Source organism: Cibotium barometz, chromosome 12 (genome assembly GCF_041138505.1).
Source record: "Cibotium barometz isolate CiBa-2024 chromosome 12, ASM4113850v1, whole genome shotgun sequence".
Taxonomy (NCBI): domain Eukaryota; kingdom Viridiplantae; phylum Streptophyta; class Polypodiopsida; order Cyatheales; family Cibotiaceae; genus Cibotium; species Cibotium barometz.
This window is the reverse complement of record NC_141057.1, coordinates 57,061,445-57,133,533: the sequence shown is the minus strand read 5'-3', so window position 1 is coordinate 57,133,533 and position 72,089 is coordinate 57,061,445.

Genomic DNA, 72,089 nt, shown 5'->3' with positions numbered 1-72,089 from the left:
TGCATCGTAGGCCAAAAGAAATATTTGGTAACTATTTGCAAAGTAGATGACTATTCTTCAATAATAGTTTGCCTAAATGGTTTAGTGATGTATAATCTCTTTTGAAAGAAAAGAAAACCATCATCATAAGAATAATCAAAATAAGATAGCCAATAATTATCTTTATAATTATCTTTCATCTTGTTATATGCATCATAAAAATCAAAATTATTTTTACATGTTTCCTTCATGTTATCAAAAGAAATGTCTATAATAGTAGATAATATATTATTTATAGTATTAAAAGAAATACCTTCAATAGCAGATATATTATTAATGGTAGGTCTCCTACTCAAAGCATCAGTAACAAAATTATCATATCCAGGTTTATATTTAATATTGGCTAAAAACTTTGAATAAAAGATGCAGACTTAATATGTCTATTTGATATTAAAGGCTATAAAAGTAAATGTTTAATACTTTGATCGGTTTTAATGATACACTCTCAGGTCCCTTAAGATAATGTTTCCAAAATTTGAATGCATGAATAACATCAATCAATTCTTTATCAAAGTACTATGCTTAAGCTTAAATGGTTTCAATTTTGGACTTTAAAAAGCAATCGGCGGATGATTATCTTATGTAAGTACAACACCAATACCATGTCCGCTAGCATCAGTTACTACTACAAAAAGAATGGTCTAAAAAGTTCAACTTTTTGAAATCCACACATATTATTAGCTTTCCATTCTTCTGAACAAAGATTACAATAGGAGAAATTAAATTAGACCCTTATGAAAGAAAAATAAACCCAACTTCAAGAAGCTCATCAATTTCTTCCTTTACCACACTAAAGAGGATTAATAGTTTCTTACTTTACAACTAATAAGAAGTTAGGGGTCATGTGGTAGGGTCATTGCCTTACTGGTTATGCCCCATCCACCAAATCCACTCAGTGCTCCACCTTATTGTGACTTGATGATGTTTATAATCAGTTGCAATCAAAGAAATGAGCATAAAAATGAAAAAGAGAAAGAAACCTTTTCCTTTCATAGTTAGTGAGATCACATTCTCTAACTAAATAGGCCAAAATCATTCTTAATATTTTCATTAGACAATGCCTATAATTTGGAGGCCCCACCTTTGGAGTTACCTCAAGTGCATGCAAGTCTACCTCAGTGTCTTTATCCATTTTTGTGTTCAAGCGACTTTCACTTATATATGCTTAAAGAGTTTACATACTCATCATCTTCCTCACTTTTCTCACTTTGTTAATTAGCACTATTACTACGAGAAATAAAGATCTTCATTTTTGGGGAATCTTACAAATGGTCATGCACTCTTCACTCTAGCATTGCCTTGCATAGACCCTCTTCAGCCAAGGCCTTCCAAGTATAGGATAGGAATTTTGAGTCCTCTTCATGATTTGGAAATCCAAGGAGGTTTTACTCCCATGATAGAAACCACCACATTAGTTATAACGCCTTCAGGTTTTACACTTTCTTTACTAAGGTAGCATTAGACTTATGAGATGATTGTTCTTAAGTGTCCCAATGTTTCCATTAAACCTTCAAAAATTACATATAACTAAAGAACTACCATCAACAAGAACATTATTTACATGCCAACCATTACATACCATATCAACCTAAGTAGAATGAGTGTCTACTTCTACTTTGACTACTTAAGATGGTGTATCCCTCTGTTCTTATGATTGTTCTTAAGTCCCAATGTTTTCCATTAAACCTTCAAAAATGGCATTTATTGCTGTAGAACTACCATCAACAAGAACATTCTTTACATGCAACCCATTACATACCACGTCAGCTTAGGGACAATAGATGTCTACTTCCACTTTGACTAGTTGAGGTGATGCATCCCTCTATCTCCTTCTTGCATGGATGCCACTCCTCAACTCACTATACAAGGGAGAAGCCAATGCAAGAAGTTTCCCATAGATAGTAATAAGCTCGTAAATAAGGACCTTGACCTTTACAAAGGCCAAGTCAGCATATCATCCGAAATGCCTTCTCCATCTTTTAACTTGCTTATTTCACCCTTTTTCCTCATTTTCCACTTTCAAAGGGGCTTTTCCTCTTCCACACCCTTACCATTCCTAGGTTTCTTCTCTTGAGTAGACACAACAAAACCTTCACCTTTACCGTCAATAACAAGCATCTATCTAATTTATAGAATCAAAGGAAGGAGAAGCTCTCCTAGGACAATATCCTTTGTCTTGGAAGTCATAGCACATTTTGCAAGAAAAATTAGCAGGGCCAAAATTTCTTACCACTTTTTGTGCGTCTTTTTACCCTAGGCTTTCATGAGCTTGTAAGAGGTCAAGCCACAAATGGTCCATCCTTGCTATGACTCAAGATACCACCATATCAAGTGCATTAGAGATAGCTATGTGTGGTTATGGTTCATTAAAGGCAACCATATTAGGAGTATTAGGACAAGGTGTGATCTTTGGTGTGGAAAAAAGTGGAAATACTTAGCTAAGTCTTTGGTTGATCCACGTCCTCCTCTTCAAGGCTGCACTCTTGGCATATAACTATCTTTAAGGATTTCTCTAAGTTTTTGGCAACTTCTTACTTCACCATTTGCCTTGTTTTTTTACCTTAACCTAGAGATAAATTTCTACAAAATCCACCCATCCATCCCAACCATAACTTATTTGGCTTCCTTGATTCTGGCTCTAGATGTTAATAGTGTTAAATGGAGTCTATCAAATTAGTAGCTCTTTTCACCATAGCCCTTCACAGAATCAAAACTTTGTGAGACTTCATCAAAATTTGGTCATACTTTCACTCAAGAAGTGATTCATCACCATAAAGAATAATCCTTAGTGAACCATGATGTGAAAAAACTTGTTTAATGAAAACATGTGCAGCTTGATAAGTAGCCAATGTCTTTTTGCAAGCAATACAGTAAGCTTGTTTACTAGATCTTTTTACCAGAGTCCCAATCATATCATTCTTTAGAAGTCGAAGGAAAACTAGTGATAAATTCCATACTTATTTGTTCCCATGGTTCTTTAGAAACATGCAAAGGCATAAGAAAAACTAGTGATAATTCCATACTTATTTTTTCCCATGGTTCATTAGAAAGAGGCAAAGGCATAAGCAAACCAAATCTCTTTTCTTTATGAATCTTAATCTTTTGACACACACATATTCAGAAAAAAAACTCAGCAACATCTTTATGCATCGTAGGCCAAAAGAAATATTTGGTAACTATTTGCAAAGTAGATGACTATTCTTCAATAATAGCTTGCCTAAATGGTTTAGTGATGTATAATCTCTTTTTTGAAAGAAAAGAAAACCATCATCATAAGAATAATCAAAATAATATAGCCAATAATTATCTTTCATCTTGTTATATGCATCATAAAAATCAAAATTATTTTTACATGTTTCCTTCACTTTTCTCACTTTGTAAATCAGCACTATTACGAATAATAAAGATCTTCATTTTATGGGGAATCTTACAAATGGTCATGCACTCTTCACTCTAACATTGCCTTGCATAGACCCTCTTCTCAGCAGCCAAGGCCTTCCAAGTATAGGATAGGAATTTTGAGTCCTCTTCATGATTTGGAAATCCAAGGAGGTTTTACTCCCATGATAGAAACCACCACATTAGTTATAACGCCTTACACTTTCTTTATTTGCCATCTCTAAGGTAGCATTAGACTTATGAGATGATTGTTTTGAGGTCCCAATGTTTCCATTAAACCTTCAAAAATTACATGAACTAAAGAACTACCATCAACAAGAACATTATTTACATGCCAACCATTACATACCATATCAACCTAAGTAGAATAAGTGTCTACTTCTACTTTGACTACTTAAGATGGTGTATCCCTCTGTTCTTATGATTGTTCTTAAGTCCCAATGTTTTCCAATAAACCTTCAAAAATGACATTTACTACTGTAGAGCTACCATCAACAGGAACATTCTTTACATGCAACCCATTACATACCACGTCAGCTTAGGGACAATAGATATCTACTTCCACTTTGACTAGTTGAGGTGATGCATCCCTCTGTCTCCTTCTTGCATGGATGTCACTCCTCAACTCACTATACAAGGGAGAAGCCAATGCAAGAAGTTTCCCATAGATAGGAATAAGCTCGTAAATAAGGACCTTGACCTTTAGAGAGGCCAAGTCAGCATATCATCCTAAATGCCTTCTCCGTCTTTTAACTTGCTTATTTCACCCTTTTTCCTCATTTTCCACTTTCAAAGGGGCTTTTCCTCTTCCACACCCTTACCATTCCTAGGTTTCTTCTCTTGAGTAGACACAACAACACCTTCACCTTTATCGTCAATAGCAAGCATCTATCAAATTTATAGAATCAAAGGAAGGAGAAGCTCTCGTAGGACAATACCCTTTGTCTTGGAAGTCATAGCACATTTTACAAGAAAAATTAGCAGGGCGAGAATTTCTTACCACTTTTCGTGCGTCTTTTTACCCCAGGCTTTCATGAGCTTGTAAGAGGTCACAAATGGTCCATCCTTGCTATGACTCAAGATACCACCATATCAAGTGCATTAGAGATAGCTATGTGTGGTTATGGTTCTTTAAAGGCAACCATATTAGGAGTATTATGACAAGGTGTGATCTTTGGTGTGGAAAAAAGTGGAAATACTTAGCTAAGTCTTTGGTTGATCCATGTCCTCCTCTTCACGGCTACACTCTTGGCATATAACTATCTTTAAGGATTTCTCTAAGTTTTTGGCAACTTCTTACTTTACCATTTGCCTTGTTTTTTTACCTTAACCTAGAGATAAATTTCTACAAAACCCACCCATCCATCCCAACCATAACTTATTTGGCTTCCTTGATTCTGGCTCTAGATGTTAATAGTGTTAAATGGAGTCTATCAAATTAGTAGCTCTTTTCACCATAGCCCTTCACAAAATCAAAACTTTGCGAGACTTCAATCGAAATTTGGTCATACTTTTACTCAAGAAGTAATTCATCACCATAAACAATAATCCTTGGTGAACCATGATGCGAAAAAACTTGTTTAATGAAAACATGTGCAGCTTGATAAGCAGCCAATGTCTTTTTGCAAGCAATAAAGTAAGCCTGTTTACTAGATCTATCTACTAGAGTCCCAAATCATATCATTCTTTAGAAGTCGAAGGAAAACTAGTGATCAATTCCATACTTATTTGTTCCCATGGTTCATTAGAAACAGGCAGCAATGGCATAAGAAAAACTAGTGATAAATTACATACTTATTTGTTCCCATGGTTCATTAGAAACAGGCAAAGGCATAAGCAAACCAAATCTCTTTTCTTTATGAATCCAAATCTTTTGACACACAACATATTTAGAAAAAAAACTTAGCAACATCTTTATGCATCATAGGCCAAAAGAAATATTTGGTAACTATTTGCAAAGTAGATGACTATTCTTCAATAATAGCTTGCCTAAATGGTTTAGTGATGTATAATCTCTTTTGAAAGAAAAGAAAACCATCATCATAAGAATAATCAAAATAAGATAGCCAATAATTATCTTTATAATTTTCTTTCATCTTGTTATATGCATCATAAAAATTAAAATTATTTTTACATGTTTCCTTCATGTTATCAAAAGAAATGTCTATAATAGTAGATAATATATTATTAATAGTATTAAAAGAAATACCTTCAATAGCAGATATATTATTAATGGTAGATCTCCTACTCAAAGCATTAGTAACAAAATTATCATGTCCAGGTTTATATTTAATATTGGCTAAAAACTTTGAATAAAAGATGCGCACTTAAAGGCTGTAAAAGTAAATGTTTAATACTTTGATCGGTTTTAATGATACACTCTCAGGTCCCTTAAGATAATGTTTCCAAAATTTCAATGCATGAATAATATCAATCAATTCTTTATCAAAGTACTATGCTTAAGCTTAAATGGTTTCAATTTTGCACTTTCAAAAGCAATCCGATGATTATCTTATGTAAGTACAACACCAATACCATGTCCGCTAACATCAGTTACTACTACAAAAAGAATGGTCTAAAAATTTCAACTTTTTGAAATCCACACATATCGTTAGCTTTCCATTCTTCTAAACAAAGATTACAATAGGAGAAATTAAATTAAACCCTATGAAAGAAAAATAAACCCAACTTCAAGAAGCTTATCAATTTCTTCCTTTACCACACTAAAGAAGATTATTAGTTTCTTACTTTACAACAACTAATGAGAAGTTAGGGGTCATGTGGTAGGGTCATTGCCTTACTTGTTATGCCCCATCCACCAAATCCACTCACCACCATTGTGACTTGATAACCAGTTGCAATCAAAGAAATGAGCATAAAAAATGAAAAAGAGAAAGAAACCTTTTCCTTTCATAGTTAGTGAGATCACATTCTCTAACTAAATAGGCCAAAATTATTCTTAATATTTTCATTAGACAATGCCTATAATTTGGAGGCCCCACCTTTGGAGTTACCTCAAGTGCATGCAAGTCTATCTCAATGTCTTTATCCATTTTTGTGTTCAAGTCACTTTCACTTATATATGCTTAAAGAGTTTGCATACTCATCATCTTCCTCACTTTTCTCACTTTGTAAATCAGCACTATTACGAGAAATAAAGATCTTCATTTTATGGGGAATCTTACAAATGGTCATGCACTCTGCACTCTAGCATTGCCTTGCATAGACCCTCTTCAGCCAAGGCCTTCCATGTGAGATCCCTCTGCCCCCTCCGCGCACCGACTCCCGGTAGTAGCTGACAGCGGAAGCAGCCCCTCATGCGCGGGGCAGGGTTTCTCACTCGGGGCCTCGCCCACGAATGTCCGGGCACGAGACTAGGCTGGTGGTCACTCCGAAAACCGAATTCGGGAATATTTCCCATGCCCGAAAAGTGGGGACGATTCCACCTTTTTGAATTTTCTTAACGAATTTTTCTAACGGGATCAAATCTAAACTATCCTTCACCATAATAAACTTGATAGAAGGAAACTATCACTAATATAATTTGATCATCTGAGTAATTTCAGCGCTTTTTTCCTAATCAAGATCAGGGCACAGTTGTTGATTCATTCAATTGAGAAATTTATAAGGTATTAACTAACTACTCGAATCCTAACATAATCTTAAGATTTTTCAGTTTGATTATTAAAACTCCACTTATTCCAGCCTAACCCCATCTGGCCCATGGGTTAGCCACCACCCTACCAACTGGAATCGGTAGAACCAAACAAGTACTCACCCACCCATAATTGATGCATCTAATTATGCATAAAATCCAATTCTGATGAAAGTCACACTTTTATCATCATAAAAATCATTTATGTTGAAAATCATTCCTTTATCATGAAAGGATTTCTTTTATGCATATGTTTATGCATATAAATCATTTATGATGAAAATCACACTTTTAATATAAAAAAATATCTTTTGTGCATAAAAATCATTTATGATGAAAATAACACTTTTAATTTAAAAAAATATCTTTTATGCATAAAAATCATTTATGATGAAAATCACACTTCTAATATAAAAAAATATCTTTTATGCATAAAAATCATTTATGATGAAAATCACACTTTTAATATAAAAAATATATCTTTTATGCATAAAAATCATTTATGATGAAAATCACACTTTTAATATTAAAAAAATATCTTTTATGAATATGTTTATGCATAAAAATCATTTATGATGAAAATCACACTTTTAATATAAAAAAAATATCTCTTATGCATATGTTTATGCATAAAAATCATTTATGATGAAAATCACACTTTTAATATATAAAAATATCTTTTATGCATATGTTTATGCATAAAAATCATTTATGATGAAAATCACACTTTTAATATATAAAAAATATCTTTTATGTATATGTTTATGCATAAAAATCATTTATGATAAAAGTAACACTTTTATAATTAAAAATATTCTTTTATGCATACTTTTATGTATAGAAATCAATAATGATAAAAGTAACACTTTTATAATTAAAAAAATATTCTTATATGCATACTTTTATGCATAAAAATCAATATGATGAAAGTAACTCTTTTATAATAAAAATATACTTTTATGCATTATTTTATGTATAAAAATCCATAATGAAGAAAGTAACACTTTCATAATAATAAAAAAATTATCAATATGTATCTTTCTATACATAGAATTTAATTCTATTTAAAATCATTCTTTTATAAAAAGTAATCAATATGTATACATGGAGATGCGGATGTATACATGTAGATGTAGGAGTATGGATGTGAATGAGAATGTGGATGTGGATGTATACATGGATATGTGGATGTATGCATGTAGATGTAGATGTATGAATGTGAATGAGAATGTGGATGTGGATGTATACTTGGAGATGTAGATGTATGCATGTAGATATAGATATATGGATGTGAATGAGAATGTGGATGTGGATGTATACATGAAGGTGTGGATGTATGCATGTAGATGTAGAAGTATGGATGTGAATGTAAATGTGGATGTGGATGTATACTTGGAGATGTAGATGTATGCATGTAGATGTAGATGTATGGATGTGAATGAGAATGTGGATGTGGATGTATACATGGAGATGCAGATGTATACATGTAGATGTAGGAGTATGGATGTGAATGAGAATGTGGATGTGGATGTATACATGGAGGTGTGGATGTATACATGTAGATGTAGATGTATGGATGCGAATGTGAATGTGGATGTGGATGTATGCATGGAGATGTGGATGTATGCATATGTGTGAATGCGGATGTGGATGTATGTATGTGGATGTGGGATTGGAGGTATGATGTGGATGTGGGATTGGAGGTATGATGTGGATGTACGAACATGGAGGTGAATGTAGAATAATGAACGTGAATGCGTATGGAAAATAATGTGTCGTCGATATGAGTAAATGGATGAAAATGAATACACATTGAATGGAATGTGGATTAAGTAATGTGGATTGAGGAGGGATAATGTGGAAAGACAAGAGTTCGATATAGAAACTGTATTTTGTGACTGTTTGTAAATGACTGTTTTATGTCAAGAATGCTGGGGAAGCATTTTGACCGTCTTGTGGATTAAGGTCATGGAGACCTAACTGATAAGTTGCAATTGCTGACGGAGAGTCAATGGAGGACGTCTCGCGTAGCAAGGTCGACCAAGGTCTTGACCAGCCTCGGTTCGATTTAAATGGTGAGCTTCCGGTACGGTGGATGAGGGACCAAGGAAGCGGCCTATAAGTGAAGCGATAGGTCACCTGCGAAGGATCCTAGAGGGTGCTGACCATACGGTGCTCGGGCTCTGGGTCACCGAAGATACCCACACGTGCGTCGAGGAAGATATTGGAACAAGAGTAAGAATTGTTTTCTGAAACCGGGCGGCATGGATCTGGTTGACTTACCTTGCTGTTCCTCAACGGATGAGTCCATGGCTCTTTTATATGGGCTTGTTGGTTGATCTTGCTGATCTTCAACGAGGATTCCATTTTGATTTTGATATTGTCGGGTACTATGAGCTAGGAACTATTCAAAAGGCCCCTAAGTGAACAGGTGGTGAGCGTTCTGGTTGCCAATGATGCTATAAGGATGAATGAATGACTGGAAATAAGGATTCAACCAGAGACTTTGAGGATTGTCATCACTGACATAATGGTTTTATTAAAGGATTGTTTTAAAGTCAGCTGATGCTGAGAATAAGGCAATTTCATATTGGGTGTGTAAGTGGTGTGACTAGTTTTATGTTTGCATGAACTTCCGGCTAGGGGGCCTTGGAACTCTTTTCCTTGGTACCCGAGACAAAACCTAACCAAATTCCTAATTGGATCCCATCACTACAGTGGTTGGGCGGTTGGCTAACCCATGGGATCGGATGGGGTTAGGCTGGACTGATGGATCCGTAAATCGAGACTCAATTTCTGTTATTACGATAGATGAAGTAAATCCCAGATAGTAATTGTTCTATGGATAGGAATCAACGGTTGTGCCTCTTGATGGGGAAAAAAGCGTTGATCCCAATGATCCAACTGCAAGTTTCTTCCTTGATCTGACCGAGTACCTTTATAGGTGCAGTCGGATCAGTTTGATCAGTTATGGTCTTGACTACGTTAGAGTAAAGAGTTATCCTAGTGGAATCGCCCGTGCTTTCCAGGTAAAGGAAGTTTTTCCGAGTTCGGTTTTGGAGAAACCGACGGATTAGTCTCTTGTCCGATATCCGTGGGCGAGGCCCCGAATGTGGGACCCCTGTCCCGCGCGAGAAGTGCTACTTCCGCTGCTAGTACCCTGAATCCGTTTGCGCGGTGGGGACAGGGATCTCACAGTTGTGGTATCAGAGCATTTGGTTAATGAGGATCAACTGAGAAGCCAAATATGTCAAAAATTTATCAAGAAGCACAAAAAGGTTGTAATTGTGTGATATAATTCATACAATTTGATATTCAAACTAAAAAATTTGTAAATTAGTAATTGGGTCTTCAGATGGAAGTACCGCAATTGTATGGAACTCTAACTTGCTTGAGGCCTAGACATGATGGTATTTACCTTATAGTTCCAAGTATCATGACTACCCGTATATACCGAGGGTATAATTCTTTACCGGCAGTATATACGAGTAAATCTAAGACTTGAAATTATAAGCATTAATGCTATCCAGTTGGTGAATTCGAATGTGGTTGATATGATTTTTAATTTTGTTTGAGAACTGATGAGTTGATTTGTATTATGTATTGAAAAATGATGATTCCTGAAAATTGGTTGAAATGTAATAAGCTGAGCGAAACCACAATGAGGATGAATGGGACGAGTCTCTGTGTGATGATATTCACAACTAGAATGATGGTAATGATTTCAGCGAATCACTATGAGATTAGTGGATTGTGCTGTCAAATTGCTACTGTTAACACTTGACTCGATATATCAAGTTAAGGGATGACAAATTGAGAACTTGCTTGACTGAAATTCCCATGGAGGAATGTTCAGAAAGAAAATTTTCAATCTAATGGACCATTATCGTGTTAAAAATATGGATGATATGATCTGAATGAATTGTTATTTAATGATGAGTTCTATATAAGGGATACTTATCCCCGTATTCTGTTGGGTTGACTAGAATATAAGGAACCCCAGAATAAATTGGATCTTAAGAAAAAAGAGTTGTCCTCTAGAGCTAAAGCAAGAGAACAAAACCATTGAAGAATATCACCAGGCCTTTGCTCTTCTACTCAAATACTCTCACCACCTCTAGATGAAGAACAGCTCATGGCCAGGTTCATTCGGGCAATGAACGAACCCTTGGACACACTGGTCAAAAATGCCAAACCAGTGTCCATGGCTGAAGCAGTAAAAATGGCAAAGGATTTTGCCAAAGCCTTTGTAGTAAAGATCCCGCCAAAGCCTGCACCCTCTAACTTTAAAAGATTCCAAGCCCAGGAAAGTACTTCAAACTTTCCACCCCCAAAGAGGCAGCAAGGGCCAATTCAGAATCAGGATGCAGGAAGATTCCAAAGTGAAGGAAGACCCCAGAATACTTTCTCAGGAGGCCCACCTATTTTAAGGATTCAAAACGATGAGCTTAGAAGTGAGAATCGGTGTTTTGGATGCCAAGGTTTTGGTCATCAGTTAAAAGACTGCCCAACTCCTGCCATGTCAAGGGGACAGGGAAGTCTAGGACCCTGAATTCAGAGACCAATCCCTTCATACTAGTCTAATCAGGGTTCGTCTCGCCCAAGCCAGGGTAACCCCAAAAGAACTCCAACTCAACCATCTGCCTCTGTCCAGAGTAACCTCAAAACTCCTTTCCAGAACAGGGGCAACCAAAGAGAAAGAATTCCACCTCAGACTACAGCAGCCAGAGCAGTCACAATTTCAAAAGAAGTAGAAGAGGAAAAAAGGGCAGATCTATACTGCAATTGAAAACCAAGGGCTTAACCGACAGTTCTCAAGTCATCCATACTCCAGCAGAATACCAGGGAAAAATCGGCCGTCCACTTCCAAGGCGTAACGTTGGAAGTGATTGAAGAAGAAGAAGAAGATGAAAGAGATCATACTCCACCTGCGAGATGAGGACATCTCACGTTTTTTAAGTGGGGTAGAATGTAAGATTCCTCCCCCAACCCCTTTTTGATGTCTAGTATCTTCCCCTATAATCAATTCCCTCTTCAGAAATATAAGAGATCTCGTCTCTACCTGTTTTGACTTAGAGAGAGAAAATATTCTAGAGAGAGAATATTCAAATTTTGAATATTTTTAGATATAAAATTTTCTCATATTATTAAAATAAGTTCCCTTGAAACAGAAATTTAGAAAGAACTTTCCAATGTGCAATTGGAATTAATTAGAAATGGGTATAAAGGACCTTAGCCTAAGGATCTAGATTTTCAGAAATCTTGGATTATGGTCCAATTAAGGTTCTTATGGACCAAATAGCAGATATATTATTAATGGTAGGTCTCCTACTCAAAGCATCAGTAACAAAATTATCATGTCTAGGTTTATATTTAATATTGGCTAAAAGCTTTGAATAAAAGATGCACACTTAATATGTCTATTTAATATTAAAGGTTGTAAAAGTAAATGTTTAATACTTTGATCGGTTTTAATGATACACTCTCAGGTCCCTTAGGATAATGTTTCCAAAATCTCAATGCATGAATAACATCAATCAATTCTTTATCAAAGTACTATGCTTAAGCTTAAATGGTTTCAATTTTGGACTTTCAAAAGTAATCGGATGATTATCTTATGTAAGTATAACACCAATACCATGTCCGCTAACATCGGTTAACTACTACAAAAAGAATGGTCTAAAAAAATCAACTTTTTGAAATCCACACATATCGTTAGCTTTCCATTCTTCTAAACAAAGATTACAATAGGAGAAATTAAATTAAACCCTTATGAAAGAAAAATAAACCCAACTTCAAGAAGCTTATGAATTTCTTCCTTTACCACACTAAAGAAGATTATTAGTTTCTTACTTTACAACTAATGAGAAGTTAGGGGTCATGTGGTAGGGTCATTGCCTTACTGGTTATGCCTCATCCACCAAATCCACTCAGTGCTCCACCATTGTGACTTGATGATGTTTATAACCAGTTGCAATCAAAGAAATGAGCATAAAAATGAAAAAGAGAAAGAAACCTTTTCCTTTCATAGTTAGTGAGATCACATTCTCTAACTAAATAGGCCAAAATCATTCTTAATATTTTCATTAGACAATGCCTATAATTTGGAGGCCCCACCTTTACCTCAAGTGCATGCAAGTCTACCTCAATGTCTTTATCCATTTTTGTGTTCAAGTCACTTTCACTTATATATGCTTAAAGAGTTTACATACTCATCATCTTCCTCACTTTTCTCACTTTGTAAATCAGCACTGTTATGAGAAATAAAGATCTTCATTTTATGGGGAATCTTACAAATGGTCATGCACTCTTCACTCTAGCATTGCCTTGCATAGACCCTCTTCAGCCAAGGCCTTCCAAGTATAGGATAGGAAATTTGAGTCCTCTTCATAATTTGGAAATCCAAGGAGGTTTTACTCCCATGATAGAAACCACCACATTAGTTATAACGCCTTACACTTTCTTTATTTGCCATCTCTAAGGTAGCATTAGACTTATGAGATGATTGTTCTTAAGTCCCAATGTTTCCATTAAACCTTCAAAAATTACATGAACTAAAGAACTACCATCAACAAGAACATTATTTACATGCCAACCATTACATACCATATCAACCTAAGTAGAATAAGTGTCTATGTCATGAACCATAGAGCTTGATTTCCACATGTACATAGGGGCCCATGGGCAAAAGGAGAAAGTGGCTATAAATAGGGCTTAGGGGACATTGGTAGGATCTTTTGACATCTTTTGACACTTTTACTAATTTTGGTCATCTTGTACCTTTGGGCTCCATCAATGGAGATTTGGCCTTCCATGGTCAAGTTCATGGCTAACTTGAAAGGCATCCTCTTGGTGAGAGGTTAAACGCACTTAGGCTATTTGTGCATCTTCTCTTGCTACATGCACTTATAGATTCTCTCTCTCTTGTATATTCATGTGATGAGCCATTGGATCACTAATCTCATGATTAATGGATGCTAGATTCTTGATTTAATGTGTTTGATTCCATATTTTTCTCTAGATCCATTTCATTTGGTATCAGAGCCTTGATTTTGATCCATTATCAAGGTTTTGGGCATGAGATTAGTCATTTTCTTGAATTTTTTGAATTTTCTCTTGATTTCTTAGAGTTTTGGCTTAATCTTGCTTAATTTCTACTTAATATTTGGAGATTAATGGAGGGGAGGTACCATTTCATGTGATTTCATGGAGATTTAGCTCAATTGGACCTAATTTAGGCACCCTGGATCAAATATTTGGGGCGGGGTACAAAAATTAGAAAAATTTAAATTAATCACCTTTTAATCTCTTTGTTAATCACGTTTATCTTTTTGTGCTTCGTTTCCAAGCTTTCCATAGCCATTACTTCTCATCTTTCCCCCGTTTTGCTTCCACTTGTTGCTAGGGCTTTTGTTGATCTTGAGGAGAGGAACACATAGAGTACCAATTTACATGCAATTTTTTGAAAATTTCTTTCCCTTTGCTCCAAACCCTAATCTCTCTGACATAGCTCACCATTGTCCATCTCCACTCACTCTAAATGGCTGCAAGTGTATTTTATGACTATTGAGGGCTAATCTTGGAGTAGCTATTGCTTTTTTTTTTACCATGAGGGAAGGCGTTGAGCGCCGTTTTTCCATGCTTCCTCATGGCCAAAAATCACATGTAGATGGTCACAAACCCCAAGCCTAAGCCAAGGTTTATGAAGTGTGGTTGTTAGCTATGTTGTTTGGCATCTTTTTGGTGGATTTTGGGGAGTTCTTCATTACTATTGGAGAGGGAGAAGAGGAGGTTTGAGTAGCCCACAGAAATTGCAAAAATCTTCAAGATTTGGTTCCATTGGAAGCTCTATCAAGCAACAATCCAACCATTGAAGCTTTCGGAATACCATTGGTGAGTTGCTATGGCTATTTTCTCAAGCATTGGTGATTAATCTTCATGCTATGGACAAATTAAGAAAAACTCTAATTTACAGCATTTTAACATTCCTACATAACTCATGATCCATTGGAAAGTGATTACATGCTCTTATTGCTCACATCTTTCTTTAATCACACCCATTTGGATGTCATGTGGCCATTTGTGAGACAAATGCAAGATTCTTTGATAAATCCATGCATAAATGGATGAAGGAATGCATATGCTTAGATGCATTGATTGAGCCACATGCATGGAGTGGATGTTGGGTAATAATGAGAAGGTTTTTGCTATGGACATGATGCTTTTATGCATTGGTATGATGCTATTGAGCATTGGAAGAGCTTGATGTGTGATTGGAATCAATTGGTAATGCTACATTCAAATGCAAGTTGATGCCCTTGAATGCCATTTGATGCCAATTACTCATAAGCAATGCTTATGGAAGTGATACCAATAGGATATTGATGTCATTGGTATATGGTATTACCTCACTTGTGCTTATTGATTGATGTTGGATCTTTGAATGAATGGTGGACATTTGGAGCTATGTGGATAAGCATGAGTTCATGCATAATGGTTTGGTTTATGAGTATATTGTAATGGACATGAGTCATGCCACATCCTTGTAAGTGATCCGCCTCATTTTCAGATTCAAGGTATATGCACCTCACAATTGTTTGCACTCACTTCAATTTCAAGAAACTAGATATGTTGGTGAGGGTACCTCGGGTGTTGGCGGAGAGGCCCGGGGGAGGAGCATGGCTTGAATCCACCGTGCCGTGAGTGCCGTGGTAAAGCGGTACAGTGGAGGATTAGGTGTGGAGGTGAAGACTTGGCCTCAACCCGTGCCTTGGTTCGAACTAGGTACGGGGGTGAGAAGAGCTTGGCCGGGAGATCGGCAAGCTTCAACGTGCTACATCGACGATCCTCTTGTACATGGCAATGGCGCCTTAATATGGACATCTCATGGGAATTGATCTTGCATTATGCCATGGGAAACGTATAGTGAATGCTTGGAATTGCAAGGAATTCGTATGCCTTTTGGTGATGCAAGTTGAGGCACATGCTATGTAATGGATGGGAATTGATAAGAGGATTATGGATTTCTGCATTGCTGCTTGAGAAAAATTGAGATTTAGCTCCTAAAACAAAGGAGACTATGACAAAATTTTCTCAAAATTTCTGGTCATACATGGACAATTGAAGCTTGTGGAGCATAATTTGCAGACCTTGGGATGCCAATGAGGTGCGAAAGGTGTTGACATTGGTTTGGGAGGAGCAAACAAGGATCAATTGGGCACAAAAAGGGTCACTTTGGCAAGAATCTGTAGATTCACAAAAACCCTAATTCAGTCCCAACCCTTTTGGATTGAATTAAAAGGGACCATATGAGCTCTTAGTGCTTCCTTAGAGCTACCCAACGAGCCCTTAACCTCCGCATTTCGATATCTCTTTAGGGTAGAATTTAGGGTTTTTACAGAAAGAGTAAACCCTAATTCAATCATAGGGGTCTGAAGATCTTCTAGATCCAATAACATTTGCTTGTAGAACTCATCGAAGGCTTCGATTTGAGCTAAAAAGTTTTGCATTTGGATATTTCTAGCTCAAGTTATACCCAAAATACCGTTTCAACCTATAACCCTAAAACAGAGAATAGTAGCACACATCATCTCTTACGGGTCTTTGCATAGTGGTCTAGTACACTTCATTAGCTCTCCAACAAGCTTTAGATCACTTCAATCGGACATCCCTACCTCAATTTAGAGCCAAATTTCTAAAACCGAAGGTTTAAACCCTAAAACAGAGAATAGTAGCACACATCATCTCTTACGGGTCTTTGCATAGTGGTCTAGTACACTTCATTAGCTCTCCAACAAGCTTTAGATCACTTCAATCGGACATCCCTACCTCAATTTAGAGCCAAATTTCTAAAACCGAAGGTTTCCATGGGGCCGAAGCCAAAAGAGCGACCGCCGAGGCGCAACACTTTGGCTTCCGACGAGGTAGAGGGTGAAGAGGCAATGATGGAACAAGGAATTTTGGATGCTCCGGAGAATACTCTTGGGCACACTTCAAGAGAAGGGGATACTTTTGGGGGCATACTCCAAGAGAAGGGAATGAGGAGTTGCATGTCGGAAGTGCATTAGCGAGGTCTGAAACAGTTGCATCATATAAAGAGATGGTTCCCCTGAAATCCTCCTGCTACTACCAAGCTTTCATGTTTCATTCCTGCTAGATTGGTGGTTGGCATGTGCAACACACTAGTATCATCAACATCCTACAACAAGAGATTAAGTTGATTGCAAAATCTAATCACATTCCATAACCAGAAGATTAACTTGACAATTTAGATTCCAAATGTACGCTATTCGTTTTGAAAGCCACGAAAGTAATACTTACCCCTACTACAAGATGTTTCCACCAATGGGGATATCTAGTATGCCACCAACTAATGAGCCAAAGTATAAGAGGGTTCAGTCCAATGTACCTTTTCATAAGCCATTTCACACTTCTTCAAATGTGGGAAAAAGTCTACCTTCTTCTACATCCACTTACACTTCCAAATTCCTGTCGTGAACCATAGAGCTTGATTTCCACATGTACATAGGGGCCCATGGGCAAAAGGAGATAGTGACTATAAATAGGGCTTGGGAATGAGTATAGTGTAATGGGCATGAGTCATGCCACATCATTGTAAGTGATCCGCCTCATTTTCAGATTCAAGCTATATGCACCTCACAATTGTTTCCACTCACTTCAATTTCTAGAAACTAGTATGTTGTGAGGTACCTCGGGCATTGGAAAAGAGGCCCAGGGAAGAGCATGGCTTGAATCCACCGTGCTGTGAGTGCCGTGGTAAAGCGGTACAGTGGAGGATTAGGTGTGGAGGTGAAGACTTGGCCTCAACCCATGCCTTGGTTCGAACTAGGTACGGGGGTGAGAAGGGCTTGGCCGGGAGATTGGCAAGCTTCAACGCGCTACACTGACAATCCTCTTGGTTTATGTACATGGCAATGGCGCCTTAATATAGACATCTCATGGGATTTGATCTTGCATTATGCCATGGAAAATATATGGTGAATGCTTGGAATTGCAAGGAATTTGTATGTCTTTTGGTGATGCAAGTTGAGGCACATGCTATGTAATGGATGGGAATTGATAAGAGGATTATGGATTTCTGCATTGCTACTTGAGAAAATTGAGATTTAGCTTCTAAAACAAAGGAGACTTTGACAAAATTTTCTCAAAATTTCTGGTCATACATGGACAATTGAAGCTTGTGGAGCATAATTTGCAGACCTTGGGATGCCAATGAGGTGCGAAAGGTGTTGACATTGGTTTGGGAGCAAACAAGGATCAATTGGGCACAAAAAGGGTCACTTTGGTAAGAATCTGCAGATTCACAAAAACCCTAATTCAATCCCAACTCTTTTGGACTGACTTAAAGGGGACCATATGAGCTCTTAGTGCTCTCATGGGGCCGAAGCCAAAAGGGCAACCAAGGCGCAACACTTTGGCTTCCGACAAGGTAGAGGATGAAGAGGCAATGATGGAACAAGGAATTTTGGATGCTCCGGAGGATACTCTTGGGCACACTTCAAGAGAAGGGGATACTTTTGGGCATACTTCAAGAGAAGGGAATGAGGAGTTGAATGTCGGAAGTGCCCATAAGCACACCCCACAATCTTCGCATGCCATCCCCATTGATTCGATCATGCAAATGTTGATGGAAATGAATGCTAAGATGGACACGATGGCTACAAGGGTGGAAGTCAATGGTAGGCTTGACACTATGGCTACAAGGATGGAAGTTTTGGAAGAGAGGGTCGCTCGGCCAATGAGCCAACCTTCCTATGATAGTGGTCATGGTGCTTTACATGAAGGCAAGCAATTTGGGACAGCTTTTGAAGGCCATAGGGAAGGCAAGCTACCCATGGTACAAGAGGTTTCTCCCAAGGTAACACATGAGCATTCCACCAAGAATGTCACTTTTGGATTCATGGCGGGACGCTAGGAGGCCTTCTATGCGGGAGATGAAGCCTACTACATTCCAGGCGGGTTCTTCTCAATTGGGTGGAAAGTAACATGCACCTACATTCAGACATGAGGAGTCAAATTTTGGGGATCCAAGGAGAGTACCTTTGAAACCCAAAGCAAATCAGTTCTCCATGCTTGAAGAGGAGGTGAATGATATGGATGATGTGGTTGAGCTTGATTGGGAACATATGTCATTCATTGAGAGACAAAGAGAAGCTCATGATAGGTGGATGGAAATGCCAAATTTCCTCAAGAGGGAGTACAAGGATTTTGCACAATTCCTTGGATCTTTTGTGCAAATGCAAAAGCACAAGCCCGCGCACCATCATGAGAATGCATCGTCAACTGTGTCAAAGGATGTAAAGGATAAGATTTCACTCTCTAAGTTCAAGGGTGATGGTTCAGCCCCACATGAGTTGGAAGAATGGATGAACAAGTTGGATACATACTTTCAGGTCGATCTGAAGAGTGAAAGGGACAAAGTACATTTTGCATCCTTGCATTTGGAAGACTATGCACATCAATGGTGTGGAGACATATGCTCAAGGAAGGAGTTATGCCACATACTTGGGAAGAACTCAAGCATGAAATGAATATGACATTTGTCGCCTTTGGTTCTTGACCGATACCATGAAAAATGGTATGAACTCACACAAAAGGGCAAGTCGGTTAGGGAGTACATCAAGAGGTTCATGAAGCTCTCTATGTTCGTGGATGGACTCAATGAAGGCATGCAATTGAAGAAGTTTGTGCATGGTCTAGATTCATACATCAAAGCGGATGTCTCGACACAAAGACCAAGCACTATCAAAGAGGCTATGAGGTTGGCGGAGTTATATGAGCCAAAGTATAAGAGAATTAAGCCCAATGTACCTTTTCATAAGCCATTTCACACTTCTTCAAATGTGGGGAAAAGTCTACCTTCTTCTACATCCACTTACACTTCCAAATTCCATACATCTTTTGGAAGTGGACAGTCCATGAGTGGAGTTCATAATGATGCTAAGAAGAGCAATGGGTTTTTCAAGGAGCCTCCTCAACCATTCAAGAAGACTCAACAGATGGATGATCCTAAGATTGAGAAATTGAGGAGCAAAGGCCTATGTTTTAAATGCAAAGAGAAGTGGTCACCCGGGCACGTTTGCAAATCAAAGAAAGTGGTGGCTACTATGATCATTATGGATGCGGATTACGATTCCAAGTCATCTCATGATGTGGAAGAGTTTGAAGATTGCAGCGAGGAGACACATGAAGAAGACTTGGAGGGCCATTCTTTTGTCAAAGAAGAGGATGAGTTTCCTTTCGACCCCGGTGGAAGGGATCATGCATGCATTTTGAGGGACAATATGCCAAAATAGAGTGCTGCCCATATTTACAGAAAATTACAGCAAGGAGATGGTGAAGAATTTCCTCATTATAAGCTTCGGAATGGTCTATATGGCACAAGGACAAGGTGTATTTGGTTCCAAACTCATCCTACATTCCCAAGGTGCTTCATGAGATGCATTCTTCACCGCTTTCAGGTCATCTTGGTGTTCTCAAGACATTTGACAAAGTGAGCAAAAGCTTCTATTGGAAAGGCATGTGGAGGGATGTCAAGAAGTTTGTTTTGGAATGTGTGTCATGCCAAAGGAATAAGGATAGTCACACCAATTGCCAAGTGGTTTACTTCATCCTTTGCCTATTCCGGATGGAAAATGGACTCACATTTCCATGGACTTCATCCTCACGGGCTTGCGAAAGACGAAGCATGGATGGGATCAAGTATTTGTGGTGGTGGATAGACTCACAAATCAGCTCATTTTATTGCTTCCAAGACTACTTATGGGGCCTCTCACATTGCCAAGCAATTTATGGAGCATGTATTCAAGATACATGGTTTGCCATTCAACATAGTTTGTGATAGAGATACCAAGTTCATGGGCACTTTTTGGAGGACATTGTATAAGAACTTGGGGACTCAAATCACTCCTTCTACAGCCTATCACCCTCAAACGGATGGGCAAACGGAGTGCACAAACAAATGGCTCGAAGTGTACTTGAGGCACTATTGTCATGACATGCAAGCATCATGGGATGAATGGCTTTACCTTGCTGAATTTTGTCATAATTCAAGCAAGCATTTGAGTATTGGGATGTCACCTTTCGAGGCTCTTTATGGGTATCAAGTGCATGTGCCATCTATTGCTTTCCATGAGGATAAAATGGTTAATCCTTTAGCCAAGGAAGAGTTGGAAAGGATGTGACAGCTTCTTAAACTATGCAAGGATAATATGAAGAAGGCACAAGAAGTCATGAAGGCAAATGCGGATGAGCATAGACGCAAAATGGAGTTCAAGGAAGGTGATTATGTGTTGCTCAAGCTTCCTAAGAGCCGTTACAATATTCTCAAAGGGTCTTCCAATTCCAAGTTGGCACATAGATACTATGGACCATATTTGGTAGTCAAGAAAGTGGGTGATTTGGCTTATAATCTTGACCTACCTCCTTCTACAAGGATTCATAATGTGTTTCATGTATCCAATCTTAAGAGGTTTTTGGGCTCTCTTCCTCAAGAGATTGAAGAGTTACCGCCGATGGATGAAGAGGGAGAGATTATCTATGAGCCGGAGAGGATTGTGGACAAGAGGACAAGGGTTTTGAGGAACTGGAATATTGATGAATTCCTTGTGAAATGGAAGTGCTTGCCCCCATAGAAGAGGCTACTTGGCAATCAATGGAGTATGTTCAACAACATGGTTTACTTGATGGAAGTATTCCTTGATCAAGTGGCATGATTATTATGTGAAGAATGGGCATATCATGAGGTTTTATATGTGCTGTAATTTCTGGACAGCTTTGGTTGGATCTATTGTTACCAATCTACTCCAACACACTTGGAAGATCATTTGATTCGATGAAAAATATGTGGGACCCTTTTGGGTACGGCTACGCATCATTTGTAGCTCATTTTTATGGAGGTTTCATGAAGAATTTCAAGGGAAGCTTCATCGACAACATGGCTGCCATAACAATCCTACATGCTATTTTTGGAGAAGGAATTTGCCGGCTTCACTACATTTGGTTTCCCTATTCCAAATGTATTCGAGGCACATTTTTGAAGACCTCTCTACTTCCCATGGGTTTACATTGAGATTGCGATTCAATTGTAAATATCTTGTATGATTTTGAGGACAAAATCTTTGGGAAGGGATAGTTTGTCATAAACCATAGAGCTTGATTTCCACATGTACATAGGGGCCCATGGGCAAAAGGAGAAAGTGACTATAAATAGGGCTTGGGATACTTTGGTAGGGCCTTTGACAGTTTTACTAATTTTGGTCATCTTGTACCTTTGGGCTCCATCTATGGAGATTTGGCCTTCCATAGTCATCCTCTTGGTGAGAGGTTAAACACACTTAGGCTATTTGTGCATCTTCTCTTGCTACATGCACTTATAGATTTTCTCTCTCTTTTGTATATTCATGTGATGAGCCATTGGATCACTAATCTCATGATTAATGGATGCTAGATTCTTGCTTTGATGTGTTTGATTCCATATTTTACTCTAGATCCATTTCAATTCCATACATCTTTTGGAAGTGGACAGTCCATGAGTGGAGTTCATAATGATGCTAAGAAGAGCAATGGGTTTTTCAAGGAGCCTCCTCAACCATTCAAGAAGACTCAACATATGGATGATCCTAAGATTGAGGAATTGAGGAGCAAAGGCCTATGTTTTAAATGCAAAGAGAAGTGGTCACCCGGGCACGTTTGCAAATCAAAGAAAGTGGTGGCTACTATGATCATTATGGATGCGGATTACGATTCCAAGTCATCTCATGATGTGGAAGAGTTTGAAGATTGCAGCGAGGAGACACATGAAGAAGACTTGGAGGGCCATTCTTTTGTCAAAGAAGAGGATGAGTTTCCTTTCGACCCCGGTGGAAGGGATCATGCATGCATTTTGAGGGACAATATGCCAAAATAGAGTGCTGCCCATATTTACAGAAAATTACAGCAAGGAGATGGTGAAGAATTTCCTCATTATAAGCTTCGGAATGGTCTATATGGCACAAGGACAAGGTGTATTTGGTTCCAAACTCATCCTACATTCCCAAGGTGCTTCATGAGATGCATTCTTCACCGCTTTCAGGTCATCTTGGTGTTCTCAAGACATTTGACAAAGTGAGCAAAAGCTTCTATTGGAAAGGCATGTGGAGGGATGTCAAGAAGTTTGTTTTGGAATGTGTGTCATGCCAAAGGAATAAGGATAGTCACACCAATTGCCAAGTGGTTTACTTCATCCTTTGCCTATTCCGGATGGAAAATGGACTCACATTTCCATGGACTTCATCCTCACGGGCTTGCGAAAGACGAAGCATGGATGGGATCAAGTATTTGTGGTGGTGGATAGACTCACAAATCAGCTCATTTTATTGCTTCCAAGACTACTTATGGGGCCTCTCACATTGCCAAGCAATTTATGGAGCATGTATTCAAGATACATGGTTTGCCATTCAACATAGTTTGTGATAGAGATACCAAGTTCATGGGCACTTTTTGGAGGACATTGTATAAGAACTTGGGGACTCAAATCACTCCTTCTACAGCCTATCACCCTCAAACGGATGGGCAAACGGAGTGCACAAACAAATGGCTCGAAGTGTACTTGAGGCACTATTGTCATGACATGCAAGCATCATGGGATGAATGGCTTTACCTTGCTGAATTTTGTCATAATTCAAGCAAGCATTTGAGTATTGGGATGTCACCTTTCGAGGCTCTTTATGGGTATTAAGTGCATGTGCCATCTATTGCTTTCCATGAGGATAAAATGGTTAATCCTTTAGCCAAGGAAGAGTTGGAAAGGATATGACAGCTTCTTCAACTATGCAAGGATAATATGAAGAAGGCACAAGAAGTCATGAAGGCAAATGCGGATGAGCATAGACGCAAAATGGAGTTCAAGGAAGGTGATTATGTGTTGCTCAAGCTTCCTAAGAGCCGTTACAATATTCTCAAAGGGTCTTCCAATTCCAAGTTGGCACATAGATACTATGGACCATATTTGGTAGTCAAGAAAGTGGGTGATTTGGCTTATAATCTTGACCTACCTCCTTCTACAAGGATTCATAATGTGTTTCATGTATCCAATCTTAAGAGGTTTTTGGGCTCTCTTCCTCAAGAGATTGAAGAGTTACCGCCGATGGATGAAGAGGGAGAGATTATCTATGAGCCGGAGAGGATTGTGGACAAGAGGACAAGGGTTTTGAGGAACTGGAATATTGATGAATTCCTTGTGAAATGGAAGTGCTTGCCCCCATAGAAGAGGCTACTTGGCAATCAATGGAGTATGTTCAACAACATGGTTTACTTGATGGAAGTATTCCTTGATCAAGTGGCATGATTATTATGTGAAGAATGGGCATATCATGAGGTTTTATATGTGCTGTAATTTCTGGACAGCTTTGGTTGGATCTATTGTTACCAATCTACTCCAACACACTTGGAAGATCATTTGATTCGATGAAAAATATGTGGGACCCTTTTGGGTACGGCTACGCATCATTTGCAGCTCATTTTTATGGAGGTTTCATGAAGAATTTCAAGGGAAGCTTCATCGACAACATGGCTGCCATAACAATCCTACATGCTATTTTTGGAGAAGGAATTTGCCGGCTTCACTACATTTGGTTTCCCTATTCCAAATGTATTCGAGGCACATTTTTGAAGACCTCTCTACTTCCCATGGGTTTACATTGAGATTGCGATTCAATTGTAAATATCTTGTATGATTTTGAGGACAAAATCTTTGGGAAGGGATAGTTTGTCATAAACCATAGAGCTTGATTTCCACATGTACATAGGGGCCCATGGGCAAAAGGAGAAAGTGACTATAAATAGGGCTTGGGATACTTTGGTAGGGCCTTTTGACAGTTTTACTAATTTTGGTCATCTTGTACCTTTGGGCTCCATCTATGGAGATTTGGCCTTCCATAGTCATCCTCTTGGTGAGAGGTTAAACACACTTAGGCTATTTGTGCATCTTCTCTTGCTACATGCACTTATAGATTTTCTCTCTCTTTTGTATATTCATGTGATGAGCCATTGGATCACTAATCTCATGATTAATGGATGCTAGATTCTTGCTTTGATGTGTTTGATTCCATATTTTACTCTAGATCCATTTCAATTCCATACATCTTTTGGAAGTGGACAGTCCATGAGTGGAGTTCATAATGATGCTAAGAAGAGCAATGGGTTTTTCAAGGAGCCTCCTCAACCATTCAAGAAGACTCAACATATGGATGATCCTAAGATTGAGGAATTGAGGAGCAAAGGCCTATGTTTTAAATGCAAAGAGAAGTGGTCACCCGGGCACGTTTGCAAATCAAAGAAAGTGGTGGCTACTATGATCATTATGGATGCGGATTACGATTCCAAGTCATCTCATGATGTGGAAGAGTTTGAAGATTGCAGCGAGGAGACACATGAAGAAGACTTGGAGGGCCATTCTTTTGTCAAAGAAGAGGATGAGTTTCCTTTCGACCCCGGTGGAAGGGATCATGCATGCATTTTGAGGGACAATATGCCAAAATAGAGTGCTGCCCATATTTACAGAAAATTACAGCAAGGAGATGGTGAAGAATTTCCTCATTATAAGCTTCGGAATGGTCTATATGGCACAAGGACAAGGTGTATTTGGTTCCAAACTCATCCTACATTCCCAAGGTGCTTCATGAGATGCATTCTTCACCGCTTTCAGGTCATCTTGGTGTTCTCAAGACATTTGACAAAGTGAGCAAAAGCTTCTATTGGAAAGGCATGTGGAGGGATGTCAAGAAGTTTGTTTTGGAATGTGTGTCATGCCAAAGGAATAAGGATAGTCACACCAATTGCCAAGTGGTTTACTTCATCCTTTGCCTATTCCGGATGGAAAATGGACTCACATTTCCATGGACTTCATCCTCACGGGCTTGCTAAAGACGAAGCATGGATGGGATCAAGTATTTGTGGTGGTGGATAGACTCACAAATCAGCTCATTTTATTGCTTCCAAGACTACTTATGGGGCCTCTCACATTGCCAAGCAATTTATGGAGCATGTATTCAAGATACATGGTTTGCCATTCAACATAGTTTGTGATAGAGATACCAAGTTCATGGGCACTTTTTGGAGGACATTGTATAAGAACTTGGGGACTCAAATCACTCCTTCTACAGCCTATCACCCTCAAACGGATGGGCAAACGGAGTGCACAAACAAATGGCTCGAAGTGTACTTGAGGCACTATTGTCATGACATGCAAGCATCATGGGATGAATGGCTTTACCTTGCTGAATTTTGTCATAATTCAAGCAAGCATTTGAGTATTGGGATGTCACCTTTCGAGGCTCTTTATGGGTATCAAGTGCATGTGCCATCTATTGCTTTCCATGAGGATAAAATGGTTAATCCTTTAGCCAAGGAAGAGTTGGAAAGGATGTGACAGCTTCTTAAACTATGCAAGGATAATATGAAGAAGGCACAAGAAGTCATGAAGGCAAATGCGGATGAGCATAGACGCAAAATGGAGTTCAAGGAAGGTGATTATGTGTTGCTCAAGCTTCCTAAGAGCCGTTACAATATTCTCAAAGGGTCTTCCAATTCCAAGTTGGCACATAGATACTATGGACCATATTTGGTAGTCAAGAAAGTGGGTGATTTGGCTTATAATCTTGACCTACCTCCTTCTACAAGGATTCATAATGTGTTTCATGTATCCAATCTTAAGAGGTTTTTGGGCTCTCTTCCTCAAGAGATTGAAGAGTTACCGCCGATGGATGAAGAGGGAGAGATTATCTATGAGCCGGAGAGGATTGTGGACAAGAGGACAAGGGTTTTGAGGAACTGGAATATTGATGAATTCCTTGTGAAATGGAAGTGCTTGCCCCCATAGAAGAGGCTACTTGGCAATCAATGGAGTATGTTCAACAACATGGTTTACTTGATGGAAGTATTCCTTGATCAAGTGGCATGATTATTATGTGAAGAATGGGCATATCATGAGGTTTTATATGTGCTGTAATTTCTGGACAGCTTTGGTTGGATCTATTGTTACCAATCTACTCCAACACACTTGGAAGATCATTTGATTCGATGAAAAATATGTGGGACCCTTTTGGGTACGGCTACGCATCATTTGCAGCTCATTTTTATGGAGGTTTCATGAAGAATTTCAAGGGAAGCTTCATCGACAACATGGCTGCCATAACAATCCTACATGCTATTTTTGGAGAAGGAATTTGCCGGCTTCACTACATTTGGTTTCCCTATTCCAAATGTATTCGAGGCACATTTTTGAAGACCTCTCTACTTCCCATGGGTTTACATTGAGATTGCGATTCAATTGTAAATATCTTGTATGATTTTGAGGACAAAATCTTTGGGAAGGGATAGTTTGTCATAAACCATAGAGCTTGATTTCCACATGTACATAGGGGCCCATGGGCAAAAGGAGAAAGTGACTATAAATAGGGCTTGGGATACTTTGGTAGGGCCTTTTGACAGTTTTACTAATTTTGGTCATCTTGTACCTTTGGGCTCCATCTATGGAGATTTGGCCTTCCATAGTCATCCTCTTGGTGAGAGGTTAAACACACTTAGGCTATTTGTGCATCTTCTCTTGCTACATGCACTTATAGATTTTCTCTCTCTTTTGTATATTCATGTGATGAGCCATTGGATCACTAATCTCGTGATTAATGGATGCTAGATTCTTGCTTTGATGTGTTTGATTCCATATTTTACTCTAGATCCATTTCAATTCCATACATCTTTTGGAAGTGGACAGTCCATGAGTGGAGTTCATAATGATGCTAAGAAGAGCAATGGGTTTTTCAAGGAGCCTCCTCAACCATTCAAGAAGACTCAACATATGGATGATCCTAAGATTGAGGAATTGAGGAGCAAAGGCCTATGTTTTAAATGCAAAGAGAAGTGGTCACCCGGGCACGTTTGCAAATCAAAGAAAGTGGTGGCTACTATGATCATTATGGATGCGGATTACGATTCCAAGTCATCTCATGATGTGGAAGAGTTTGAAGATTGCAGCAAGGAGACACATGAAGAAGACTTGGAGGGCCATTCTTTTGTCAAAGAAGAGGATGAGTTTCCTTTCGACCCCGGTGGAAGGGATCATGCATGCATTTTGAGGGACAATATGCCAAAATAGAGTGCTGCCCATATTTACAGAAAATTACAGCAAGGAGATGGTGAAGAATTTCCTCATTATAAGCTTCGGAATGGTCTATATGGCACAAGGACAAGGTGTATTTGGTTCCAAACTCATCCTACATTCCCAAGGTGCTTCATGAGATGCATTCTTCACCGCTTTCAGGTCATCTTGGTGTTCTCAAGACATTTGACAAAGTGAGCAAAAGCTTCTATTGGAAAGGCATGTGGAGGGATGTCAAGAAGTTTGTTTTGGAATGTGTGTCATGCCAAAGGAATAAGGATAGTCACACCAATTGTCAAGTGGTTTACTTCATCCTTTGCCTATTCCGGATGGAAAATGGACTCACATTTCCATGGACTTCATCCTCACGGGCTTGCTAAAGACGAAGCATGGATGGGATCAAGTATTTGTGGTGGTGGATAGACTCACAAATCAGCTCATTTTATTGCTTCCAAGACTACTTATGGGGCCTCTCACATTGCCAAGCAATTTATGGAGCATGTATTCAAGATACATGGTTTGCCATTCAACATAGTTTGTGATAGAGATACCAAGTTCATGGGCACTTTTTGGAGGACATTGTATAAGAACTTGGGGACTCAAATCACTCCTTCTACAGCCTATCACCCTCAAACGGATGGGCAAACGGAGTGCACAAACAAATGGCTCGAAGTGTACTTGAGGCACTATTGTCATGACATGCAAGCATCATGGGATGAATGGCTTTACCTTGCTGAATTTTGTCATAATTCAAGCAAGCATTTGAGTATTGGGATGTCACCTTTCGAGGCTCTTTATGGGTATCAAGTGCATGTGCCATCTATTGCTTTCCATGAGGATAAAATGGTTAATCCTTTAGCCAAGGAAGAGTTGGAAAGGATGTGACAGCTTCTTAAACTATGCAAGGATAATATGAAGAAGGCACAAGAAGTCATGAAGGCAAATGCGGATGAGCATAGACGCAAAATGGAGTTCAAGGAAGGTGATTATGTGTTGCTCAAGCTTCCTAAGAGCCGTTACAATATTCTCAAAGGGTCTTCCAATTCCAAGTTGGCACATAGATACTATGGACCATATTTGGTAGTCAAGAAAGTGGGTGATTTGGCTTATAATCTTGACCTACCTCCTTCTACAAGGATTCATAATGTGTTTCATGTATCCAATCTTAAGAGGTTTTTGGGCTCTCTTCCTCAATAGATTGAAGAGTTACCGCCGATGGATGAAGAGGGAGAGATTATCTATGAGCCAGAGAGGATTGTGGACAAGAGGACAAGGGTTTTGAGGAACTGGAATATTGATGAATTCCTTGTGAAATGGAAGTGCTTGCCCCCATAGAAGAGGCTACTTGGCAATCAATGGAGTATGTTCAACAACATGGTTTACTTGATGGAAGTATTCCTTGATCAAGTGGCATGATTATTATGTGAAGAATGGGCATATCATGAGGTTTTATATGTGCTGTAATTTCTGGACAGCTTTGGTTGGATCTATTGTTACCAATGTACTCCAACACACTTGGAAGATCATTTGATTCGATGAAAAATATGTGGGACCCTTTTGGGTACGGCTACGCATCATTTGCAGCTCATTTTTATGGAGGTTTCATGAAGAATTTCAAGGGAAGCTTCATCGACAACATGGCTGCCATAACAATCCTACATGCTATTTTTGGAGAAGGAATTTGCCGGCTTCACTACATTTGGTTTCCCTATTCCAAATGTATTCGAGGCACATTTTTGAAGACCTCTCTACTTCCCATGGGTTTACATTGAGATTGCGATTCAATTGTAAATATCTTGTATGATTTTGAGGACAAAATCTTTGGGAAGGGATAGTTTGTCATAAACCATAGAGCTTGATTTCCACATGTACATAGGGGCCCATGGGCAAAAGGAGAAAGTGACTATAAATAGGGCTTGGGATACTTTGGTAGGGCCTTTTGACAGTTTTACTAATTTTGGTCATCTTGTACCTTTGGGCTCCATCTATGGAGATTTGGTCTTCCATAGTCATCCTCTTGGTGAGAGGTTAAACACACTTAGGCTATTTGTGCATCTTCTCTTGCTACATGCACTTATAGATTTTCTCTCTCTTTTGTATATTCATGTGATGAGCCATTGGATCACTAATCTCATGATTAATGGATGCTAGATTCTTGCTTTGATGTGTTTGATTCCATATTTTACTCTAGATCCATTTCAATTCCATACATCTTTTGGAAGTGGACAGTCCATGAGTGGAGTTCATAATGATGCTAAGAAGAGCAATGGGTTTTTCAAGGAGCCTCCTCAACCATTCAAGAAGACTCAACATATGGATGATCCTAAGATTGAGGAATTGAGGAGCAAAGGCCTATGTTTTAAATGCAAAGAGAAGTGGTCACCCGGGCACGTTTGCAAATCAAAGAAAGTGGTGGCTACTATGATCATTATGGATGCGGATTACGATTCCAAGTCATCTCATGATGTGGAAGAGTTTGAAGATTGCAGCGAGGAGACACATGAAGAAGACTTGGAGGGCCATTCTTTTGTCAAAGAAGAGGATGAGTTTCCTTTCGACCCCGGTGGAAGGGATCATGCATGCATTTTGAGGGACAATATGCCAAAATAGAGTGCTGCCCATATTTACAGAAAATTACAGCAAGGAGATGGTGAAGAATTTCCTCATTATAAGCTTCGGAATGGTCTATATGGCACAAGGACAAGGTGTATTTGGTTCCAAACTCATCCTACATTCCCAAGGTGCTTCATGAGATGCATTCTTCACCGCTTTCAGGTCATCTTGGTGTTCTCAAGACATTTGACAAAGTGAGCAAAAGCTTCTATTGGAAAGGCATGTGGAGGGATGTCAAGAAGTTTGTTTTGGAATGTGTGTCATGCCAAAGGAATAAGGATAGTCACACCAATTGCCAAGTGGTTTACTTCATCCTTTGCCTATTCCGGATGGAAAATGGACTCACATTTCCATGGACTTCATCCTCACGGGCTTGCGAAAGACGAAGCATGGATGGGATCAAGTATTTGTGGTGGTGGATAGACTCACAAATCAGCTCATTTTATTGCTTCCAAGACTACTTATGGGGCCTCTCACATTGCCAAGCAATTTATGGAGCATGTATTCAAGATACATGGTTTGCCATTCAACATAGTTTGTGATAGAGATACCAAGTTCATGGGCACTTTTTGGAGGACATTGTATAAGAACTTGGGGACTCAAATCACTCCTTCTACAGCCTATCACCCTCAAACGGATGGGCAAACGGAGTGCACAAACAAATGGCTCGAAGTGTACTTGAGGCACTATTGTCATGACATGCAAGCATCATGGGATGAATGGCTTTACCTTGCTGAATTTTGTCATAATTCAAGCAAGCATTTGAGTATTGGGATGTCACCTTTCGAGGCTCTTTATGGGTATCAAGTGCATGTGCCATCTATTGCTTTCCATGAGGATAAAATGGTTAATCCTTTAGCCAAGGAAGAGTTGGAAAGGATGTGACAGCTTCTTAAACTATGCAAGGATAATATGAAGAAGGCACAAGAAGTCATGAAGGCAAATGCGGATGAGCATAGACGCAAAATGGAGTTCAAGGAAGGTTATTATGTGTTGCTCAAGCTTCCTAAGAGCCGTTACAATATTCTCAAAGGGTCTTCCAATTCCAAGTTGGCACATAGATACTATGGACCATATTTGGTAGTCAAGAAAGTGGGTGATTTGGCTTATAATCTTGACCTACCTCCTTCTACAAGGATTCATAATGTGTTTCATGTATCCAATCTTAAGAGGTTTTTGGGCTCTCTTCCTCAAGAGATTGAAGAGTTATCGCCGATGGATGAAGAGGGAGAGATTATCTATGAGCCGGAGAGGATTGTGGACAAGAGGACAAGGGTTTTGAGGAACTGGAATATTGATGAATTCCTTGTGAAATGGAAGTGCTTGCCCCCATAGAAGAGGCTACTTGGCAATCAATGGAGTATGTTCAACAACATGGTTTACTTGATGGAAGTAATCCTTGATCAAGTGGCATGATTATTATGTGAAGAATGGGCATATCATGAGGTTTTATATGTGATGTAATTTCTGGACAGCTTTGGTTGGATCTATTGTTACCAATCTACTCCAACACACTTGGAAGATCATTTGATTCGATGAAAAATATGTGGGACCCTTTTGGATACGGCTATGCATCATTTGCAGCTCATTTTTATGGAGGTTTCATGAAGAATTTCAAGGGAAGCTTCATCGACAACATGGCTGCCATAACAATCCTACATGCTATTTTTGGAGAAGGAATTTGCCGGCTTCACTACATTTGGTTTCCCTATTCCAAATGTATTCGAGGCACATTTTTGAAGACCTCTCTACTTCCCATGGGTTTACATTGAGATTGCGATTCAATTGTAAATATCTTGTATGATTTTGAGGACAAAATCTTTGGGAAGGGATAGTTTGTCATAAACCATAGAGCTTGATTTCCACATGTACATAGGGGCCCATGGGCAAAAGGAGAAAGTGACTATAAATAGGGCTTGGGATACTTTGGTAGGGCCTTTTGACAGTTTTACTAATTTTGGTCATCTTGTACCTTTGGGCTCCATCTATGGAGATTTGGCCTTCCATAGTCATCCTCTTGGTGAGAGGTTAAACACACTTAGGCTATTTGTGCATCTTCTCTTGCTACATGCACTTATAGATTTTCTCTCTCTTTTGTATATTCATGTGATGAGCCATTGGATCACTAATCTCATGATTAATGGATGCTAGATTCTTGCTTTGATGTGTTTGATTCCATATTTTACTCTAGATCCATTTCAATTCCATACATCTTTTGGAAGTGGACAGTCCATGAGTGGAGTTCATAATGATGCTAAGAAGAGCAATGGGTTTTTCAAGGAGCCTCCTCAACCATTCAAGAAGACTCAACAGATGGATGATCCTAAGATTGAGGAATTGAGGAGCAAAGGCCTATGTTTTAAATGCAAAGAGAAGTGGTCACCCGGGCACGTTTGCAAATCAAAGAAAGTGGTGGCTACTATGATCATTATGGATGCGGATTACGATTCCAAGTCATCTCATGATGTGGAAGAGTTTGAAGATTGCAGCGAGGAGACACATGAAGAAGACTTGGAGGGCCATTCTTTTGTCAAAGAAGAGGATGAGTTTCCTTTCGACCCCGGTGGAAGGGATCATGCATGCATTTTGAGGGACAATATGCCAAAATAGAGTGCTGCCCATATTTACAGAAAATTACAGCAAGGAGATGGTGAAGAATTTCCTCATTATAAGCTTTGGAATGGTCTATATGGCACAAGGATAAGGTGTATTTGGTTCCAAACTCATCCTACATTCCCAAGGTGCTTCATGAGATGCATTCTTCACCGCTTTCAGGTCATCTTGGTGTTCTCAAGACATTTGACAAAGTGAGCAAAAGCTTCTATTGGAAAGGCATGTGGAGGGATGTCAAGAAGTTTGTTTTGGAATGTGTGTCATGCCAAAGGAATAAGGATAGTCACACCAATTGCCAAGTGGTTTACTTCATCCTTTGCCTATTCCGGATGGAAAATGGACTCACATTTCCATGGACTTCATCCTCACGGGCTTGCGAAAGACGAAGCATGGATGGGATCAAGTATTTGTGGTGGTGGATAGACTCACAAATCAGCTCATTTTATTGCTTCCAAGACTACTTATGGGGCCTCTCACATTGCCAAGCAATTTATGGAGCATGTATTCAAGATACATGGTTTGCCATTCAACATAGTTTGTGATAGAGATACCAAGTTCATGGGCACTTTTTGGAGGACATTGTATAAGAACTTGGGGACTCAAATCACTCCTTCTATAGCCTATCACCCTCAAACGGATGGGCAAACGGAGTGCACAAACAAATGGCTCGAAGTGTACTTGAGGCACTATTGTCATGACATGCAAGCATCATGGGATGAATGGCTTTACCTTGCTGAATTTTGTCATAATTCAAGCAAGCATTTGAGTATTGGGATGTCACCTTTCGAGGCTCTTTATGGGTATCAAGTGCATGTGCCATCTATTGCTTTCCATGAGGATAAAATGGTTAATCCTTTAGCCAAGGAAGAGTTGGAAAGGATGTGACAGCTTCTTAAACTATGCAAGGATAATATGAAGAAGGCACAAGAAGTCATGAAGGCAAATGCGGATGAGCATAGACGCAAAATGGAGTTCAAGGAAGGTTATTATGTGTTGCTCAAGCTTCCTAAGAGCCGTTACAATATTCTCAAAGGGTCTTCCAATTCCAAGTTGGCACATAGATACTATGGACCATATTTGGTAGTCAAGAAAGTGGGTGATTTGGCTTATAATCTTGACCTACCTCCTTCTACAAGGATTCATAATGTGTTTCATGTATCCAATCTTAAGAGGTTTTTGGGCTCTCTTCCTCAAGAGATTGAAGAGTTATCGCCGATGGATGAAGAGGGAGAGATTATCTATGAGCCGGAGAGGATTGTGGACAAGAGGACAAGGGTTTTGAGGAACTGGAATATTGATGAATTCCTTGTGAAATGGAAGTGCTTGCCCCCATAGAAGAGGCTACTTGGCAATCAATGGAGTATGTTCAACAACATGGTTTACTTGATGGAAGTAATCCTTGATCAAGTGGCATGATTATTATGTGAAGAATGGGCATATCATGAGGTTTTATATGTGATGTAATTTCTGGACAGCTTTGGTTGGATCTATTGTTACCAATCTACTCCAACACACTTGGAAGATCATTTGATTCGATGAAAAATATGTGGGACCCTTTTGGATACGGCTACGCATCATTTGCAGCTCATTTTTATGGAGGTTTCATGAAGAATTTCAAGGGAAGCTTCATCGACAACATGGCTGCCATAACAATCCTACATGCTATTTTTGGAGAAGGAATTTGCCGGCTTCACTACATTTGGTTTCCCTATTCCAAATGTATTCGAGGCACATTTTTGAAGACCTCTCTACTTCCCATGGGTTTACATTGAGATTGCGATTCAATTGTAAATATCTTGTATGATTTTGAGGACAAAATCTTTGGGAAGGGATAGTTTGTCATAAACCATAGAGCTTGATTTCCACATGTACATAGGGGCCCATGGGCAAAAGGAGAAAGTGACTATAAATAGGGCTTGGGATACTTTGGTAGGGCCTTTTGACAGTTTTACTAATTTTGGTCATCTTGTACCTTTGGGCTCCATCTATGGAGATTTGGCCTTCCATAGTCATCCTCTTGGTGAGAGGTTAAACACACTTAGGCTATTTGTGCATCTTCTCTTGCTACATGCACTTATAGATTTTCTCTCTCTTTTGTATATTCATGTGATGAGCCATTGGATCACTAATCTCATGATTAATGGATGCTAGATTCTTGCTTTGATGTGTTTGATTCCATATTTTACTCTAGATCCATTTCAATTCCATACATCTTTTGGAAGTGGACAGTCCATGAGTGGAGTTCATAATGATGCTAAGAAGAGCAATGGGTTTTTCAAGGAGCCTCCTCAACCATTCAAGAAGACTCAACAGATGGATGATCCTAAGATTGAGGAATTGAGGAGCAAAGGCCTATGTTTTAAATGCAAAGAGAAGTGGTCACCCGGGCACGTTTGCAAATCAAAGAAAGTGATGGCTACTATGATCATTATGGATGCGGATTACGATTCCAAGTCATCTCATGATGTGGAAGAGTTTGAAGATTGCAGCGAGGAGACACATGAAGAAGACTTGGAGGGCCATTCTTTTGTCAAAGAAGAGGATGAGTTTCCTTTCGACCCCGGTGGAAGGGATCATGCATGCATTTTGAGGGACAATATGCCAAAATAGAGTGCTGCCCATATTTACAGAAAATTACAGCAAGGAGATGGTGAAGAATTTCCTCATTATAAGCTTTGGAATGGTCTATATGGCACAAGGATAAGGTGTATTTGGTTCCAAACTCATCCTACATTCCCAAGGTGCTTCATGAGATGCATTCTTCACCGCTTTCAGGTCATCTTGGTGTTCTCAAGACATTTGACAAAGTGAGCAAAAGCTTCTATTGGAAAGGCATGTGGAGGGATGTCAAGAAGTTTGTTTTGGAATGTGTGTCATGCCAAAGGAATAAGGATAGTCACACCAATTGCCAAGTGGTTTACTTCATCCTTTGCCTATTCCGGATGGAAAATGGACTCACATTTCCATGGACTTCATCCTCACGGGCTTGCGAAAGACGAAGCATGGATGGGATCAAGTATTTGTGGTGGTGGATAGACTCACAAATCAGCTCATTTTATTGCTTCCAAGACTACTTATGGGGCCTCTCACATTGCCAAGCAATTTATGGAGCATGTATTCAAGATACATGGTTTGCCATTCAACATAGTTTGTGATAGAGATACCAAGTTCATGGGCACTTTTTGGAGGACATTGTATAAGAACTTGGGGACTCAAATCACTCCTTCTACAGCCTATCACCCTCAAACGGATGGGCAAACGGAGTGCACAAACAAATGGCTCGAAGTGTACTTGAGGCACTATTGTCATGACATGCAAGCATCATGGGATGAATGGCTTTACCTTGCTGAATTTTGTCATAATTCAAGCAAGCATTTGAGTATTGGGATGTCACCTTTCGAGGCTCTTTATGGGTATCAAGTGCATGTGCCATCTATTTCTTTCCATGAGGATAAAATGGTTAATCCTTTAGCCAAGGAAGAGTTGGAAAGGATGTGACAGCTTCTTCAACTATGCAAGGATAATATGAAGAAGGCACAAGAAGTCATGAAGGCAAATGCGGATGAGCATAGACGCAAAATGGAGTTCAAGGAAGGTGATTATGTGTTGCTCAAGCTTCCTAAGAGCCGTTACAATATTCTCAAAGGGTCTTCCAATTCCAAGTTGGCACATAGATACTATGGACCATATTTGGTAGTCAAGAAAGTGGGTGATTTGGCTTATAATCTTGACCTACCTCCTTCTACAAGGATTCATAATGTGTTTCATGTATCCAATCTTAAGAGGTTTTTGGGCTCTCTTCCTCAAGAGATTGAAGAGTTACCGCCGATGGATGAAGAGGGAGAGATTATCTATGAGCCGGAGAGGATTGTGGACAAGAGGACAAGGGTTTTGAGGAACTGGAATATTGATGAATTCCTTGTGAAATGGAAGTGCTTGCCCCCATAGAAGAGGCTACTTGGCAATCAATGGAGTATGTTCAACAACATGGTTTACTTGATGGAAGTATTCCTTGATCAAGTGGCATGATTATTATGTGAAGAATGGGCATATCATGAGGTTTTATATGTGCTGTAATTTCTGGACAGCTTTGGTTGGATCTATTGTTACCAATGTACTCCAACACACTTGGAAGATCATTTGATTCGATGAAAAATATGTGGGACCCTTTTGGGTACGGCTACGCATCATTTGCAGCTCATTTTTATGGAGGTTTCATGAAGAATTTCAAGGGAAGCTTCATCGACAACATGGCTGCCATAACAATCCTACATGCTATTTTTGGAGAAGGAATTTGCCGGCTTCACTACATTTGGTTTCCCTATTCCAAATGTATTCGAGGCACATTTTTGAAGACCTCTCTACTTCCCATGGGTTTACATTGAGATTGCGATTCAATTGTAAATATCTTGTATGATTTTGAGGACAAAATCTTTGGGAAGGGATAGTTTGTCATAAACCATAGAGCTTGATTTCCACATGTACATAGGGGCCCATGGGCAAAAGGAGAAAGTGACTATAAATAGGGCTTGGGATACTTTGGTAGGGCCTTTTGACAGTTTTACTAATTTTGGTCATCTTGTACCTTTGGGCTCCATCTATGGAGATTTGGCCTTCCATAGTCATCCTCTTGGTGAGAGGTTAAACACACTTAGGCTATTTGTGCATCTTCTCTTGCTACATGCACTTATAGATTTTCTCTCTCTTTTGTATATTCATGTGATGAGCCATTGGATCACTAATCTCATGATTAATGGATGCTAGATTCTTGCTTTGATGTGTTTGATTCCATATTTTACTCTAGATCCATTTCAATTCCATACATCTTTTGGAAGTGGACAGTCCATGAGTGGAGTTCATAATGATGCTAAGAAGAGCAATGGGTTTTTCAAGGAGCCTCCTCAACCATTCAAGAAGACTCAACAGATGGATGATCCTAAGATTGAGGAATTGAGGAGCAAAGGCCTATGTTTTAAATGCAAAGAGAAGTGGTCACCCGGGCACGTTTGCAAATCAAAGAAAGTGGTGGCTACTATGATCATTATGGATGCGGATTACGATTCCAAGTCATCTCATGATGTGGAAGAGTTTGAAGATTGCAGCGAGGAGACACATGAAGAAGACTTGGAGGGCCATTCTTTTGTCAAAGAAGAGGATGAGTTTCCTTTCGACCCCGGTGGAAGGGATCATGCATGCATTTTGAGGGACAATATGCCAAAATAGAGTGCTGCCCATATTTACAGAAAATTACAGCAAGGAGATGGTGAAGAATTTCCTCATTATAAGCTTTGGAATGGTCTATATGGCACAAGGATAAGGTGTATTTGGTTCCAAACTCATCCTACATTCCCAAGGTGCTTCATGAGATGCATTCTTCACCGCTTTCAGGTCATCTTGGTGTTCTCAAGACATTTGACAAAGTGAGCAAAAGCTTCTATTGGAAAGGCATGTGGAGGGATGTCAAGAAGTTTAATTTGGAATGTGTGTCATGCCAAAGGAATAAGGATAGTCACACCAATTGCCAAGTGGTTTACTTCATCCTTTGCCTATTCCGGATGGAAAATGGACTCACATTTCCATGGACTTCATCCTCACGGGCTTGCTAAAGACGAAGCATGGATGGGATCAAGTATTTGTGGTGGTGGATAGACTCACAAATCAGCTCATTTTATTGCTTCCAAGACTACTTATGGGGCCTCTCACATTGCCAAGCAATTTATGGAGCATGTATTCAAGATACATGGTTTGCCATTCAACATAGTTTGTGATAGAGATACCAAGTTCATGGGCACTTTTTGGAGGACATTGTATAAGAACTTGGGGACTCAAATCACTCCTTCTACAGCCTATCACCCTCAAACGGATGGGCAAACGGAGTGCACAAACAAATGGCTCGAAGTGTACTTGAGGCACTATTGTCATGACATGCAAGCATCATGGGATGAATGGCTTTACCTTGCTGAATTTTGTCATAATTCAAGCAAGCATTTGAGTATTGGGATGTCACCTTTCGAGGCTCTTTATGGGTATCAAGTGCATGTGCCATCTATTGCTTTCCATGAGGATAAAATGGTTAATCCTTTAGCCAAGGAAGAGTTGGAAAGGATGAGATAGCTTCTTCAACTATGCAAGGATAATATGAAGAAGGCACAAGAAGTCATGAAGGCAAATGCGGATGAGCATAGACGCAAAATGGAGTTCAAGGAAGGTGATTATGTGTTGCTCAAGCTTCCTAAGAGCCGTTACAATATTCTCAAAGGGTCTTCCAATTCCAAGTTGGCACATAGATACTATGGACCATATTTGGTAGTCAAGAAAGTGGGTGATTTGACTTATAAGCTTGACCTACCTCCTTCTACAAGGATTCATAATGTGTTTCATGTATCCAATCTTAAGAGGTTTTTGGGCTCTCTTCCTCAAGAGATTGAAGAGTTACCACCGATGGATGAAGAGAGAGAGAGAGAGATTATCTATGAGCCGGAGAGGATTGTGGACAAGAGGACAAGGGTTTTAAGGAACTGGAATATTGATGAATTCCTTGTGAAATGGAAGCGCTTGCCCCCATAGAAGAGGCTACTTGGCAATCAATGGAGTATGTTCAACAACATGGTTTACTTGATGGAAGTATTCCTTGATCAAGTGGCATGATTATTATGTGAAGAATGGGTATATCATGAGGTTTTATATGTGATGTAATTTCTGGACAGCTTTGGTTGGATCTATTGTTGGGGTTACCAATATACTCCAACACACTTGGAAGATCATTTGATTCGATGACAAATATGTGGGACACTTTTGGGTACGGCTACGCATCATTTGCAGCTCATTTTTATGGAGGTTTCATGAAGAATTTCAAGGGAAGCTTCATCGACAACATGGCTGCCATAACAGTCCTACATGCTATTTTTGGAGAAGGAGTTTGTCGGCTTCACTACATTTGGTTTCCCTATTCCAAATGTATTCGAGGTGCATTTTTGAAGACCTCTCTACTTCCCATGGGTTTACATTGAGATTGCAATTCAATTGTAAATATCTTGTATGATTTTGAGGACAAAATCTTTGGGAAGGGATGGTTTGTCATGAACCATAGAGCTTGATTTCCACATGTACATAGGGGCCCATGGGAAAAAGGAGAAAGTGACTATAAATAGGGCTTGGGATACTTTGGTAGGGCCTTTTGACACTTTTACTAATTTTGGTCATCTTGTACCTTTGGGCTCCATCTATGGAGATTTGGCCTTTCATGGTGATCCTCTTGGTGAGAGGTTAAACACACTTAGGCTATTTGTGCATCTTCTCTTGCTACATGCACTTATAGATTTTCTCTCTCTTTTGTATATTCATGTGATGAGCCATTGGATCACTAATCTCATGATTAATGGATGCTAGATTCTTGCTTTGATGTGTTTGATTCCATATTTTACTCTAGATCCATTTCAATTCCGTACATCTTTTGGAAGTGGACAGTCCACCATGAGTGGAGTTCATAATGATGCTAAGAAGAGCAATGGGTTTGTCAAGGAGCCTCCTCAACCATTCAAGAAGACTCAACAGATGGATGATCCTAAGATTGAGGAATTGAGGAGCAAAGGCCTATGTTTTAAATGCAAAGAGAAGTGGTCATCCGGGCACGTTTGCAAATCAAAGAAAGTGGCTACTATGATCATTATGGATGCGGATTACGATTCCAAGTCATCTCATGATGTGGAAGAGTTTGAAGATTGCAGCGACGACGAGGAGACACATGAAGAAGACTTGGAGGGACATTCTTTTGTCAAAGAAGAGGATGAGTTTCCTTTTGACCCCGGTGGAAGGGATCATGCATGCATTTTGAGGGACAATATGCCAAAATAGAGTGCTGCCCATATTTACAGAAAATTACAGCAAAGGAGATGGTGAAGGAGTGCTGCCCATATTTACAGAAAATTACAGCAAAGGAGATGGTGAAGAGTTTCCTCATTTATAAGCTTCGGAATGGTCTACTATGGCACAAGGATAAGGTGTATTTGGTTCCAAACTCATCCTACATTCCCAAGGTGCTTCATGAGATGCATTCTTCACCGCTTTCGGGTCATCTTGGTGTTCTCAAGACATTTGACAAAGTGAGTAAAAGCTTCTATTGGAAAGGCATGTGGAGGGATGTCAAGAAGTTTGTTTTGGAATGTGTGTCATGCCAAAGGAATAAGGATAGTCACCAATTGCCAAGTGGTTTACTTCATCCTTTGCCTATTCCGGATGGAAAATGGACTCACATTTCCATGGACTTCATCAACGGGCTTGCCAAAGACAAAGCATGGATGGGATCAAGTATTTGTGGTGGTGGATAGACTCACCAAATCAGTTCATTTTATTGCTTCCAAGACTACTTATGGGGCTTCTCACATTGCCAACCAATTTATGGAGCATGTATTCAAGATACATGGTTTGCCACTCAACATAGTTTGTGATACCAAGTTTATTGCTTCCAAGACTACTTATGGGGCTTCTCACATTGCCAACCAATTTATGGAGCATGTATTCAAGATACATGGTTTGCCACTCAACATAGTTTGTGATAGAGATACCAAGTTCATGGGCACTTTTTGGAGGACATTGTATGAGAACTTGGGGACTCAAATCACTCCTTCTACAGCCTATCACCCTCAAACGGATGGGCAAACGGAGTGCACAAAAAAATGGCTCGAGTGTACTTGAGGCACTATTGTCATGACATGCAAGCATCATGGGATGAACGGCTTTACCTTGCTGAATTTTGTCATAATTCAAGCAAGCATTTGAGTATTGGATGTCACCTTTCGAGGCTCTTTATGGGTAGCAAGTGCATGTGCCATCTATTTCCTTCCATGAGGATAAAATGGTTAATCCTTTAGCCAAGGAAGAGTTGGAAAGGATGAGACAGCTTCTTCAATTATGCAAGGATAATTATGCAAGGATAGTATGAAGAAGGCACAAGAAGTCATGAAGGCAAATGCGGATGAGCATAGACACAAAATGGAGTTCAAAGAAGGTGATTATGTGTTGCTCAAGCTTCTTAAGAGCCATCACAATATTCTCAAAGGGTCTTCCAATTCCAAGTTGGCACATAGATACTATGGACCATATTTGGTAGTCAAGAAAGTGGGTGATTTGGCTTATAAGCTTGACCTACCTCCTTCTACAAGGATTCATAATGTGTTTCATGTATCTAACCTTAAGAGGTTTGTGGGCTCTCTTCCTCAAGAGATTGAAGAGTTACCACTACTGATGGATGAAGAAGGAGAGATTATCTATGAGCCGGAGAGGATTGTGGACAAGAGGACAAGGGTTTTGAGGAACCGGAACATTGATGAATTCTTTGTGAAATGGAAGCGCTTGCCCATAGATGAGGCTACTTTGGCAATCAATGGAGTATGTTTAACAACATGGTTTACTTGATGGAAGTATTCTTTGATCAAGTGGCATGATTATTATGTGAAGAATGGGCATATCATGAGGTTTTATATGTGCTGTAATTTCTGGACAGCTTTGGTTGGATCTATTGTTGGGGTTACCAATCTACTCCAACACACTTGGAAGATCATTTGGTTCGATGACAAATATGTGGGACCCTTTTGGGTACGGCTACGCATCATTTGCAGCTCATTTTTATGGAGGTTTCATGAAGAATTTCAAGGGAAGCTTCATCGACAACATGGCTGCCATAACAGTCCTACATGCTATTTTCGGAGAAGGAGTTTGCCGGCTTCACTACATTTGGTTTCCCTATTCCAAATGTATTCGAGGTGAATTTTTGAAGACCTCTCTACTTCCCATGGGTTTACATTTAGATTGCGATTCAATTGTAAATATCTTGTATGATTTTGCGGACAAAATCTTTGGGAAGGGATGGTTTGTCATGAACCATAGAGCTTGATTTCCACATGTACATAGGGGCCCATGGGCAAAAGAAAAAAGTGGCTATAAATAGGGCTTAGGGGACATTGGTAGGATCTTTTGACATCTTTTGATAGTTTTACTAATTTTGGTCATCTTGTACCTTTGGGCTCCATCAATGGAGATTCGGCCTTCCATGGTCAAGTTCATGGCTAACTTGAAAGCCATCCTCTTGGTGAGAGGTTAAACACACTTAGGCTATTTGTGCATCTTCTCTTGCTACATGCACTTATAGATTCTCTCTCTCGTATATCCATGTGATGAGCCATTGGATCACTAATCTCATGATTAATGGATGCTAGATTCTTGCTTTGATGTGTTTGATTCCATATTTTGCTCTAGATCCATTTCAGTCTACTTCTACTTTGACTACTTAAGATGGTGTATCCCTCTGTTCTTAATGATTGTTGTTAAGTCCCAATGTTTTCCATTAAGCCTTCAAAAATGACATTTACTGCTGTAGAACTACCATCAACAAGAACATTCTTTACATGCAACCCATTACATACCACGTCAGCTTAGGGACAATAGATGTCTACTTCCACTTTGACTAGTTGAGGTGATGCATCCCTCTGTCTCCTTCTTGCATGGATGCCACTCCTCAACTCACTATACAAGGGAGAAGCCAATGCAAAAAGTTTCCCATAGATAGTAATAAGCTCGTAAATAAGGACCTTGACCTTTAGAGAGGCCAAGTCAGCATATCCTAAATGCCTTCTCCGTCTTTTAACTTGCTTATTTCACCCTTTTTTCTCATTTTTCACTTTCAAAGGGGCTTTTCCTCTTCCACACCCTTACCATTCCTAGGTTTCTTCTCTTGAGTAGACACAACAACACCTTCACCTTCACCTTCACCTTTATCGTCAATAACAAGCATCTATCAAATTTCTAGAATCAAAGGAAGGAGAAGCTCTCCTAGGACAATATAAGTCCTAGCACATTTTGCAAGAAAAATTAGCAGGGCCAGAATTTCTTACCACTTTTCGCGCATCTTTTTACCCCAGTCTTTCATGAGCTTGTAAGAGGTCAAGCCACAAATGGTCCATCCTTGCTATGACTCAAGATACCACCATATCAAGTGCATTAGAGATAGCTATGTGTGGTTATGGTTCATTAAAGGCAACCATATTAGGAGTATTAGGACAAGGTGTGATCTTTGGTGTGGAAAAAAGTGGAAATGCATAGCTAACTCTTTAGTTAATCCATGTCCTCCTCTTCAAGGCTGCACTCTTGGCATATAACTATCTTTAAGGATTTCTCTAAGTTTTTGGCAACTTCTTACTTCACCATTTGCCTTGTTTTTTTACCTTAACCCACCCATCAATCCCAACCATAACTTATTTGGCTTCCTTGATTCTGGCTCTAGATGTTAATAGTGTTAAAGAGAGTCTATCAAATTAGTAGGTCTTTTCACCATAGCCTTCACAGAATCAAAACTTTGCGAGACTTCAATCAAAATTTGGTCATACTTTTACTTAAGAAAAGTAATTCATCACCATAAACAATAATCCTTGGTGAATTATGATGCGAAAAAACTTGTTTAATGAAAACATGTGCAGCTTGATAAGCAGCCAATGTCTTTTTGCAAGCAATAAAGTAAGCATGTTTACAAGTTAAAGTCTTTAATTTGCTTTAACACTTATAAATATATCTCTGTATAAAAGAAATACTAAGCAATCCAATTGCAATCCTTTTCAAACTCGAGTGACCACCTCTACATAGTCCGAATCACACATATGAACTCAAACAAAAGATTCCAATAGCTCATTAGAAATATCTTGAAGTGTTCTAAAACTTGGTTTTTGAAACTCTAAAAAATTACTTCATTGGCAAAAGTTATGGTCAAAACTATGAAGTTGTTTATTTAAAAACAACTCCTTATGAAGGTTTTCACGTCATTTATGGGGCTAGTCAATTCTCCAATCATACCTTAATTTTTTTTAATATATAAAAGGGTGGTATTGAGAGTCATTCAATATCAATTCCAATTTAATGCTTCAATTGGAGAAGATTCACCTTTTCACAGTGCCCAATTAAATGGCCTAAAATTGCATTTTTGAGCCATTTTGCTCTCCTTCTTCCTAACGACTAAGGTCTCAACAATGGAACCAAATGATGCACAAAATCACTCAATTATAAGCTAAGGTTCCTTAGTTATGACTTTTGGGGTTTAAATTTATTGAAGTGCAAGAAGAAGAGAGGGAAATTTCTCAATTAATTGCATCCTAGAAGAGTATTATGCGAGAGACATTAAGCAAAATAGAAGAATTTATTAGCACAATATATAGTAGTCACATCAATGGAGATATATTAGATTCCTAAGACATGATCACATAATAAAGGCTTGATGTGAGACTAGTATGGCATTTCTAAATCAATCAAATCAAGCATACACGTATATACTAAGAGGATGGAGTAGACCATAAGGGTGTCTATACTATATAAGGTCGTAATAAGCTACACAAGCTATGCAAGATCATCTAGGCAAACTATGATCAATTATGTGTGAAATGTTGTCTCTAAGCGTGATCAAGAGGGCTTCTTTAGAATATTTCTCACCATGCTCACACAAATTACAATTGTAGAAGCATTTAGGCTAGGACTACATAAACCCAAATGTCACCACACCACCACCCACATCACTTGTCCTTCTTGGTGGCTACTTTTGACATGTGTTTCTTTGCTTTATTTCATCAAGGAATCCTTGACTTGGTAGATTAGATCTAACCCCACATTGAGCTGACAGAAATACCACCAACATAGGACTTTGAGAAGGAGTCTCCTCTATTATGTATCCTTCCACACTCCTCCACAAGCATTCACGAGCCTCTACATGACTTCTAGAAGGATTCTCCTCTATTATGCATTCTTCCACACTCCTCCACATGCATCCACAATCCTCCATAAGCTTGACATGCATTTGCCATCTTATTCAAATAGAGTTACTAATCCATGTAGACATATGGCCCACACCTAGTTTATGAATCATCACTAATTAAATAAAGAATTAGCACTAGTTCCCATACCAATGTAGGTATCATCTATTCATATGGTATTTATGATATAACAATCCATTCATTCTCATACTACCTAGCAATCCATTCATTCTCATACTACCTAGCACATAATATTAAATAAAATTCCTTGGAATCCTTCATGTGAAATAAGATAATTGGAGCCATTAAATCATCACCACGCCATTAAAGTGACCACCAAGCTATCAAGTTCACATATAAGCTTCCCATGGGAATTGTCATATCTTCCTAGTAGTGAACATTACTAGCATACAAAAGATTGGGTCCCACATGGATAACACCACACATAAATATTATATTATAATCAATAAGTTTCACAAAAGGAAACATTTTGGTATTATAAGTCTATGGCATACCATCTATGGTACTGAAGGTCATCTAATGCCGCTTAAAACATTATTACAAGTCTTTGTTGTGCCATCTACCGTACTCAAGGTCATCTCCCCCCTAAGATTGCCCATTAAAACATTATTGCTCTTTCTACAAAAAAGGGGGGCCACAAAGATAAGGAATGCTTCTATCTTAAGGGGATTTAGCTAATGTAATAATAACTGTAGCAACCACCCTTGATCTTCAACAACCCTCCTTCTAAAGAGTTTATTGACACACCTTCCACTATTGTTTCTCCATCACTACTCCAATGGAGCCCATGTATGAACCTGCATTTTATGTTGTAGCTCCCCAACCCTATGCGGTCACCTTGCCATCTACACTCTCTTATGAAACTCCTCCCATAGCTCCCTCCTCTCCGACATCCCAAGTATCCTTTTCACTGGTGTTTCCCATAAAGTACTTTTATCCTCTATCGGCCACCTATCCCTCTCCCCTGTATCCACCTTTGCTGTTGGTGTATGGAGTGACTTAGCCATCACCCCAATCCACCATAGTCCCTACCGCGCCCATGTAGCCCCACTCCATCCCAACCTCCTCCTATGGCTAGATCTCCTTAAGTTGACAATAGAGATTGCATCACACGGCTAATTATTTGTTTTTTTTTGGGAATAGTGGTCATTTTCAGTAGTAATAATGAACGCTTCCAAAAGGCTCTCTTCCCCATGCTTACATTGTCCAAAGAGTTAAGACCATTTTTCAAGCGATTAATTGTCTGAAGAGCCTCTCTTACCCACTCCTACCCTGATGGTCACCATTATGGAGGCCATGGTCCCCTCATCTACTTAAGGAGTACTAGAGCTAGTCATTGAAGATGACATGTTTGAATTTGTGATTTGCATAATTCATGTATTTCTCTTGAGCTTTTTGAATATTCAATTTTGCTAACTCATGAATTTCATCAAAGTCTTTAACAAAAGAATATCCATCCTCTATAGAATGTGAAAGTCTAGTAATTGGAGTAGGCAAAGCCTTACCATAGACTATTTCAAATGGTACTTTCTTAGCAGCAATATGAGGATAGTTATTATATGCGAATTGCAAAATATGTAAACACATATCCCATTGCTTAGGCTGATGAGACATATGATCTAAGCAAATCAAGTATTGTGCTATTTGTTGCTTTGGTTTCGTCCATTAGATTTAGGATAAAAAGTAGTAGAGAAATCAAGTTTTGTTCCAAGATTATCAAAAAAAAGTACAAAAATCACTATAAAACTTTCTCTGTCTACCATAAACAATAATCCTTGGTGAACCATGATGCGAAAAAACTTGTTTAATGAAAACATGTGCAGCTTGATAAAGTAGCCAATGTCTTTTTGCAAGCAATAAAGTAAGCTTGTTTACTAGATCTATCTACTAGAGTCCTAATCATATCATTCTTTATTAGAAGTCGAAGGAAAGCTAGTGATAAATTCCATACTTATTTGTTCCCATGGTTCATTAGAAACAGGCAAAGGCATAAGCAAACCAAATCTCTTTTCTTTATGAATCTTAATCTTTTGACACACAACATATTCAGAAAAAAACTTAGCAACATCTTTATGCATCGTAGGCCAAAAGAAATATTTGGTAACTATTTGCAGAGTAGATGACTATTCTTCAATGATAGCTTGCCTAAATGGTTTAGTGATGTATAATCTCTTTTGAAAGAAAAGAAAACCATCATCATAAGAATAATCAAAATACGATAGCCAATAATTATCTTTCATCTTGTTATATGCATCATAAAAATCAAAATTATTTTTACATGTTTCCTTCATGTTATCAAAAGAAATGTCTATAATAGTAGATAATATATTATTAATAGTATTAAAAGAAATACCTTCAATAGCAGATATATTATTAATGGTAGGTCTCCTACTCAAAGCATCAGTATAAAAAAATTATCATGTCCAAGTTTATATTTAATATTGGCTAAAAACTTTGAATAAAAGATGCGCACTTAATATGTCTATTTGATATTAAAGGCTATAAAAGTAAATGTTTAATACTTTGATCGGTTTTAATGATACACTCTTAGGTCCCTTAAGATAATGTTTCCAAAATTTATATGGATGAATAACATCAATCAATTCTTTATCAAAATACTATGCTTAAGCTTAAATGGTTTCAATTTTGGACTTTCAAAAGCAATCGAATGATTGTCTTATGTAAGTACAATACCAATACCATGTCCGCTAACATCAGTTTTATTACTACTACAAAAAGAATGGTCTAAAAAAATCAACTTTTTGAAATCCACACATATTGTTAGCTTTCCATTCTTCTAAACAAAGATTACAATAGGAGAAATTAAATTAAACCCTTATGAAAGAAAAATAAACCCAACTTCAAGAAGCTTATTAATTTCTTCCTTTACCACTAAAGAAGATTATTAGTTTCTTACTTTACAACTAATGAGAAGTTAGGGGTCATGTGGTAGGGTCATTGCCTTACTGGTTATGCCCCATCCACCAAATCCACTCAGCACTCCACCATTGTGACTTGATGATGTTTATAACCAGTTTGCAATCAAAGAAATGAGCATAAAAATGAAAAAGAGAAAGAAACCTTTTCCTTTCATAGTTAGTGAGATCACATTCTCTAACTAAATAGGCCAAAATCATTCTTAATATTTTCATTAGACAATGCCTATAATTTGGAGGCCCCACCTTTGGTTACCTCAAGTGCATGCAAGTCTACCTCAGTGTCTTTATCCATTTTTGTGTTCAAGTCACTTTCACTTATATATGCTTAAAGATTTTACATACTCATCATCTTCCTCACTTTTCTCACTTTGCAAATCAATACTATTACGAGAAATAAAGATCTTCATTTTATGGGGAATCTTACAAATGGTCATGCACTCTTCACTCTAGCATTGCTAGACCCTCTTCAGCCAAGGCCTTCCAAGTATAGGATAGGAATTTTGAGTCCTCTTCAGCCAAGGCCTTCCAAGTATAGGATAGGAATTTTGAGTCCTCTTCATGATTTGGAAATCCAAGGAGGTTTTACTCCCATGATAGAAACCACCACATTAGTTATAACGCCTTTAGGTTTTACACTTTCTTTATTTGCCATCTCTAAGGTAGCATTAGACTTATGAGATGATTGTTCTTAAGTCCCAATGTTTCCATTAAACCTTTTCAAAAATTACATGAAGTAAAGAACTACCATCAACAAGAACATTATTTACATGCCAACCATTACATACCATATCAACCTAAGTAGAATAAGTGTCTACTTCTACTTTGACTACTTAAGATGGTGTATCCCTCTGTTCTTATTATGATTGTTCTTAAGTCCTAATGTTTTTCATTAAACCTTCAAAAATGATATTTACTGCTGTAGAACTACCATCAACAAGAACATTCTTTACATGTAACCCATTACATACCACCTCAGTTTAGGGACAATAGATGTCTACTTCCACTTTGACTAGTTGAGGTGATGCATCCCTCTGTCTCCTTCTTGCATTGATGCCACTCCTCAACTCACTATACAAGGGAGAAGCCAATGCAAGAAGTTTCCCATAGATAGTAAAAAGCTCCTAATAAGGACCTTGACCTTTAGAGAGGCCAAGTCAGCATATCCTAAATGCCTTCTCCATCTTTTAACTTGCTTATTTCACCCTTTTTCCTCATTTTCCACTTTGAAAGGGGCTTTTCCTCTTGCACACCCTTACCATTCCTAGGTTTCTTCTCTTGAGTAAACACAACAACACCTTCATCTTCACCTTCACCTTCACCTTCACCTTTATTGCGTCAATAACAAGCATCTATCAAATTTATAGAATCAAAGGAAAGGAGAAGCTCTCCTAGGACAATATCCTTTGTCTTGAAAGTCATAGCACATTTTGCAAGAAAAATTAGTAGGGCGAGAATTTCTTACCACTTTTCGTGCGTCTTTTTACCCCAGGCTTTCATGAGCTTGTAAGAGGTCAAGCCACAAATGGTCCATCCTTGCTATGACTCAAGATACCACCATATCAAGTGCATTGGAGATAGCTATGTGTGGTTATGGTTTATTAAAGGCAACCATATTAGGAGTATTAGGACAAGGTGTGATCTTTGGTGTGGGAAAAAGTGGAAATGCTTAGCTAAGTCTTTGGTTGATCCACGTCCTCCTCTTCAAGGCTGCACTCTTGGCATATAACTATCTTTAAGGATTTCTCTAAGTTTTTGGCAACTTCTTACTTCACCATTTGCCTTGTTTTTTACCTTATAATTGGAGCTGTTAAATCATCACCACGCCATTGAAGTGACCACCAAGCTATCAAGTTCACATATAAGCTTCCTAGTAGTGAACATTACTAGCATACCAAAGATTGGGCCCCACATGGATAACACCACACATAAATATTATATCATAATCAATAAGTCTCGCAAAAGGAAAAATTTTGGTATTATAAGTCTATATGGCATACCATCTATGGTACTGAAGGTCATCTCTCCCAAGAATGCCGCTTAAAACATTATTACAAGTCTTTGTTGTGCCATCTACCGTACTCAAGGTCATCTCCCCTAAGATTGCCCATTAAAACATTATTACTCTTTCTACAAAAAAGGGCGGCCACAAAGATAAGGAATGCTTCTATCTTAAGGGGATTTAGCTAATGTAACAATAACTGTAGCAACCACCCTTGATCTTCAACAACCCTCCTTCTAAAGAGTTTATTGACACACCTTCCACTATTGTTTCTCCATCGACTACTCCAATGAAGCCCATGTATGAGCCCGCATTTTATGTTGTAGCCCCACTCCATCCCAACCTCCTCCTATGGCTAGATCTCTTTGAGTTGTCAATAGAGATTGCATCACACGGCGGCTAAGTTTTTTTTTTGGGAATAGTGGTCATTTTCAGCAGTAATAATGAACGCTTCCAAAAGGCTCTCTTCCCCATGCTTACATTGTCCAAAGAGTTAAGACCATTTTACAAGGGATTAATCGTCTAAAGAGCCTCTCTTACCCACTCCTACCCTGACGGTCACCATTATGGAGGCCATGGTCCCCTCATCTACTTAAGTAGTACTAGAGCTAGTCATTGAAGATAACATGTTTGCATATGTGAATTGCATATTTCATGTATTTCTCTTGAGCTTTTTGAATATTCAATTTTGCTAACTCATGAATTTGATCAAAGACTTTAACAAAAGAATATGCATCCTCTATAGAATGTGAAAGTCTAGTAATTGGAGTAGGCAAAGCCTTACCATAGACTATTTCAAATGGTACTTTCTTAGTAGCAATATGAGGATAGTTATTATATGCGAATTGCAAAATATGTAAACACTTATCCCATTGCTTAGGCTGAGATGAGACATATGATCTAAGCAAATCAAGTATTGTGCTATTTGTTGCTTTGGTTTTGTCCATTAGATTTAGGATAAAAAGTAGTAGAGAAATCAAGTTTTGTTCCAAGATTATCAAACAAAGTAGTACAAAAATCACTACAAAACTTTCTATGTCTACCCCATAAACAGTAATCCTTGGTGAACCATGATGCGAAAAAACTTGTTTAATGAAAACATGTGTAGCTTGATAAGCAACCAATGTCTTTCATGTTTACCATAAAAATCACTACAAAACTTTCTATGTCTACCATAAACAATAATCCTTGGTGAACCATGATGTGAAAAAACTTGTTTAATGAAAACATGTGTAGCTTGATAAGCAACCAATGTCTTTCATGTTATCAAAAGAAATGTCTATAATAGTAGATAATATATTATTAATAGTATTAAAAGAAATACCTTCAATAGTAGATATATTATTAATGGTAGGTCTCCTACTCAAAGCATCACTAACAAAATTATCATGTCCAAGTTTATATTTAATATTGGCTAAAAACTTTGAATGAAAGATGCGCACTTAATATGTCTATTTGATATTAAAGGCTGTAAAAGTAAATGTTTAATACTTTGATCAGTTTTAATGATCGATTTTAATGATACACTCTCAGGTCCCTTATTAAGATAATGTTTCCAAAATTTCAATGCATGAATAACATCAATCACTTCTTTATCAAAGTACTATGCTTAAGCTTAAATGGTTTCAATTTTGGACTTTCAAAAGCAATCGGATGATTATCTTATGTAAGTACAACACCAATACCATGTCCACTAACATCAATTTTATTACTACTACAAAAAGAATGGTCTTAAAAAATCAACTTTTTGATGTTAGAAAAAGTGATCTATGTCATATCATAGACAAGGTCAAAGGGATGTGGATGAATGTGGTGAAGGCTAGGAGTTATCCCACATGCAAAGGCAAAGCCCATATGGTACTTGGACCTATATAAAGGGTCATTTCAATGTAATGTAACACAACAACTCATTCTCAAGTACACAATCTCTTGGTCAAGTAAGTGCATCTTGTGTTGCTTTGTATTGCTTTTTGTCATTTGTTTATAATCATGTTTAGCATTATGTTTGAGCCTCCATAGGCTAGCCTAGCCCTAGATCCATGATTTCCAACATGGTGTCAGAGCCTGGCAGGCTATGGCTTAGCTTAGTTTAGTTGTTTTGCCATTTCTCTTCAATATGGTGCCCACAAAAGGAAGTGCCATTGAGAAGAAGGAATAGCAAAATTATTGCATTAGTCTTTGCATCATTAGGGTTTCCTTAGGTGTTGTCCATTGCATTCATTTCAAAGAAGTAGAGAGAGCTTTTGCTCTTGTTCTTGCATTGCACATCAAAAGCCAGCTCACTGTCATTAGAAAGAAGCGGTGTTCTCCATAGCTCACAGCAGAGAGAGAAGAAGAGTGCTAGCAGTGGTGGGACTTGACACTGTCATCAAGTCAGCAAGAAAGAAAGAAGACCAGCTAGGCAACGCATCAACACAGTAGCTTACACGACAGCAGCAGGCTGCAAGCATTCCATCGCCAACATGTAGAGACAAAGAGAGAGAGGCTAGAGGGACCTCCCTTCTCAGCAATAGTCAACAGCCACCCCGTTGCTTGTCAGTGCTATCCAGCAGTAAGTAGCACAAACCTTTCGCAAGCAAGAAGCTGATGGCAGCGAGGCGAGTGATGAGCAGCAAGCAAACACATCTACAGCTTTGTGACGAAGATCCAACTCAGCATTCATCAGCACATCAGAGATAGCTCCATCAAGGCAATAAGCTGTAGAAGCAGCATCAGAGGCAGCATATTCGTGGCAGCAAGCAAAGCAGGTGATGCAGTTGACCAGATCCAGAATCGGCAACGTGGAGCCCCTGACAAACCAGATCCGAAATCAGCGCAGCGAAAACGGGCGGTGCCGGTGGAATAAATCTTGTGAGATCCCTGTTCCCACCGAGCAGCAGATTCGGGATACTAGCAGCGGAAGTAGCACTTCTCGCGTAGGACAGGGGTCCCACATTCGGGGCCTCGTCCACGGATAGCCGGACAAAAGACTAATCCGTCGGTTTTTCCAAAACCGAACCCGAAAAAACTTCCCTTATTCGGAAAGCACGGGCGATTCCTCCAGGATAACTTTTTACTCTAACGTAGTCAAGACCATTAGTGATCAAACTGATCTGACTGCACCTATAAAGATACTCGGTCAGATCAGGGAAGAAACTTGCACTTGGATCATTGGGATCAACGCTTTTTTCCCCATCAAGAGGCACAGCCGTTGATTCCTATCCATAGAACAATTACTATCCGGGACTTACTTCATCTATCGTAATAACAGAAATTTAGTCTCGATTTACGAATCCATCAGTCCAGCCTAACCCCATCCAGTCCCATGGGTTAGCCAACCGCCCAACCACTGTAGTGATGGGATCCAATTAAGAATTTGGTTAGGTTTTGTCCCGGGTACCAAGGAAAAGAGTTCCAAGGCCCCCTAGCCGGAAGTTCATGCAAACATAAAACTAGTCACACCACTTACACACCCAATATGAAATTGCCTTTTTCTTAGCATCAGCTAACTTTAAAACAATCCTTTAATGAAACCATTATGTCACTGATGACAATCCTCATAGTCTCTGGTTGAATCCTTATTTCCAGTCATTCATTCATCGGTATACTTATGGCATCATTGGAAACCAGAACGCTCACCACCTGTTCACTCAGGGGCCTTTTCCATAGTTCCTAGCTCATAGTAACCAGCAATATATTCATATAACAGAATGGAATCTCCGTGGAAGATCAGCAAGATCAACCCACAGATCTATATAAAAGAGCCATGGACTCATCCGTTGAGGACCAGCAAGGTCAATCATCCAGATCCATGCCCGGTTTCAGAAAACAACTCTTATTCCTTGTTCCAATATCTTCCACGACACACGTGTGGGTATCTTCGGTGACCCAGAGCCCGAGCACCGTATGGTCGGCACCCTCTAGGATCCTTCGTCGCAGGTGACCTAGCGCTTCACTCATAGGCCGCTTCCTTGGTCCCTCATCCACCGTACCGGAAGCTCACCATTTAAATCGAACCGAGGCTGGTCAAGACCTCAGTCGACCTTGCTACGCGAGACGTCCTCCATTGACTCTCCGTCCCACAGCAGTTGCAACTTTAACAGTTAGGTCTTCATGACCTTAATCCACAAGACGGTCAAAATGCTTCCCCAGCATTCTTGACATAAAACAGTCATTTATAAACAGTCACAAAATACAGTTTCTAAATCGAACTCTCGTCTTTCCACATTATCCCTCCTTAGTCCACATTACTTATTCCACATTCCATTCAATGTGTACTCATTCTCATCCATTTCCTCATATATCGACGACACATTAATTCACATACACATTCACATTCACATCCATACATCCACATCTACATGCATACATCCATTTTTACATCCTCATTTATACATCCACATCCCATATCCACATTCATACATACACATCCATATCCACATCCATACATCCACATCCACATCCACATTCACATCCATACATCCACATCTACATGCTTACCTCCATTTTCACATCCTCATTTATACATCCACATCCCATATCCACATTCATACATACACATCCATATCCATATCCATACATCCACATCCACATCCACATCCACATTCACATCCATACATCCACATCTACATGCATATATCATTTTTCACATCCTCATTCATACGTCCACATCCACATACATACATCCATATCCGTATCTACACCCATACATCCACATCCACTTCCACTTTCACATGCATACATCCACATCTACATGCATACATCCATTTTCACATCCTCATTCATACATACATCCACATCCGTATCTACATCCATTCTTGCCCTATCACAACCCATATACATCTTATCCCATCACATACACTTCTCACCTCATCCCATACACATCTGATCACATCTTGACTCATCTTATCACTTCCTAACTCATCTCATATGCATCTTATCACATCTTATCACATCCTATACACCTCTTATCACATCCTATCACATCTCATACACATCTTATCACATCCTATCACATCTCATACACATCTTATCACATCCTATCACATCTCATACACCTCTTATCACATCCTATCACTTCCCATACACATCTTATCACATCTTATCACATCTCATACACCTCTTATCACATCCTATCACTTCCCATATCTATTTATAAAATACAGGAGAATTCTTATATTTGATATAAGATTTCTCTACACATTTATTTATGCATAAATTCCATTTAAGGAGACTAACACTTTCGAAATAAAAATCAATCTTTTATGCATCTTCCTATGCATAAATTCAATTTGGATGAGAATAACACTTTTGAATTGAAATTCCATTCTTTTATGCATCTTCCTATGCATAAATTCAATTTGGTAGGAATTACACTTTTAGAATAAAAGAATTTCTCTTATGCATAAAATCCATTTATGATGAAAATCACACTTTTAGTATAAAAAGAATATCTTTTATGCATACCTCTATGCATGAAATTCAATATGATAAAAGTAACACTTTTACAATAAAATAATCAACTTTTATGCATACCTCTATGCATGAAATCTAAATATGATAAAAGCAACACTTTTATAATAAAATAATCAACTTTTATGCATACCTCTATGCATGAAATCCAAATATGATAAAAGCAATACTTTTATAATAAAGTAATCAACTTTTATGCATACCTCTATGCATGAAATTCAAATATGATAAAAGCAACACTTTTATAATAAAATAATCAACTTTTATGCATACCTCTATGCATGAAATTCAAATATGATAAAAGGAACACTTTTATAATAAAATAATCAACTTTTATGCATATCTCTATGCATGAAATTCAAATATGATAAAAGCAACACTTTTATAATAAAATAATCAACTTTTATGCATACTTCTATGCATGAAATTCAAATAAGATAAAAGCAACACTTTTATAATAAAATAATCAACTTTTATGCATACCTCTATGCATGAAATTCAAATATGATAAAAGCAACACTTTTATAATAAAATAATCAACTTTTATGCATACCTCTATGCATGAAATTCAAATATGATAAAAGCAACACTTTTATAATAAAATAATCAACTTTTATGCATACCTCTATGCATGAAATTCAAATATGATAAAAGCAACACTTTTATAATAAAATAATCAACTTTTATGCATACCTCTATGCATGAAATTCAAATAAGATAAAAGCAACACTTTTATAATAAAATAATCAACTTTTATGCATACCTCTATGCATGAAATTCAAATATGATAAAAGCAACACTTTTATAATTAAATAATCAACTTTTATGCATACCTCTATGCATGAAATTCAAATATGATAAAAGCAACACTTTTATAATAAAATAATCAACTTTTATGCATACCTCTATGCATGAAATTCAATATATGTACCACATTAGTTATAACGCCTTCACGTTGTACACTTTCTTTATTTGCCATCTCTAAGGTAGCATTAGACTTATGAGATGATTGTTCTTAAGTCCCAATGTTTCCATTAAACCTTTTCAAAAATTACATGAACTAAAGAACTACCATTAGCAAGAACATTATTTACATGCCAACCATTACACACCATATCAACGTAAGTAGAACAAGTGTCTACTTCTACTTTGACTACTTAAGATGGTGTAGCCCTCTGTTCTTATGACTGTTCTTAAGTCCCAATGTTTTCCATTAAACCTTCAAAAATGACATTTATTGCTGTAGAACTACCATCAACAAGAACATTCTTTACATGCAACCCATTACATACCATGTCAGCTTAGGGACAATAGATGTCTACTTCCACTTTGACTAGTTGAGGTGATGCATCCCTCTGTCTCCTTCTTGCATTGATGCCACTCCTCAACTCACTATACAAGGGAGAAGCCAATGCAAGAAGTTTCCCATAGATAGTAATAAGCTCGTAAATAAGGACCTTGACCTTTAGAGAGGCCAAGTCAGCATATCCTAAATGCCTTCTCCGTCTTTTAACTTGCTTATTTCACCCTTTTTCCTCATTTTTCACTTTTAAAGGGGCTTTTCCTCTTCCACACCCTTACCATTCCTAGGTTTCTTCTCTTGAGTAGACACAACAACACCTTTACCTTTATCGTCTCATCAATAACAAGCATCTATCAAATTTATAGAATCAAAGGAAGGAGAAGTTCTCCTAGGAAAATATCCTTTGTCTTGGAAGTCATAGCATATTTTGTGAGAAAAATTAGCAAGGCCACAAATTTGTACCACTTTTCGTGCGTCTTTTTACCACTTTTCGTGCATCTTTTTACCCCAGGCTTTCATGAGCTTGTAAGAGGTCAAGCCACAAATGGTCTATCCTTGCTATGACTCAAGATACTACCATATCAAGTGCATTAGAGATAGATATGTGTGGTTATGGTTCATTAAAGGCAACCATATTAGGAGTATTAGGACAAGGTGTGATCTTTGGTGTGGAAAAATTTGGAAATACTTAGCTAAGTCTTTGGTTGATCCACGTCCTCCTCTTCAAGGCTGCACTCTTGGCATATAACTATCTTTAAGGATTTCTCTAAGTTTTTGGCAACTTCTTACTTCACCATTTGCCTTGTTTTTTACCTTAACCTAGAGATAAAATTCTACAAAATCCACTCATCAATCCCAACCATAACTTATGTGGCTTCCTTGATTCTGGCTCTAGATGTTAATAGTGTTAAATGGAGTCTATCAAATTAGTAGCTCTTTTCACCATAGCCCTTCATAGAATCAAAACTTTGCAAGACTTCAATCAATATTTGGTCATACTTTTACTCGAGAAGAAATTTATCCAAAGTAGTGCAAAACTTTTCTAAGAAGGGGAAGAATAAAGGGTCGAGTTGATTTTAGAATATCTCTCCATCTTTTGGAACCAAAAAGAAAAACTATGCATTTTTTGAAAGAAAATCTTTTGGCTCACTGAAAGATTTATATACAATGTAAAAGATGGTTGAAATGATTGGTTGGGTTGTATAGGACGTTTTGGATGAAACTTGAAGACATGAATGGGTTTTTACCTCTCATTACATGTGATATATCTCTCTTAGGATTTGATACTCATTATCTCTTATGGTTGCAAGTTAAAGTCTTTAATTTGCTTTAACACTAATAAATATATCTCTGTATAAATGAAATACTAAACAATCCAATTGCAATCCTTTTCAAACTCGAGTGACCACCTCTACATAGTCCGAATCACATTAGAAATATCTTCAAGTGTTCTAAAACTTGGTTTTTGAAACTCTAAAAAATTACTTCATTGGCAAAAGTTATGGTCAAAACTATGAAGTTGTTTATTTAAGAACAACTCCTTATGAAGGTTTTCACGTCATTTATGGGGCTAGTCAATTCTCCAATCATACCTTAATTATTTTTTTAAATAAAATGGTGGTATTGAGAGTCATTCAATATCAATTCCAATTTAATGCTTCAATTTAAGAAGATTCACCTTTTCACGGTGCCCAATTAAATGGCCTAAAATTGCATTTTTGAGCCATTTTGCTCTCCTTCTTCCTAACCACTAAGGTCTCAACAATGGAACCAAATGATGCACAAAATCACTCAACTATAAGCTAAGGTTCCTTAGTTATGACTTTTGGGGTTTAAATTTATTGAAGTGCAAGAAGAAGAGAGGGAAATTTCTCAATTAATTGCATCCTAGAAGAGTATTATGCGAGAGACATTAAGCAAAATAGAAGAATTTATTAGCACAGTATATAGTAGTCACATCAATGGAGATATATAAGATTCCTAAGACATGATCACACAATAAAGGCTTGATGTGAGACTAGTATGGCATTTCTAAATCAATCAAATCAAGCATACACGTATATACTAAGAGGATGGAGTAGACCATAAGGGTGTCTATACTATATAAGGTCGCAATAAGCTACACAAGCTATATGCAAGATCATCTAGGCAAACTATGATCAATTATGTGTGAAATGTTGTCTCTAAGAGTGTTCAAGAGGGCTTCTTTAGAACCATCTCACACAAATTACAATTGTAGAAGCATTTAAGCTAGGATACATAAACCCAAATGTCACCACCATCACTCATCACTGGTCCTTCTTGGTGGCTACGTTTGACATGTGTTTCTTTGCTTTATTTCATCAAGGAATCCTTGACTTGGTAGATTAGATCTAACCCCACATTGAGCCGACACAAATACCACCAACATAGGACTTTGAGAAGGATTATCCTCTATTATGTATCCTTCCACACTCCTCCACAAGCATTCACGAGCCTCTAAAGGACTTCTAGAAGGATTCTCCTCTATTATGCATTCTTCCACACTCCTCCACATGCATCCACAAGCCTCCATAAGCTTGCCATGCGTTTGCCATCTTATTCAAATAGAGTTACCAATCCATGTAGACATATGGCCCACACCTAGTTTATGAATCATCACTAATTAAATAAAGAATTAGCACTAGTTCCCATGCCAATGTAGGTATCATCTATTCATATGGTATTTATGATATAACAATCCATTCATTCTCATACTACCTAGCACATAACATTAAATAAAATTCCTTGGAATCCTTCCTGTGAAATAAGATAATTGGAGCCATTAAATCATCACCACGCCATTGAAGTGACCACCAAGTTATCAAGTTCACATATAAGCTTCCCATGGGAATTGGAGCCATTAAATCATCACCACGCCATTGAAGTGACCACCAAGTTATCAAGTTCACATATAAGCTTCCCATGGGAATTGTCATATCTTCCTAGTGAACATTACTAGCATACAAAAGATTGGGTCTCACATGGATAACACCACACATAAATATTATATTATAATCAATAAGTCTCACACAAAAGGAAAAAAATTGGTATTATAAGTCTATGGCATACCATCTATGGTAGTGAAGGTCATCTCTCCCAAGAATGCCGCTTAAAACATTATTACAAGTCTTTGTTGTGCCATCTACCGTACTCAAGGTCATCTCCCCTAAGATTGCCCATTAAAACATTATTGCTCTTTCTACAAAAAAGGGGGGCCACAAAGATAAGGAATGCTTCTATCTTAAGGGGATTTAGCTAATGTAACAATAACTATAGCAACCACCCTTGATCTTCAACAACCCTCCTTCAAAAGAGTTTATTGACACACCTTCCACTATTGTTTCTCCATCGACTACTCCAATGGAGCCCATGTATGAACCCGCATTTTATGTTGTAGCTCCCCAACCCTATGCAGTCACCTTGCCATCCACACTCTCTTATCAAACTCCTCCCATAGCTCCCTCCTCTCCGACATCCCAAGTATCCTTTTCACTGGTGTCTCCCATAAAGTACTTTTATCCTCTGTCGGCCACCTATCCCTCTCCCCTGTATCCACCTTTGCTATTGGTGTATGGAGTGACTTAGCCATCACCCCAATCCACCATAGTCCCTACCGCGCCCATGTAGCCCCACTCCATCCCAACCTCCTCCTATGGCTAGATCTCCTTGAGTTGTCATCAATAGAGATTGCATCACACGGCTCAGCAGTAATAATGAACGCTTCCAAAAGGCTCTCTTCCCCATGCTTACATTGTCCAAAGAGTTAAGACCATTTTACAAGGGATTAATCGTCTGAAGAGCCTCTCTTACCCACTCCTACCCTGATGGTCACCATTATGGAGGCCATGGTCCCCTCATCTACTTAAGTAGTACTAGAGCTAGTCATTGAAGATGACATGTTTGCATTTGTGATTTGCATACTTCATGTATTTCTCTTGAGCTTTTTGAATATTCAATTTTGCTAACTCATGAATTTGATCAAAGTCTTTAACAAAAGAATATGCATCCTCTATAAATGAATGTGAAAGTCTAGTAATTGGAGTAGGCAAAGCCTTACCACATAGACTATTTCAAATGGTACTTTCTTAGTAGCAATATGAGGATAGTTATTATATGCGAATTATCATCTAAGCAAACAAAGTATTGTGCTTGTTGCTTTGGTTTCGTACATTAGATTTAGGATAAAAAAAAGAAGCAAAATCAAGTTTTGTTCCAAGATTATCAAACAAAGTAGTACAAAAATCACTACAAAACTTTCTATGTCTACCATAAACAATAATCCTTGGTGAACCATATGCGAAAAAACTTGTTTAATGAAAACATGTGCAGCTTGATAAGCAGCCAATGTCTTTTTGCAAGCAATAAAGTAAGCCTGTTTACTAGATCTATCTACCAAAGTCCCAATCATATCATTCTTTATTAGAAGTCGAAGGAAAATTAGTGATAAATTTCATACTTATTTGTTCCCATGGTTCATTTTAAACAGGCAAAGGCATAAGCAAACCAAATCTCTTTTCTTTATGAATCTTAATCTTTTGACACACAACATATTTAGAAAAAAACTCAGCAACATCTTTATGCATCATAGGCCAAAAGAAATATTTGGTAACTATTTCCAAAGTAGATGACTATTCTTCAATGATAGCTTGCCTAAATGGTTTAGTGATATATAATCTCTTTTGAAAGAAAAGAAAACCATCATCATAAGAATAATCAAAATAAGATAGCCAATATTTATCTTTCATCTTGTTATATGCATCATACAAATCAAAATTATTTTTACATGTTTCCTTCATGTTATCAAAAGAAATGTTTCCTTCATGTTATCAAAAGAAATGTCTATAATAGTAGATAATATATTATTAATAGTATTAAAAGAAATACCTTCAATAGCAGATATATTATTAATGGTAGGTCTCTTACTCAAAGCATCAGTAACAAAATTATCATGTCCAAGTTTCTATTTAATATTGGCTAAAAACTTTGAATAAAAGATGCGCACTTAATATGTCTATTTGATATTAAAGGCTGTAAAAGTAAATGTTTAATACTTTGATCGGTTTTAACGATACACTCTCAGGTCCTTTAAGATAATGTTTCCAAAATTTCAATGCATGAATAATGTCAATCAATTCTTTATCAAAGTACTATGCTTAAGCAATCGGATGATTATCTTATGTAAGTACAACACCAATACCATGTCCGCTAACATCAATTTTATTACTACTACTACAAAAAGAATGGTCATAAAAAATTAACTTTTTGACATCCACACAAATTGTTAGCTTTCCATTCTTCTAAACAAAGATTACAATAGGAGAAATTAAATTAAACCCTTATGAAAGAAAAATAAACCCAACTTCAAGAAGCTTATCAATTTCTTCCTTTACCACCACTAAAGAACATTATTAGTTTCTTACTTTACAAAACTAATGAGAAGTTAAGGGTCATAAGGTAGGGTCATTGCCTTACTGGTTATGCCCCATCCACCAAATCCCCTCCATTGTGACTTGATGATGTTTATAACCAGTTGCAATCAAAGAAATGAGCATAAAAATGAAAAAGAGAAAGAAACCTTTTCCTGTCATAGTTAGTGAGATCACATTCTCTAACTAAATCGGCCAAAATCATTCTTAATATTTTCATTAGACAATGCCTATAATTTGGAGGCCCCACCTTTGGAGTTTTTGTGTTCAAGTCACTTTCACTTATATATGCTTAAAGAGTTTACATACTCATCATCTTCCTCACTTTTCTCACTTTGTAAATCAACACTATTACGAGAAATAAAGATCTTCATTTTATGGGGAATCTTACAAATGGTCATGCACTCCTCACTCTAGCATTGCCTTGCATAGACCCTCTTCAGCCAAGGCCTTCCAAGTATAGGATAGGAATTTTGAGTCCTCTTCATGATTTGGAAATCCAAGGAGGTTTTACTCCCATGATAGAAACCACCACATTAGTTATAACGCCTTCAGGTTTTACACTTTCTTTATTTGCCATCTCTAAGGTAGCATTAGACTTATGAGATGATTGTTCTTAAGTCCCAATGTCTCCATTAAACCTTCAAAAATTACATGAACTAAAGAACTACCATCAACAAGAACATTATTTACATGCCAACACTACAAGGGATCGGGCTCATACCCGCGCTCCTAGCCGCTAAAAATGACTTGTGGAAAAAAATAACGGGCCCGTGTATCAGCGCATGTATAATCGCGGCCAGAGACATGCGTGTAAAAGTGCGTGTATAGGAATAGTCGGATGCGCTGATACACGGGCATATACACGCGTTTTGTCAGTTTAGCTGCACTTAGACGCACTGATAGAAGGGTGTATACACGCATTTTTTCAGTTTAGCTACGCTTATACACGCGTATTACACAGATTATCCGCGTATATACATGTGACTTTTAAAAATTTGACGTGCCTATACACGCGTATTTCATAGATTATTCGAGTATATATACGTGACTTTTTTGCAGAGTTGACGCATCTATCCACGCGAACAGAGAGCAAAAAAAAAAAATCCAGGTACCTGAATGCTGTTCCAGCATTCCAGCACCCAATAACACTCTGGATTTTTTTTTTTGGTGTAGTGGACCATCCACGAGGAAGATTTAAGACAAGAACGACATGAATGCATACATTGTCAATACACGATTCAAGACAGACATGAATGCAATACTATCGATTCACGATTCAATATTACTATCAAAATTTTATGTGTACACATATATACAAGCGAGTCCATATGTCGAAGTAGCCCATGGCTTCAGTTACAAAAATATATATACAACCACATCCTCAATATGGAATGTGATACTATAAGTCTGAGTACTACTCAGACCCAGATGATGACTCGGTGCTCCCTCCATGATCAGATAAGCTCACATCGGTCGGAATGTCCGATGATATTGGAATATGTTGGAATTTATGATCAATGTCATGGTCTAAGGTTAAAGCACTCAATAAAATGTAAAAGGACCATGAAATGTGAAGAGAATCCAGGTGAATGTAAGGGTCAAACCCCACTTGAAGTAGGCGAGTTTCAGAAGATTCCATGGAGGCTATATTCTAGGGAGCCATGTGGGGGGAGATGGCCTTGGATGCTCTTGATGAGATGTAAGCAATGATGTCATTCAAGCATGTACACTTTGGCTATAAAATGGTGGCCCTCCTAATGAGAAAAACACAAATTTTATATGCTATGTGATGCTCCTTATTGTGCTGTCATTATGCTCTCTTAATCTTGGATTAAGTACTAGTTAATTACACTTTTGTTCATGTGACCACCATGGCTTATCTTGAACCACCATAGCTCTTTCATCACTCCATGATCTCATTAAGCTTTTATTATCACTCATTATGCTTTTCCCAACATGGTATCAGAGCCAGGTTATCCCTAGGCATAGTAATTAACCACATTGATTAGTTTTTCATTTTCTCAAGCTTTCCATTAAAGCTTCACTGCACCCCCTGCTGGTCTTTTGCTTCATGTGAGCTCTATACTCCACCAAATCTCAAGCTTTTTGATTCAAAAGAGAGCTAACAGCCGGCGCATTCTACACCTAGCTCCATTTGATCTCCCACGAAGTACACGCAGCGAATTTTGCTCTGCAGACAGCAGCAGCCCGCCTCTGCGCTGTGAAATTCATCAAATTGGAGATGTACAAAGAATGGTTTGCAAATTCCTCTTATGAGCATAACATTGATGCTATGAAGCTCCTCCTTGTTGATTTTCATGAGCAATGGTCCACTGTAGCTGCTGTTTGAACTAATTTCTCAGTGACAGTACATGCTGTGTTGCAGAGCAGATTTACAGAGATTGAAGCAACATCCTGGCATGTTTGAGTGCTGAGCTTAGAGCCAATACCTTGGTTCTCACTTGGTTTAAAGCATTTTATGTTTCTCATTTGGGAAGAGTCTCATTCAATTGCTCAAAGCTCACTCTATTTTTGGGGGCAGTTTTTCCTCTTTAATTAATCATCTCCACTAATCATCATATAATTATCTATTGAGATGACATTCTAATATGCATATTGAGTTGAATATCTCTTTGTAGTCATGCATTCGGATGCTGAATCATCTAATGAAGATTATATCAAAAAATCATTGAAACCTAAAAGCAAAACTAGAAAACCTAGGATCAAGTCTAGGCCCCGTTATTATCACTATGCAAAGGCTTATGGGTTTGGGGAATTCTTGAGTAATTTCATGCATCTATATGGTGAAGGGGGATTCTAGCTTTTAATCTATTGCATTGTTCAGTTCCAATCATGGAGTCAACTTACATATCATCCTCTTTCATCAAGAAATTCAACGGTCATGACTTCCACACTTGGCAAGTCAAAATGAGATTTTTACTAATGAAAGAAGGAGTTTGGGGCATAGTCAATGGCACTATACCTAAACCTGCCACACGAGAAGGAGAAATCTCTTGGCAAACCAAGGATGAGAAAGCATTAGCTCTCATTGCCCTTGGAGTTGAAGATAGTTATATACATTACATTGGTAATGGAACATCTTCACAAATTGCGTGGAATTCACTGGATAAATCTTTTGGTGCTCAAGGCCTCCACAGCAAAATCAGTCTCAAAGTAGACTTTTACAGTCTAGAGTACAAGATTGATGAGACACTTGCATCTCACATCAACACCATGAAGAGCTTGATGGCCTAGCTCGAAGCCATCAATGAACCAGTCAAGGAGAGTGATGCCATAGCCATCCTCCTAAAGTCAATGCCATCCGAGTATGATACACTCATGCCGACCTTAAAGTACATGCAGGATCCCACTTTGGAGGGAATAGAGAGTGTTCTCTTGGAAGAAGAGAAGAAGCTGAAAGGTAGAGCCATTGATCTTGTCTCAAACCAGGCATACCTTGTTCAAAAGCAAACCGGCAAATCACTCCAATGTACACATTGTGGAAGGACAGGACACCTTGCCAAGAAGTGCTACCACAAAGACAAGCCAAAGCGAATATGCACCAAAAATGTGGAAAGCCAGGTCACCTCGCCGACAAATGTTACACCAACCAGGCAAATATGGTAAGCACTTCGAATGATTCCGCAGAAGCAATCCAAGCATGCAACAATGTTACTATCTCTTTTGATGAAGCGGTAGATGCAGAATGGGCTTTCTAAAGCCAACAATGTTTATGCCCTCTCTTACCCAAATGTTTATGTATGGACACCTCTAACCACCGATGATGTAGGTTATGTGTTTTTATGATGCTCACAATATCTCTCAGTAGGCCATGTAGCCCTCAAGGGGGGATTGATGGGGAGTTGGGTCTCCATGACCAACAAATGATGACAGATGATGATGATGCCCATGGATATGATGATGATGATGCTATGATGATGATGGGGTATGGGAGAGGAATGTTTTTCATGTCATGTCATTTTCTTTTCGCAATGTAGAAGCTATGCTCCCTATGAGCGATGCTAATTTCTTTTATGTACTGTAGAGCTATACTCCTTATGAGTTAAGCTTTTTCTTTCATGTAATGTTTGGATCAAGGGAGGGCAATATACCATGCCATGATCAAGGGAGGGTATTGGAATATGTTGGAATTTATGATCAATGTCATGGTCTAAGGTTAAAGCACTCAATAAAATGTAAAAGGACCATGAAATGTGAAGAGAATCCAGGTGAATGTAAGGGTCAAACCCCACTTGAAGTAGGCGAGTTTCAGAAGATTCCATGGAGGCTATATTCTAGGGAGCCATGTGGGGGGAGATGGCCTTGGATGCTCTTGATGAGATGTAAGCAATGATGTCATTCAAGCATGTACACTTTGGCTATAAAATGGTGGCCCTCCTAATGAGAAAAACACGAATTTTATATGCTATGTGATGCTCCTTATTGTGCTGTCATTATGCTCTCTTAATCTTGGATTAAGTACTAGTTAATTACACTTTTGTTCATGTGACCACCATGGCTTATCTTGAACCACCATAGCTCTTTCATCACTCCATGATCTCATTAAGCTTTTATTATCACTCATTATGCTTTTCCCAACAGATGAGTAGTGTTCACGTCCACCCTCTGCACTGGCGGCAGGTGGATCATCAGCAGCTTGTGCCTGTTCAAGTAATATATAGTATATAAGTATATATATATGTAATTCAATAAACCAAAATCATTCGTTTAGAGTTTTCAAGTACCTGTCGACCGTATGGTCTCATGGCCATCTCAAACTGTGCGTCCGTAATACGTCCCTCGGCTCTGAAGATGGCCCACGTGTCACGTCTGCTATGCCGATGAGAGCATACCTAGTATCGTGGGCTGTGGGCTTCCTCCCCGTAACCCGTTGCTCGCTGTATCATAATCAACACAATTTGTAAGATTAAAACAATCATAGAATCAATGAATTAAGTAAGTAAACAATCAAAGAAAGTGGCAAGATACTTACGAACTCTGCCTCCCATGACTCGACGCCGCCATATCCAAAATGCAAAGATCCAATGGTCTCCATCTGGATTCGTCGTGCCTCCACATGCTGCCTACTCTTCACGCCACCCTCTGCTCATTTCTTTGCCTCCTTCCACTCATGTTTGTGTGCAATGGCAGGTTTCTCGGCAGGATAGCCACCTGCAGCTACATTTAACCCATCATTGTATGCGAGTTTCTTAAGGTGAGATCTTTTATTACTTAAAGATCTCCCTTATTCATGTCCTTCCCCATACATCCGAGAATGTCGCATGTGGGGGATTGGGGTACCGACTATGTACAGCATCTATTACCTCCCCAACTAATCGGCTGTTTTAATCTTTAAATCTAATAAAACAATTTCTATACAAGTTTGATACTACCCCACGCATGTACTCCATTACCTCTTTCCCCCTCGCATCCATCACTATCCCGCCCCTATCCGTCACATCATAGCAAATCACTCCCTCCACCTCTCTCATCTCCTCCTCATCCTCACTGTCTCCTCTAACTCTTCTCCCTCTATCTCCTCTCTCACTGCGTGCCCTACTACCTCCCCCACCAAAGCACCCGCCGTCGCCGCATCCTCCACTCCCACTCTTCCTACTGCTGTGGGTGGAGTCACGACTGGGGGATTGTCTACGTGACGGTGGCTGTGAGCCCTGACGTGATGGTGGCTCTGAGGGAGTACGCGATGGTGGCTATGAGCCCTGACGTGATGGTGCCTGGGAGGGTGTGCATGAGTGTGTCTGGGAGGATGGGGTATGTCTCCTCGGTGGGCGTGAGTGTGTCTGGGACGGGGTATGTCTCCTCGGTGGGCGTGAGTGTGTCTGGGACAGGGTATGTCTCCTCGGTGGGCGTGGAAGAGGAGAAGCTGCATGCCATTTCGTCGGACTCGTAGGCATAGACGGCAGTGGAGTGACCTGGATACTCGCGCGGGCAGGGTATAGATACCAGGCATGGAAGGAGGGGGATGGGCATACATGTACTTTGTAAGCTCAACTGGACCAGGATGGTGCCTAAAATGATTTAGCATCTCCATCAGCCAATTGCTGTACACAAATGGATCGGATGAAGAACCTGGATCCATAAAGAATCTGCAAAAATAAAAGTATATACATGATTGCATCAAAGCACAAATGCAAGCTAGCACATATGATTTTGTGAAGGCAAGCCATACGCAGATGGGATCATCTCTTTGAAGAACCTGGATAGCAAGCATGGGTGAAACACAGTCGCGTGTATAAACCCGTCAAAAAATGCATGTATACACCCGTCAAAAAATACATGTATATGCCCGTGAAAGTCTGTGCAGACAGCATACACGTAGACATACACGCGTTCCTACACGCGGCCTCCTCAAGCAGTTCTGGTGAGGATGAGCCAATGCGTCATCGTAATCGCGATGTGTGGTTGGGACAAAGGATCAAGTGTATGTGTAATCGATGTCAAGGATGCATTGTACGAGTGCGTTGAATTACCTTGAATCACATCTCCATGTATGGAGAATGGAATCAAACAGGTTTAGAGGTGAGTAGATGTAAATTGATAGTATTCAAATGACTCATGGTATCCAAATTAAATTAATGGAGTTATAATATATATACTCTAATTGAAGCAGGATGCAATACCACACCCTAACATGGTGCCCTACATGCGGCGAGAGCACCAAAGCGTCGACGAGATGATGCTGGAGCTTTGGGATCTATTGTCAGAGATGAGTGGGAAAGGGATGACAATAGCCCTGCACCCCACGAAGTTGTGGAAGAGGAAGTGTTTGATGATATGGTGCGGTATCTTTTTAGGGATGATCCCAAAGGTATGGACGATGATGATATGGAACAAGAGCATCTTTACAAGGCTTCATCGACACCGGTTTTTGAAAGGTGCACATTCTCTATTTTAGGTGCTTCACTTGAACTACTCAATATACAAACAGTTTATGGATGGAGCAATGCAAGTCTTGATGCATTATTGAAGTAAGCATTCTAACTTGCAAATTTGAATTAGTGGTTTAGGGTTTAGGGTTTAGGACTAATTGATGATATTGGATACAGGCTATTATCAAACATGCTTCCAAAGGGAAATAGACTACCCACCTCAAGAGACATAGCGAGGCGCTATGTGACATCTCTTGGAGGATTGGATTATAATCGCATACATGCATGCGTCAATGATTGCATTCTCTTTCGTGGGACGCATCAGGAGGCTCGACATTGTCCCACTTGTGGTGAAGCAAGGTATAGAACAGATGTGAAGAGTTTTGATGTACCTCATAAAGTATTGCGACACTTTCCTATAATTCCTCGCATCAAACACATGTTCAAGTGCAAATCCATAGCAGAGCTCAGGTCATGGCATTCCTCACATCGATCGAATGATGGCATGTGGAGAATTCCCGCAGACGCTCCTACTTTGGAAGCATATTGAAGATGAGTGGCCCAGCTTTAAAACAGAGCCCAGAAACTTGAGACTTGGCTTAGGTATGGATGGAGTGAATCCATTTGGTTTCAAAAGCACCGCATATAGCATGTGGCCAGTTGTGTTGGTGAATTACAACCTTCCACCATCAATGGCGATCAAGAAGGGACATCTTATGTTATCTCTTCTAATTCCAGGGAAACATAAAGTCAAGCATATGGATGTTTATCTCGAACCGTTGATTGATGAGTTGGAGGAACTATGGAGAGGTGTTACGGTGGTGGACATTAGTAGGCCTCCCTCCTCTCGACACTTCGACTTAAAAGCAGTGTTGATGTGGACAATGCATGACTTTCTAGGATACAACGATTGTTCTGGTAAGAATTCTAATTACCTCCCTACTCTAATACTATTGGCTATATTAATTATAACTATTGACTTTATTATTCTAACTTTTATTTATATTTTAACAGGTTTGAAAACATCGGGTAAACATGCATGTCCTGTTTGTGGTCCTTCGTTAGTATATGAGTATGCTGACGGTTTGTGTAAGACCATATTCGATAATCATCATCGATTTCTCCCGTCAGATCATCCTAAATATGTTGCTAGTAAGAGTAACATTCCTCCACAAACACTTCGTGCAAAAGATCGGAAGCGTATTTGGGAGTCTACAAATATTCTTCCTCCAGATGGCATGAACAAGTATAGTAATGTTTTTCAATCTTGTTTTGTGTAGTCTCTAATTGGATTAAAGATCACATAGAGCAATCCCTTGTGTAGGTACTCCATTTTTTTTCGGCTACCATATATTGGACCCATCTTAAGATCAACCATCTTCTTGATCCCATACACATCTTCAAGAATGTGGGATCTGGTATTTGGGAACATGTTATTGGTAAACGAGACAATGTTAGCATACGGGAGGACTTGCGGGTCGCAGGACGTATGTGTCAAGCTTGGCCACGAGAGGAGGGTGGGCACGTTTGTCTTCTGCCTGCACCATGGATTATATCAAAGAAAGAGGAGAAGCAGGTAAAGCAGGCTATCACCACTTTGCGTACTCCCACTGGATGCATGAGATCATTGAAGGGACCCTTTACAAGCACTAAGAAAAGAGGCGTTGAGCAACTATATGGGTTGAAGTCCCACGATTGGCACAAGATGCTCCAAGTAAGTGTTTTCCAAGTCTTGTACATTGAAATTAAATTTTGTAATGCCATAAACCATA